The 72,089-nt window shown below is 33.4% G+C and overlaps 1 protein-coding gene and 1 long non-coding RNA gene across 2 annotated transcripts; both read right to left on the bottom strand.

The window, feature by feature from the left end:
- Window positions 1–35,997: 35,997 nt before the first annotated feature.
- LOC148760531 (uncharacterized) lies at window positions 35,998–47,013 on the bottom strand. The gene is made up of 5 exons (XM_088810517.1): window positions 46,930–47,013; window positions 45,951–46,114; window positions 38,190–38,251; window positions 36,498–36,952; window positions 35,998–36,255 (listed from the first exon to the last, which is right to left on the bottom strand). Exons 1-5 carry the CDS (start codon window positions 47,011–47,013, stop codon window positions 35,998–36,000), a joined length of 1,023 nt encoding a protein of 340 aa, XP_088666643.1.
- A 1,409-nt stretch (window positions 47,014–48,422) lies between these two features.
- Window positions 48,423–49,945, bottom strand: LOC148760532 (uncharacterized). Its single transcript, XR_016023149.1, has 3 exons — window positions 49,682–49,945; window positions 49,481–49,611; window positions 48,423–48,975 (listed from the first exon to the last, which is right to left on the bottom strand). It is a non-coding gene; the product is annotated as an uncharacterized LOC148760532 (long non-coding RNA).
- Between the last annotated feature and the right edge of the window lie 22,144 nt (window positions 49,946–72,089).

Below are 72,089 nucleotides of genomic sequence, written 5' to 3' on the forward strand. Positions count from 1 at the left end.
AACAAATGTGTCAAACTCGTACATCCAATTTTCATTAAGGTGTCTTCTTCGTGACTATCAATTCTTTTATATGTTTGGAAAGAGTTCTCCTCGTTTGGAGAAATCATATTTTGAAGTGCTCTTGAACCAAAGCAAAAATGCAAAATCATATTGATTAGAAATGAAAAATAATAATTAAGTATATCATCAATTATGACATGGAAAAAATATATTTATGTTTCCTATGGTACTTCGAATAAATTGTTTTCTTTTGTTGTAATTACGTACTTTTTTTACTATTTTGTTTTTAAAAGTAATAAAAGTGATAATTAAATGCAGTGTAAATTATTATAGAGGAAATTGTGAGAAATAGTTAATCTCATAAGGCCATTTAAAAAATAGCCCTTAATATAAAATTAGTTGTTTTTATCTAATTTTTTCTATGATTTAACAAAAATACTCTTAAAACCATTTCAGATAAATTAAACCATTTATTACAACTTCCCTTAGCGAATTCTCTCTCTGCCTTCCATCTGTTGGGCTCTTGATTTCTCTCTTTCGTCATCTAGCTCTCTTTAATTTTATCAATTTCTCTCTTCTGCATCCGTTTGCTGTGCTCCTAATTTCTCTCTCCCGCCATCCAACTCTCTCTAATTTTACCACCATCGCCATCTCTTTCTGTCTATTTCTCACCATATCGTTGTCGATTTACAAACCAAAGAGCAGAGATGACATTAATGTATGTTCTTATGTTTATTGATTTACATTCACATAACCTCAAAGGATAGGTTGAAGTTATATAAGTGAAATCTGTAAATTAAAACACTATCCAAAGTTGTTACATGCAGGCATGGCGTGTAACAAATCTATTGAATATGGTATAGTTTAAAAATGACATGTAACTAGATCTCTATCATCGTATTTCACTAAGACATAAATATTTGGATTTAAACATTTTAAGCATGACGTGTAATACTTTTTTTTTTCAACATGACGTTTAATAACTTTTTTTTCAATATGGTGCGTAACTTGGTCTCTATCGTTGTATTTCATTAGGATATAAATTGTTGAAGTTAAGCACCTTAAACATGGCATGTAATAACTTTTTTTTTTCAACATAGTGCATAATAATTTTTTTTCAACATAATGTGTAATAATATTTTTTTATCTACTCGCCGAAAACTCTTGCAATAGCTACATATCACCAATGCATCCTTAGGGTTATAGCTATCAAGGCTTGAGGATCCTTCTGTAGCAATCCCACCAACTCAAGAGAAAAAAAAAAAAACAAAAGATTCATTGAAAACCAAAACAACTTTTTCTCCACTTCTCTTTTTCTTTTTTTCCATTTGTTCACTTGTGTGTATGAGAGGATGATTATGATGATGACCCTTCTTTCTTCTTTTTTATCTTTCTTTTTTTTATGATTTAAATCTTTTGTTGTTTGTTTTCACATATCAATATCATGGTTCCTGAGTAGTGGTGCTGTTGATTTTTTCTTTTTAAAAAAAAAACATTTTTTTCAACATGTATGCTTGAGTACAAGGAGGCTTCATTAAGGGTCATTTTGTCAAAAAATCTTCTCTTGACAAAAAATAATTAAAATTAAAATGAAAGTTATTTTCTAAAAAGCCTTATCTTTGAAGGTTAAAAAAAAATTGTCCCATTATCATAGGTGTTAGTGATTGGTTTGCTTGAATGTAGCTAGTTTCCTACTTTCTGTCCATCATTGAGGTCCTTTCTTTTTATTAACAAAAGAAGTTTCTTTGAGAGATCTTCATATAAACTTTATTTACTAATCAATAAATGGTAGCTAACTCCCCTTTAAGTTAATCTCAATTCTTTACAGTTTGAGGCTTTTAAAGTTAAAAGTTTTAGCATTCAAATGGTTGAGTTGTTTCCTTGTAAACTTATCTGAATTATTTCAAGAGAATTCATTGTTGGTGACTGCTATGCTTGTAGCTTCTCACTCAGATTAATACCGTGCATAATACGGCGAAATTTGAGAGAAAACATGGAAAGAATTATGTAAGTAAATGGTTTATAGAGCAGACAAAATTAAGCAAAGTAGATATATTAGCTGCAAAATATTTGAGTTTTGTCAATAATTTTCAGCCAATAAGGGTTTGTTCCAGTAATAAAATGATAAGCTGAAGCCCTAGAAATTTTTATTTTCAAATTTTATGATCTGCGTGTACATAGATATGCCATTAATTTAGAGTTTATTTTACCACAAATGACCGATATCATAAAATATAATGTCTAGAAATTTTTATTTTCAAATTTTACAATCTGTGTGTGATAAACTTTCACATGAATCGAAAACAAAAACATTATGATGAAAATCATAACAGCAAGATTTGTGGAAGAGAAGAAAATGAATTTAATTTATTTGTTAAGTGCTACATATATCTCCTGCTTTGCTCTACTATATTTGATTAGTTTTTTTTAAATAAATGAGATATTCGAGGTTAAAACATTTTTATATATTACATTTATTCACACACATCAAGTGAAGAAAACTTGGAACTTCTACCTCTATAAATTTCAAGGTGTTAAGGTAAAATTAGGGTATTACCACTTGCTAACGAGAGAGACGATGGTCTAACTACTATGTGCAACAATGGGATATGATGGTGTGCTCAGTGAAAGGGAACTAGAGTTTCTAGGACTCCTGAACCCGAGAGGGTACTCTTGGGAGTACTCTTTGCCAACCGAAGAGGTATCCACCTCTATTAAATTGTTTCTGTGCATATATCTCTTTCTCCTTTGGCTCATATATATATATATATATATATATATATATATATATATATATATTTTGTGTCAAACCATGTTCTATAAATAATTACGACGTCATTTACATGCTCAATCGAATGTTTGCATATTTAGGAAGTTCGAGAAATCGTTAAAATATGATATTACCCCTAGTGGTACCATTGAGTCAATTAAGCCTCGAACTAGTTCAAATAGGAATTTTAAGGTGAAATTAAGAGTTTCACAGTTCAGGGATGACTCAGAATGGTAATTCGAAGTTCGAGGATCAATTCGGAGTCAAACTGAAATTTTCACTATCTAGGGGTAAAATGGTCATTTGCCACTTGGGGACAAAATGGAAATTTTTTAAAAAAATTTTTTTGGCCCCATTTAACTTATTGGAGTATGATTTGATTATTGAAATATAATTTGAGGGTTTGGCAGTGAAAAAGTTTAATTCCGGTAATTTCTAGAGTGTAGGGGCAAAATCGTAATTTTTCCACCCACGGACAAAATTTGAGATTTTGAGAGAATTTAGATCACATGTGACAAATTGGAAAATGGTATGAGTATAAGGGATGAAAAATATGTCTATGGGCAATTTTTCAATTTTTGGGGCAAAAAATGTAATTTTTTGACTTTTATAGGGGCAAAAGTGTAAATTTCAAAAATTACTCCACCAAGACTTTGGATAAGTCTGAGAATTTTATCTGAGCTATGGATTTGTGGGACAAGTGTATGGTGAAAATTTGGAAACAAATGGATGGCTAGAATTTAAGAAATTAATAAAACAAAAAAAATGAATAAAATAATATTATAATATTTTAGCCTTTAAAAAGGTCAAAATTTCCAGAATTCTCATCTTCTTCAAGCTGTCCAATCCAGGAGAAAAAAGGGGGAAAAGAAATAAGAACTCTAGCTGAAAATTTTGGAGAAAATAAAGAGAAATCAAGAAATCAAGCATTAAAAAGGTAAATTTCATTGATTTTCCTTGTGATTTTCACTACCCATGCATTTTTTTCTCATTTCCATGCAAAATTAGAAAGTGGGTATGGACACCCATGCTGGCCAAACCTCCATGGATGAGTTTTGAGCTTGAGTTTTGGTTGATTTTAATTGAATTAAGTGATTTTAGTTAGGTTATATTGAAATATAGCAAAAATAAGCTAGAGAAATAACTTTCTCCCATTGAAACCCATTATGCCGAATTTTTTAGGGGAATATTGGCTGCTGATCTTGATGTTTATTTGAGGAATTATGATTAATAATGATGAATTATGAGCCTAGAAAAATAATGGGAATTTTTGGAGCAAAAATACAAATTTTTACCCACTAGGGGTATTTTCGTAATTTACTATCGAGACTGATAAATTGCACCACATTGAGGGACATTAAGTCAATTTGGGTGCAATTGAGGTATAGAAATTGAAAAAATTAATTTGGAGTTTAAACGGACGTGTATATCGATTTATCGGGTAAAAGACCGAAATAGGCTAACAACACGTTTAGGTAAAAATTAGATATTTTGCACTTCATATCATACATATACACCGAGCCTGAATTGATTTTATAATGGTCAAGCATTAATGTGGTGAATTATGTATTGTACATTGTGGATAGGTGGTGAGCAAATTACATTGGTAAAAGTACAGGATTGTGCTTGAAGATTGGGGTTAGGAGTATATCAACTCCTAGAACAGTGAGTGAACTTATTATTGTCTTAATTATCTAGAGTAGTTTTATACAACTACGTGATTTTATGAAAAATGGGTTTAAATGGTAAATTGGTATGTTTTAGGCGAAATTATGATTTTATAAATTTTCTGGAAAATCGAATACTGGTTTTGAAAATAGAGTAATTGGAGACTGCCTACTTGTGTTGTAAAATTATGATTTGAATTAAATGGCTTGTGATAAATTGGCATGATTGGTTGAATTTATACTTGTGCTGAAAAATATGAACTGTCTGTTTTGCCTTGATAAATTGGTTAGTAATGTAATTGCCATGCTATGCCATTGAGATTTGATAAATTGGTGGATTAAAGATTAGCTACTGCAATGGTGGGGGGTTCCGTGGACCAGCCTATTAGAGGGGCATGGTAAACTCCTTTATATTCTCACCTCGGTCGTAGAGGCGCATAGGGTATCTCTTGAGGTGGGCTTTTTTAGCGCACTTCACTTTAACCACCACGTGAGAGTGAGACTCAGCCAATGCCAATGAACGGCTGTGATGTTCAATGAAAAATGTGTTTTATGCGAGATATGAATTTTTAACAGCCTGGGCAATCTCAGTGGGATATCTTGACGAAGGTACCCGCGAGAATAATTTTGGCAGGAGCCAAGTTTTGTGAGATATATAAGCCATGTTGATTAATTGAGTAAACTGAATATTCATGTTATGAAACATATATTAGAAAAGAATATTTTAATTCGTCTCCATTTACTCGCCTTTAGATAGTTTAGATGGTGTCTGTTTACTCACTGAGATTTTATAATCTCACCACCCTCAATTCTCCACATTTCAGGCTCGGGATAGCCGATTGCATCAAGGACTTCAGTTAGCCTTACATCGACAAAATTGTAGGTTCACAAACTCGCATCTTATCGGTTAGTTGGGGGCCCACGTGTCATTATAAAAGTAATTTTATACTTTAGTTATTTGATTTAAAGTATGTATGAACATATTTAGCTTTTACACCATGTTTTTGGTGGGTTTCGGTATTTTCGAAGAAAAATGATGAAAATGCCCCTGTGAGCCAGAAAATAATATTATATTTGGAAACGACTTATGATTTTCTTGAAATGCGAGATTTAATAATTGTCGCTCACTAGGGAGATGCAGAAGCTAATGCTAAGCCTTGCGAGGTTTCGCTTAGCATTCGGGGTGAAGAATGTTTGTCGAGGCTTCGTGACGGTTGTCACAGGCCCGATGGGGAGTTCCGGATCGTGACATTTTGCAATGCTTTTAACATAAAAACCAACGACAAACAAACGTCAAAGTTATGTTTGAAGAGTTAAATAGGAGCTCAAAATTCATATGGAATAGAAAATTTAAAAATATGTCAAAATTTTGTATTTTTTTTCAAAGAAAAAAAGGCTGGCTCTAGATATGAAGCACTAATTTGAGTATGATATTTCACTTGTTTGATATTCTGCTCAAAATCTGTCATGATATAACATTAAATTAATCCACAGCCTTTACATTTTGTCGATATATAACATGATTATTATGCAAATATTACTATTCCGATGGTATATCTCATTGTACCATAAGTCAGAACTATTCTTTCTTTTGCATAAAGCTTCAATCTCAACATTTCAAATTCTTCGTATTTCCTTTGAATTTGTTTAACTATTGGAAATTGCTGTTGATTTTCAATTGTTTTTACTGCTCCATTATCTTGGATATCCTGTTGATGCTGTTGGTATTTATTTGGAGTGGTGGTTGATGCTGATGAATCTTTATGCTCTATTTTGGGTGTGGTAATTTTAATAAAGTATAGAGTCTATATAATTTATTTTCACAAATAGCTTATTAAATAATTTTTGCTTAATTTTAAAAGTTATTATTTTTCAAACTTAATAACTTTTAAACTAAAAAAAGTTAAGCCAAACAGGTTCTGTCACGAATCGGAACTCCCATCGGGCCCGTGACAACCGTCGCGATATCTCGATGGCACTCATTACCCCGAATGTCGATCGAAACCCCGCAAGGCTTAGCATCAGGTTTCGTATCTCCCCGATGAGCGACAGTTATTAAATCTCACATTTCAAAAAATCATAAGTCGTTTCCAAATCAAAACAATAAAATATTATTTTTTGGCTCACAAGGGCATTTTCGTAATTTTTCTTCAAAAATACCGAAACCCGTCAAAAACATGGTGTAAAAGATAAATATGTTTATACATACTTTAAATCAGATAAATGAAGTATAAAATTACTTTTACAGTGACACGTGGGCCCCCAATTGACCAAGAAGGTGTAAGGCTACGAACCCTTACTTTCTAGGATGCAACTCCGATATTAATTCTCGTCTTAATCAACTATCAACAAACTGTCCTGAGCTTGAAAAATGGATAGGAAGAGGGGTGAGATTATGATTACATAATCCCAACGAGTAAACATACACCATCTAAACTATTTAAAGACGAGTAAAGGGAGACAATTAAAAATAGTTCATTTCAGCAAATTTTTCACAACACGAATATTCATTTCAACCAAATAATCAATATGGCTCGTGAATTTCTCAAAACATGGCTCCTGCCAAAATCATTCTCGCGGGTACCTTTGTCAAGGTATCCCACTAAGACCGCCAAGGTTGTTAAATGTCCCATATCCATAAACATGTTTTCGCATCTGACACACAGCCGTTCCTTGACGTTGGCTGAGTCTCACTCTCACGCGGTGGTTAACGTGAAATGCACTCAAAAAGCCCACCTCAGGAGATACCCTACGCGCCTCTACGACCGAGGTGAGAATATAAAGGAGTTTACCGTGCCCCTTTAATAGGCTAGTCCACGGAACCCCCCCACCACTACAGTAGCTAATCTTTAATCCACCAATTGATCAAATCTCAACGGCATAGCATGGTAATTACATTACTAACCAATTTATCAAGGCAGAACAGACAGTTAATATTTTTCAACATAGGTATAAATTCAGCCAATCATGCCAATTTATCACAAGCCATTTAATTCAAATAATAATTTACAATAAATCACATGGTCTCCAATTACTCAAATTTTCAAAGCCATCATTCAATTTCAAGACAATTTTATGAAATCATTTTATTAAATCACATTTTGTTTATAAAACATAAAGACTTACCATTTAAACTCATTTTCCATAAAATCACAAAATCGGATAAAAATCACTTTAGATAATTCAGACGATAATAGGTTTACTCACAATATTAGGAGTAGAAATACTCTTATTTTCAATCAGCGGGTACAGTCCTTTACCCGTATCTAATGGCTCACCACCTAGCCATAATCCATGACACATATTCCAATTAAATTGTGTCTAATAGTCATAAGCTATTTCAGGCTCGATATATATGTATGATATGAAATGAAAAATGCACGGGTAGCCATATAGACCCGGTATTGGCCTAAGTCGATTTTTCATTCGATAAATTGGCCAATGCTTCCAATTTCACTCCAACTTGCTCCATTTCTTTTCCAATCCCTCAATTCACCAAGCACAACTAATTAACACACAATTAGGCAAAATTTATTTTCACTTTTCTTCTTGGAACTTTCGGCCAACAATGGTACACTAACTCCGTGATTTTTCCTACTTAATTTTCTCTCCATAATTCATTAATTCCTACACCAAAAACTATTATTTCTTAATTAAATCACCTAGAATAACATCCCATTCTTCCTCATTATTCACTTAGAGAATTCGGCTATTGATGGGTTCCAAACCTTTGGTGGTTTTCTTCACTTGTTTTCATGCTACACGTCATTAATCACCTAAAAACACTAACATACCTAAAAATCAAACCAATCCAAGATCATTCTCTCTCCATACCTATTTTGACCAGCCATGAATTCATCATGAAAACATGTAATTTAACCATGGAAATTAAGGAAAAATGCATGGGTAAGGTAAATCACTAGCAAAATCAAAGAAATTTTACCTTTGCTTGATCAAATCCTTGAATTCCAACACTTTCTCTTTGATTTTTCCCACCTAGGGTTTGTTCTTCCTTGGTTTCTCTTCTCTTCTGGTTTGACTGATCACTATGGGAGAAATGGGCTGATTTTTTGCCTTTTTATAAAGAAATAATAAAATAATAAAAACATGACACATGGCATTTTCTTATTGGTTCAAATTTTAAATATTTGACTTTTAATTCTTTAATTCTTCACCACACATTTTTCATGTTTATCCATTTTCATGATGAATAAAATCCCTTGGTCTTGACAAGTGTCGGGGGTGAAAATTTACCGATTTGCCCCCGGGGTGATAAAATTACCATTTCGCCCTTATACTCCAAATTATACTGGAATTAAAATTTTTCACTTCTAAACTTCAAATCATACTCCAATACTCAAATCATACTCTAATAAGTCAAATGTGGCCAAAAAACTCTTTTCTAAAAATTTTCATTTTGTCCCCAAGTGGCAAATGATCATTTTGCCCCTAGATAGTGAAAATTTCGGTTTGACTCCAAATTGATCCTCGAACTCCGAATTACCATTTTGAGTCATCCTTGAATTGTGAAACTCTTAATTTCACCTTAAAATTCCTATTTGAACTAGTTCAAGGCTTAATCGACTTAATGGTACCATTAGGGGCAATATCGTCTTTTAATGATTCCTCGAACTTCCTAAATATGCAAACATTCTATTAAGCATGTAAATGACGTCGTAATTATTTTATAGAACAGGGTTTGACAGGTTCTTAATTTGATTTTGGTGCTGCTAGGTGTAACTTAAGCTTGATTCTAATGCTAAATATTTTTTTTCTTTTGCTTTGTTTGCTTTGTAAGGTGTTCAAACAGTTCTTTGTTGGGATGTTGGTAAACGTATTTTCACTTTGCTTAGATTTGTTTGGTAATCGAAAAATCACTCACTAGAAGAAATTTTTCCATGTAAAATATTTTACAAGAAAATTTAATATTTTCTATTGTTTAGATAAACTGTTAAAAATATTTTCTATTATTGGATCATCTCGTGCAAAAAATATTTTTGTCCATAAATGGTAGAGTTATTTGGGTATTAAAATGATAAATACAAGTTCATTGCAAAACAATGGTGCAATTTGGTTTTTATATTTCAAAAAGCGAATTTATTATCTTCACATAGCCTGAATGCCATATCAAGTCTTGAACCACAAATATAAAAGACTTGTAGTTTGACATTAAAATTAAGAATGGAAATGAAAATAGGAAAATTTGACACTAATATTTTCAAAACATTTAACAACATATTGTAATGAAGATAAGTTTTAAATTTCAAAAAGATTTTCGTCTGATCATTTTTTTTACCATAACACTACAAAAACATCAATATTCATCAATTTGAGTAAAACATCAAAAACATATATTTATAAATGTGTATTCATCAAATGACAACTATTGATTTTTTTTTATAATTATTAGTAAGATATATTCAAGTTATAAATAAAAATATTAAATTTCATTCGATGATTTTATTAAAAATGTATTTTTTGATTTTAATAGTATTGAATAATTTAAATATTAATATTTAAAATTAAATATTAATTTTTTTAATTTTTGAATATTTTAAAATAAATATTAATATTCATCAAACCTATACTGCTAGGTTTAATATAATAGCATTTTTTCTGTTCTCCAGAAAATGTCCCATGATTTTCAAAGGGATAAGACATTTTATGAGGTCAATGGGTGTTTTTCTTGTTGATCCATAAAATGTTTTAGATCTGGAAAAAATTTCCCATCTTCCAAACAAGTATTAATCTTGAAAAAATTTTCCAGAAAATATTTTAGTAGGGTTTGTTTGGTAACTGAAAAATAACTTGTTGGGGAAAAATATTTTCTATGTAAAATATTTTACAAGAAAATTTAATATTTTTTGTTGTTTAGATAAACTATCGCAAATGTAAAACCCGACCCTATAAATACATGTCATGACATACATGCATTGAGTAGCATGTTATTACGCTAGAAAAGCACCTAAGAATAGACGAAACCTGATATTGTACCTAACGGTACACTTAAATTGATTTAACCTCGAACTAGTTCAAATAGAAATTGTAGGATGAAATTTAATATTTTATAGTCCAAGAATGACTAAAAATGATTGTTCGGAGTTCGAGGGTTCATTTGGGGTAAAATTAGAAATTTTGATATTCAAGGGCAAAATCGTCATTTTGCCACCTAAGATAATAATTTGATCATGGAGTGAAATTTTTGACCAAGATTAACTATTTGGAGTATAATTTAATGATAGGAAGTGAAAAAGTTTAATTCTGGGGATTTTTGGAGTGTAGGGGCAAAATCGTAATTTTGTCACCCATGGACAAAATTTGAGATTTTGAGAGAATTTAGATCAAATTTGACAAATTGGAGAATGGTATGAGTATAAGGGATGAAAAATATGTCTATGGGCAATTTTTCAATTTTTGGGGCAAAAATGTAATTTTTGACTTTTACGGGGGCAAAAGTGTAAATTTCAAAAATTACTCCACCGAGACTTTGGATAAGTCTGAGAATTTTATCTAAGCTATGGATATGTGGGACAAGTGTATGGTGAAAATTTAGAAACAAATGGATGACATTTTAAAAATGGGCCAATGGGAAAGTGACACGTGGCATTTTTTTAATGAAATAATATTATTTTAATGAAAAGTCAGCCCATTTAAACCCAAATTTTGAGTGTTGGCCGGCCATAAGGAAGAACAAGAGAGGAAATAGAGAGGAAAGGAAGAAAAAAAGAAAAACCAAAGAGAAACAAGAAAATTCAAAGGGAAATTCACGGTTTTCGATCGTTTACGCGTCTAACGGTAAGATTTTTCGATTTTAGCTTGATTTCTACCTTTCCTATGCCTTTATTTCCATTTAGCATGCTTGAGAAGAGAGATCAAAAAGTGATATCAAGGCCTGGATGAAATTCTAGGGGAGAGAAATTGAAATTTTTAGGTTTTGATTTTTAGTTAAATTGATAGTTTTAGTTAGTTAAATGTGTTTAGAAATTAAATTGGGCAAGAAATCATTAAATTTTCACAATACCCGCTCTTGGCTGGATGCTCAATGCTGTACAATGATGATGAATTGATTTTACTCTAAGGGAAATGAAGAGAAAATGATGAAAAACGATTAAACGTGATAGAAAAACAAAGTAGAAAATTAACCGAGTTAATGTCCCATTTTTGGCCGAATTTTCCAAGGAAGGGAGTGAGCTGATTTTGTTGTTTTTAGAAGGTTATTGGCTGATATTTAATGGTTAGAAATGTTGGAGAGAGAATGGGATCATTTAGAGCTAAAATGGAGCGCGTTAGCAATTTATCGGGCAAAGTGCCAAAAATAGGTTAATACCGCGTTTAAGCCGGTTTAGGCTATTGCATTTCATACCATGCATTAGTATAGGATTTAAGTTAATTATATAGTGATTTAGCATCAATGTGATGAATTGTGTAAATTTTTGTAATGTGTCTAGGAGGAGAGCCTTCCGGAAAAGGCAAAGAAGTCATACCCGACGAGTAGTGATCGGGGCACTTAGAAAGCTTTTAGTTTGTACAAACGGTGAGTAAACTTATTATTATTGTAAATTATCTAGAGTTTATATTTAAATGCCCTTTATGTATTTTATGAAATGAAAACGAGATTTTTGATGTTTTAGGAATAAATGTGATAAATAAAAATATATTGTATTGATTATGAAATTGAGTAATGTGAGGCTGCAAACTGACTTGAAAAATATATAGTTTCCTAGGAATGGCTTATGAGAAATGAGTATATGTGGCTATATTTTGTGAGAGCATTTGGGAAAGTTATGTAAGTTGATTTTACTATGCAGGCTGGATAAATAAATAAAAGTCACGTTATACTGTCGAAATTTTATTAAAATTGGTGGGTTAGTCACTGCAGTGACGGGTTTCCGTGGACTGCCTATTAGAGGGGCACGGTAAACCCAGTTATATAGTTACTCCGGTTGTAGAGGCGAGGAGGGTAACTCCTGGGGTAGTATTAGAGCTCACTTCACGTCGAACCCCCACGTGAATGTGTAACTCGGCCAACGCCAAGGAACGACTGGTTTTTAAAAATAAAAATGTGTTTCACGTGTGAATATTTTAACACCCTTGGTGGACTCGGTTAGATGCCTCGGCCAAGGTATCCCCGAGGATTAGTTTTAGCTTGAGCCTTGTTTTAATAAAAGACATAAGCCTTAACAACTGTTTTGGTAAATTACAAATATTTTATGGTTTAAGAAACAAATTGAAAACATTATGAAATGGGTTGAAATTTGTTGTTTAAACTTGCCTCCATTTTACTCGCTTTTAGATATTTATGATAATGTCTGTTTACTCATTGAGATTTTATAATCTCACCACCCTCCTTTCCACCCATTTCAGGTTCAGTATAGACTGTAGATAGCTGATCTCATCGAGGACTACCATTGGATCTGCATTTTCCAAATCGTAGGTTCACAGTCCTCTTTACTTTTGTTTATTCGGGGGCCCTCTTGTTATTGTAAATCAAATTAAATATTTTGGCTTACTGTATTTCAGTATGTATAAATTTATTTAGCTTTTACGCTATAAAAATTATTCACGTATAACTCTATAAATATTGTTTTATAAGAAAATAGAATATTTTCCTTAATATTTCTTTTATTTTCTTATTATATTCAAATAACCGTAATTTCGTTTTAAATGAAGATTTTAGACTTTTAAACTCATTTTGAATATGAATTATGTGTTTTGTACTTGTATATTACGTTTTAGCCAGTTTCGAAATTTTTGAGAAAAAAATGACCAAAATACCCCTGTGTGGCGAAAATTTTATTTTGATTGTTTTTGATCTAAAATAGTGTATATTCTCTAAAAACTAGATATTTAACAACGATTGCTCACAGGAAAGGAAAGAAACTGATATGTAAGCCTTGCGGGGTTCCGGTTGGCATTCCGGATAATGAGTGTCAATCAGGGACGTTGCGGCGATTGTCATGGGCCTGAGGGAGGTTCTGGGTCGTGACAGCAAACATTTTCTTTTATTTGGATCATCTTGTGAAAAATATTTTCCATCATCAGTGGTGGAGTTATTTGGGTATGAAAATGATAAATAGGAGTTTCTTACAAAACAATGATGTCGTTTGATTTTCACATTAACATTAAGAATGGAAAAGAAGTGGGAAAAATCAATAATGATATTTTCGAAACATTTAACCACATATTGTAATGAAAATAAGTTCTAATTTTCAAAAAAATTTCCATCTGATCATTTTTTTTACCATAACACTATAGAAATATCAATATTCATCAATTAGAATAAAACATTCAAAAATTATATTTGTAAATGTGTATCCATCAAATGACAATCATTGAAATATTTTTTGTTATAATTATTAGTAAGATTTATTTAATTTATAAATAAAAATATTAAATTTGTCACGACCCGGTACTCCCCTCGAGCTCGTGACAACCGCCGCAGTGTCCCGGTAGACACTTATTGCTCGAAATGTCAACCCAAAACCTCGCAAAGCTTTACTATCAGTTTCTCTGTTCCCTTGTGAGCAACCATTGTCAAATATCGTGTTCTAAAAGATTTTAAGCTGTTTCCAACTTTAAACAAATAAAATATTAATTTTTCATCTCACAGGGGTATTTTGGTCACTTTTCTCAATAATTTCAAAACTGGCTAAAACGTAATATACAAGTACAAAACACATAATTCATATTCAAAATGAGTTTAAAAGTCTAAAATCTTCATTTAAAACGAAATTATGGTTATTTGAATATAATAAGAAAATAAAAGAAATATTAAGTAAAATATTCTATTTTCTTATAAAACAATATTTATAAAGTTATACATGAATAATTTTTTATAGCGTAAAAGCTAAATAAATTTATACATACTTAAATACAGTAAGCCAAAATATTTAATTTAATTTACAATAACAAGAGGGCCCCCGAATAAACAAAAGTAAAGAGGACTGTGAACCTACGGTTTGGAAAATGCAAATCCCACTGTAGTCCTTGATGAGATCAGCTATCTACAGTCTATACTGAACCTGAAATGGGTGGAAAGGAGGGTGTTGAGATTATAAAATCTCAATGAGTAAATAAATATCATCATAAACATCTAGAGTTGAGTACATGGAGACAATAAAATAAATCATCATAAACTGGGTTATACAATTAGAACACATCTCATTCAAAATACGTAAAAAGGCTTATGAATCTCATAAAAATCTAGGCTTGTGCCATAAATCCATTCTCGGGGACACCTTGGCTGAGGCATCCTACCGAGACTGCCAAGGCTATTAAAATTCACATTTCACATAAATCATGTTTTTATTTTGAAAACATAGTCGTTCCTTGGCGTTGGCTGAGTTCCCCCTCACGTGGTGGTTTAGCGTGAAGTGAACCCTAAACTTTACCCCAAGAGATACCCTATGCGCCTCTCCGTTCGAAGTAAAAATATAATGGGGTTTACCGTGCCCCTCTAAAAGGCTGGTCCACAGAAACCCCATACTGCAGTGATTAATTAATATATATAATCCACCATATAATAAAACTCAATAATATGATATGGGAATTTTGTAATTCGCAGTTTTTTCAAGGTAACCAAACAATTCGCATTTTAATACAATTGCCAACTAACCAATCATGCTCGATTTATCATAAGCCAGTTAATTTAAACAATCAAATTGCCACTATTAACAGTCTTCGTGTACTCTATTTTTCAAAATCACTATTAATTCCAAAATAATTTATAATTTAATTTCATTGAAACACATTTATTCATAAAACATGAAAATTTACCTTTTTAAATTTCTTTTTTCATAGAATTCATGAAATCATCTAAAAACCACCCTATATGATTAAAATGATAGTAAGTTTACTCACAATGTCCAGAATGCAGACTTTCGAAGCACTCTGTCTACTAGTCCTTGGATGCAATTTCCTTGCCTTTATCGGAGGACTCACCACCTTGACACAGTAAAAAAAAAATCGAGAATTTCACCAAGTTGGTACTAAATCAAAATTAAACTAATTTCGACTACTAATGCATGATATGGAATGCAAAAATGCACTGGTAACTATCTAAACTCAATATTGGCCTAATTCGTCTTATCACTCGATTAAATTCCTAACGCGTTCGTTTAAACTCCAATTTAATTCTTTTCAGTTTCTATACCTCAATTGCACCCAAATTAACTTAATGTCCCTCAGTGTGGTGCAAATTATCAGTCTCGATAGTAAATTACGAAAATACCCCTAGTGGGTAAAAATTCATATTTTTGCTCCAAAAATTCTCATTATTTTTCTAGGCTCATAATTCATTATTCCTTAACCAATTCTCCTAGAATAAAATCAAACTCATCCTCACTCACTACATGGTAAATTCAGCCATTAATGGTTGGGGGAGAAAATAAATTCTTTTCTTGTTGTTTTGTTTCTAAATATGCTAAACTAACTAAAAACACTAACATAAATAAAAATCAAATAAATCCAACAACTTTCTCTCTCCTAACCCATTTTTTCAGAATTGAATTCATCATGAAAACATGTAATTTAATCATGGAAAATAAAGAGAAATACTTGGGAATAAGAAAACTCAAGCTTAATAGAAAAAATCTCACCTTTTTCACTTAATTTCCTTGAAAATTCACACTTTTTCTTTGATTTTCTCTCTCTAGGGTTTTGTTTTTATTTTCTCTCTCTTCTTGCTGGTTTGGTCGGCCATGGGGTGGAAGAAGAGCTGATTTTTGTGCCTTTTAAAAAGGAAAATAATAAATTAATAAAGGCATGACACGTGGCATCATGTCATTGGTCCGTTTTTAAAATTTTAAAAATTTAAACATTTTATCTCCACCACATGATTAGTCAAAGGTCAAAAATCAGAATAAAGGAAGACCATGTGCTGGAAAAAATATCTTGGTGGCGAAAAATTACGATTTTGCCCCTGGGGTGGTAAAATTACCATTTTACCATTTTACTCCAAATTATACCGAAATATAAAATTTTCACTTCTAAACCTCAAATCATGCTCCAATAAGTCAAATTATACTCCAATAAGTCAAATGGGGCAAAAAAAAATCTTTTCTAAAATTTCCATTTTGTTTCGAGGTGGCAAATGATCATTTTGCCCCTGGTTAGTGAAAATTCCGATTTGACTCCAAATTGATCCTCAAACTCCAAATTACCATTTTAAGTCATCCATGAACTGTGAAACTCTTAATCTCACCTTAAAATTCCTATTTGATCTAGTTCGAGGATTAAATAAACTTTGTTGTACCTCTAGGTACAATACTGACTTTTTTGTAAATTTTTCGGGACTCTCCTAGCATGAAATCTTGCTATCATCACATGTATGTCATGAATAGTATTTTATAAGGTCGGGCTTTACAAAATTGCATTGGATGATTTTATGAAAAATATTTTTTTAATTTTAATAGTATTGAATAATTTAAATATTAATATTTTAAGTTAAAATTTTTTTGAATCTAACCATTAATTTTTAATTTTTTAATAATTTAAGTTAAATATTAATATTCATTAATTTAAAAAAATATTAATATTCATCAGACTTACACTACTAGGTTTAATATAGGAGCATTTTTTTGTTCTCTGAAAATGTCTTACACTTTTCAAAGGCGTAAGATATTTTATGTGGTCAATGGATGTTTTCTTTAATGACCCATATATTGTTTTACATTTAGAAAAAAATTTTCATCTTCCAAATAAGCATAACTCCTGAAAATGTTTTTCGGAAATTATTTTACTTAGATTCAAATTTTAAATCACTTGGTTCCATTTTAAGGCTAATTAATTAAAAGATTTACATGTTTGGTTGGAACCAAAATTTTTTTTTATCATTTTTAGTTATGTAGAACTTCTTGTCACATATGGTTTTCTATTCTATTTAGGCTTCTTGTTACAAAAGTGATTTTAAGTTTTGGAAGACTATGGTACTTTTGGAATCTCTATGGAGTTAAACACCTCTCAACTCTGTATTTTACTCTATAAAATATTAAGGTTTGCTGAAGGGAGTGGGTGTGTGAGTAAGTATTATTTGGAGGATATTGAGAAAGAATGGAAAATCAAAAATAGATTTTATTTTACTTTAATTTTACAACAGTAAACTTGTTTCATTTCATGTACAGTGACAAATAACCGAACTACTTCAATTTTTTGTTTGTTTCTTATTTTTATTTTCTAATTTTTTCTTGTTTTTCAAATGATTTTCCATCACATTATTGATGGAAAATCTGCTTCAAAATTGTGGTATAGTGGGCAAAGAATTATTTGGAGATAAGGCGGCTCAAATTGAAGTTATACAGTTTGAAGATGACGGAGGGTGAACACCTTACCAAGCACGAGAAAGACTTCGACCAGATCATAGAAAAGTTGACAAAGTTGGGTGTCAAGATGGGGGAAGAACAAATAACATTGATGTTCCTTGTATCACTTCCCAACTCTTTTGCTGATGGGGTGGAATCTGTGATTCACGTGAAAAAGATGTTAACCCTAGCTGAAGCACGAGTAGAGTTGAAGAGGATCAAGGCAGACAATGTTAAGATTTGGGAGGGCAAGAAAGTCGGCAAAAAATTCATGAAATGATTCTAGGGATCGAGACTTCGGTACCTCGTCGATTTGGAAGTATTGTGTCTCCAGCTGGCTGAATTAATTTTCAAGTGTTGTGCTCTTAACTTTCAAGTGTTATGCTTTTAAATTTCAAGTGTTGTGCTCTTTAACTTTCAAGTGTTATGCTTTTGAATTTCAAGTGTCATGTTTTTAGTTTTCAAGTGTTATGCTCTTAACTTTCAAGTGCTTTGTTTTTAATTTTCAAGTGTTACGTTTTTAAATTCAAGTGTTATGCTTTTAATTTTCAAATGTTATTTTTTATTTTTCAAGTGCTATGCTTTTATTTTTCAATAGGGTAGTATTATAAATGAAATTTCAACAAAAGAGACAAAAATGAAAATAGCGTGTAAATAATATAAATTTTACCCATAAAAGTTGTATCTTAGTCAAACTATTTGGTTCGTCTTATTATCAAACTCTTTTTCATTTATTTTTAATGATATTTTAGGATTCAATATATATATATATATATAGACTGTGCAATTTCGATTAAATTGGTTTGGTTAATTCAATTAAGGAGGTCAATTAATTTGATTAACTTAATTGGTTTCCATTTTGAATTTTTTTTTCGATCAATAGAATTAACCAATTTATAGATGACCAATGAAAAAGTGTACTCCGTGGGAACCAAATTGACAACCACCTTGTTAAAAGCCAAGCGCTCTACCAACCGAGTCTTTGTTTAAATTATTGTAGTTTAGACTTTATAATTAATTTTGTGTCCAAATAAAGTTTGCAATTAGGAAATAAACGTTTTATTATGTTTAATCAATGAGAAAGTGTAACGACCCCACCTCGGTTGCTATCGACGTTCGAGACCTCTAAAAGATCTTGTCAAATCCCGAATAAGTCTTAATGAATATTCTCGATAGCTCACTATATACGAACATTAATTCATGTTAATGCATAATCATATATGTTCCCATATCTTGATTTGAAAACATAGACATAATGAAACAATGCAATTTTTGAATCATGTAGTCGTGAACATATATATACAATAGAGTCTAACTTTTTCAATTTGTCATTTATACCAAAAACCAATATCTATTACACCTTAAATAGTATGGTGTTACAACATGACCTCTAACAGCAGAACAACTCGGGATAATATACTATGAGATGCCTTTACCTATCCACGGCGGATCGTATGCGCCGATGATTTCATGCTAAGCTGATCCCTGTCTGCAAAAAGGAAAAAAAGAGAGGTGTGAATCTCACAAACTTAGTGATCATCGGCTTTGTGAGTAAGGTATAGATGAGAAATAAGCAATAAGGTAGAAATTTTGAACTTGAAAAATATAAGAATATGAAAACCATCAACTTTAAAAAGGAATGTGTGCCTTATAGATAAATCAAGAAATTAATGCAAAAATTTCTAAATAATTCAAACCATCGATATGTGCATATCAAGACCAGTGCGAAATAAGGTTACTACATGAAAATCATTTAGTAACTTGTTCAAAGCAAATTATTCTAAGTATACCTTTAAAACTAAGGTACGTAGAAGATTTCTACCGTTGAAATCTTTTTAACATTTTCTCAAATCAGTTTTGTAAAATCAGGCAAGGTCCCGTAAAATCAAACCTTTGGAAACTTATAATCAATTTTGTAAACCACCTCTTGTGTCAAGTGTTAAAACCACATCATTGTGTGAACAAGAAAGCTACCAAAAACTTAATACTTTTCACCATGCGTAAAATCACAAGTCAAAAATCCAAAGAGACTTTACTCTTGAGTAGGAATTACAATAGCACCTGTGGTCCCGCTACCACATAATAATATCTGGGAGCATCGCTTCCACTGGATCCCATATAATGCCATGGCAATCTCAACGATGTTGGCCGACATCAGAGAATCAAGAGGTCGCAACCACATATATCATCCGTGACCTTGCCACGTATATCATAGACCATGACCCCATCCATGTCTAATAGCTTATCGACGATCCGAAAATTCTCTAGCTAGAACTCACTCGTGAACAAGGGTCACACTTAACCGATGTGACATCCGACCTACTCTCGAATCTCTCTGTTAAATAAAACTATTTTAAAAATTGTGTTATGTCCTTGAAATCTCGTTTCAAAATTCTTCCAAGGCATTCAATATAGTGTATGATGAAATTTATTATCATTCCCTTAAAAAAAAATTTGTGCATGAATTTCAAAATGACAGTTCGCATGGTGAGTAAACATTATAATTATGAATGCACACCGTACAAATATAAGGCACGCTTTTTTTTTTTTATGTAAATCGTCTTAAAAAGCTTGTTTCCTGATTTAAAACACTTTACATATAATCTATATATATATTCAAAACATATTTAAAAAATCATAACAATCACAAATTTCCTAAATTTCTACCAGCTCATGCTTTGTCATAATTTTCGCATGTAAAATAAATTATACATAAATAAATATATAGATATAATTACAAAAATTTTTAAAATGGGTACTCCTTACTCACCTTGAAATAACGAGATACTACATCGCTATTTCTACTTACCAATCGTTCATCATTTCCTCTGACACGTCACTATAATGTACTATCTTTACTTTAGCACTTCTAAATTGAGCTCAGTTGGGCCCAATCTCCACCTTTCTTTTTTTTTTTTGAACCTTTTCTTCCCTGTTGGTATTGAACCCTTCACATGGGCTCTTTTTACTTTTCCTTATTGGGCTATGCCCATTTTTTTTATTCATTCATCCTTTTATTTTATTTTTTTTCTCTTTTTCCTTTCTTTTCCTTCCTTTTCTCTCCTCTTCCCGCTAGTTGGCCTTTCTCTCTTCCTCACTTGCACCTCTCGGTAGGCCTTTTCTGTCTCAGAATCAGCTTCACAACCTCTCCTACCTCCCTCAAAAACCAACAGCACAAAGCCCCCTTTGTCCTTCACAATCCGACAGCAAACAACCTCCATTTTTCCTGCACAGACCAGTAGCACAAAGCCCCTTTTATCTTTCACAATCTAGAAGCAAACAGCTTCCATTTTTTCTACCGAAGCCGGTAGCAACATAGCCTCGCTTTCTCACCTTCCTGCTGCCATTTTTCTGCTCTCTCACCAGCACTCTTTCTCCTTTTTCTTCCTTGGCCGGTGGCTTTTCCTTTTCTTTCTTTCTTCATTTCTTTTTCAGCTTTTCCTCTTTCTCTCTTTCCCCCTTTTTCTTTGTCCTTCTCCAACCGACCTTATCCCCATTTTGACAAGTCAATCTACTTGTCAAATATTTTTGAAATACCCCATACTTTGATATAGTGATAAATAAAGTTGATCGAATGCAAATTAAGGTCAATTAAAATGTTTAAAAGTGATAAAAGACGAAAAGAGTAGTTTAGGATAAAAATATTTCACAAGTGAGAAAATAACAATAAAATAATAATAATTTTATCATAGGAGAATTTGTGAGATAAAAGGCGATTCAGAAGTCAAGTGAGGCATAATAAGGTATTTCAGGTACCAAGGAGATAAGATAAAATTTTTAAAATATTAATATTTAGCCGGATGTCGAAAATCAGTCAAGAAGAAAGATCATATGGTTGATTCAAGTGGGGGAGAAGATGACAAGCCCGACTCTATAAAAATAATTGTCATGACATACATGTGATGGATAGCATGTTTGCATGCTAAGAGAGTCCCGAAAAAAATTTACAAAAGTCGGTATTATACCTAGACGTACCACAAAGTTGATTTAAACCTCGAACTAGATCAAATAGAGAATTTATGATGAAATTAAGAATTTTAAAGTCTCAGAATGGTTTAATATGGTGATTCGGAGTTTAAGGACCAATTTGGAGTCAAACCGAAATTTTCGCTATCCAGGGGCAAAATGGTCATTTGCCACCTGGGGACAAAATGGAAATTTTTAGAAAAGATTTTTGGCCCCATTTGACTTATTGGAGTAAGATTTGAAGTTTAGAAGTGAAAAATTTTAATTTCAGTATAATTTGGAGTAAAAGGGTAAAATGGTAATTTTACCATCTGGAATCGAAAATTTAATTTTTGAAAGGATTTTGATCGAATTTAATTATTTGGAGTGTGAAATGAGTATGAGGGGTGCAAATTATGCATTATGGCAAATTTTCAATTTTTGGGGCAAAAATGTAATTTTTGAAAAGTTCGGGGGCAAAAGTGTAATTTTGAAACATTTGCTCCACCAAAACTTTGGAAAAATCTGAAAATTTCACTTAAGACTTGGATAAGTCAAAGGGAATGCATGGTGGAAAAAGTAGGACAAGTGGATGGCTAGAAAAAAAAATTAATAAAATATTTAAAATATGAATAAAATAATATTATTTCATTAAACAATAAAAAGGCATAAAAAAATCAGCCCATAACCCATTCTTCTTCTTCAACATTTGGCCAAGCAAGAAACAAGAGAGAGAAAGGAGAAAATAAAACCCTAGCCAAGAAATTTAAAGGGAAAATAGGTGGAAATTCAAAAATCAAGAAAAAAAGGTAACATTTCTTAAATTTGTCGTGTGCTTTACCTTTCCCATGCATTTCCTATCATTTTTCATGGTTGAATCATGTGATTTGAGGATGATTTCAATTCTGGTCATATGGGTTTAGAGAGAGAAAGTTGTTAGATAAATTTGATTTTGAGCTATGTTAGTGTTTAGTGTTAGTTTAGCATGTTTATGAGTAAAACAACAAGAAAAATATTTATCTTCTCCATGAATTTCTCTAGGCCGAATCTAGCCAATGGTATGTGAGGATGAGGTTGACTTTATTTTAAGAGAATTGGGTGGAAAAATGATGAATTATGAGGTTGGAAATTAAATGGAAATTTTCGGTGCAATAAATTGAAATTTTTACCCACTAGGGGTAAAAGCGTACTTTATAGTTCGGACTGATAAATTGGACCAAATTCACAATCATTGAGGAATTGTGGATATAATTGGATAATTGAAATTGAAATGGATGGAATTTGAGTCGAATTGGGGATTTTAAGACTTTACACCGTGTATAGGCGAGTTAGGTCGGACACCGCAATTAAGCGATTGTCTAAACATTTCAAATCCTATCTAGTGCATACGCATGGATAAGAGCCTGAAATAATTTATGATAAATTGACACAATTTATTGAATTTTGTGTCATAGATTATGGATAGGTGGTGAGTCAATTGTTTCGGGTAAGAGACTGCACCCGAGGGCGGAAGATAGGAGTATTTCTACTCCTAATACTGTGAGTAAACTTATTATCATCTTAATTATCTAGAGTAGTTTTATACAATTGTGTGATTTTATGGAAAATGGGTTTAAATGGTAAATTGCTATGTTTTAAGAGAAATTGTGATTTTATAAATTTTCTAAAAAATTGAATACTGGTTTTGAAATAAAGTAATTGGAGACTGCCTGCTTGTGTTGCAAATTTATGGTTTTGAATTGAATGGCTTATGATAATAAAAGAGCATGAATGGCTAAACTGATTTTGGTGTTAGAATTATTTATACTGTGTATTCAGCCTTGAGAGGCTAGGTTGCGATAAATTGCCATGTCATGCTAGAATGAATTTTATTGATTGGTGGATTATATATTAATTATTTACTGCAGAGGGGGTTCCGTGGACCAGCCTATTAGAGGGGCACGGTAAACTCCATTATATTGTTACCTCGAACGGAGAGGCGCGTAGGGTATCTCCTGGGGTAAAGCTTAGGGTTCACTTCACGTCAAATCACCACGTGAAGGGGAACTCAGCCAACGCCAAGGAACGGCTGTATTTTCTCAAACTAAAAATATATTTTAAGTGTATACAAAAATTTTAACAACCTTGGCGGACTCGGTTGGATGCCCTGCACAAGGTATAACCGAGTATGAGTTTTGCCACGAGCCAAACTTTTAAGAAATTCATAAGCCAAGTTGATTACTCAATTTATATGGATTGATTTTATTTGGTTGAAATGAACTGAAAGGTAATGAAATTACAGTATGATGACTTATTTTAATTGTCTCTATTTACTCGGCTTTAGATACTTTGGATGGTATCTGTTTACTCACTGGGATTATAAAATCTCACTCCTTCTTCCTATACATTTTTCAGGCTCAGGACAGTTTGTAGATAGTCGAGTAAGATGAGAACTAAGCTCGGAACTGCATTATAGAAAGTAAGAGTTCACAGTCTTACATCCTCTTGGTCAATTGGAGCCCACGTGTCATTGCAGATCAAAACTTATATTTTGGTTATCTATATTTCTATTCATACAATTTTTACTTTACTTTCATGTGCGAAAAATTATTTACGAATATTTCTATAAAAATTTATTTTATGAGAAAATAGAATATTTTATTTATTATTTTTGAATAGTACTAGTTGTCAACAATTTGCTTTCAAATGCACGTTTTAGATACTTAATTGTTTTTAAATCATTAAATATATATTTTCTGCTTACCTACTACATTTTTAGCAAGTTTCGAGATTTTTGACGAAAAATTACGAAAATACCCCTGTGAGCCAGAAAATAATATTTTATTGTTCTTATCTAAAAATGACTTATGATTTTTTTCAAATGCGAGATTTAATAACTGTTGCTCACCGGGGAGATGCGAAAGTTGATGCTAAGCCTTGCGAGGTTTCAATCGACATTTGGGGTGAAGAATGTCTGTCGAGGCCTCGCGGCTGTTGTCACGGGCCCGATGGGTAGTTCCGGGTCGTGACAATTTTAGTTTCTTTTCTTCCTTTATTGATTGTATTCAGCCAGACCCTACCATTATTTCTTTTTCTTCTCTTTGTCCACTTTGGCTGGCTTAATCCTTTATCCATCAATTTTTTCTTCTTATTTTACTTCTTAGTTTTCCATTCTTTCTTGCTCTCTCCTTACTTGGCCGTACCCCCACCTCTTCAAAACAAGTATCGAATTGCCTTTTTTCCTCATTTTGCTGTTCATTTCTTCTTCTTTATCTTCCTCATTTATTTGTTCTTTTATTCTTCTATCCTTTACACCATTTCTACTTTATGTTTTATTTATTTTTTCATGGTCCCATCCATATCACATCCATCCACTTTATTATTTTCACATTTGATCACCATTGCACCAATCAAAGTTCATACAACTAGTTTCAATTTTTATTCTTTATTTACCATAACTTTCATCTTTATAATTTTAGACCTTTCAACATTTATTAAATTTTAATTTATTTCTATCTTTCTTGCTTCACGCGTGTACCATCAAAATATAGAAGTTATACTTTGACGTAGTATCACCATAATATTTAAAAATTTACTTACCCAAGCTAGCTCGATTTAATAAAAATGTGCGAGTCTTACTTACGTTATGTATCTCTGAAATTCATTCGTACTTATTCTCCCCCATTTGGATTGACCATATAATCCTTCTTTCGGACTAATTCCAACATCCAATTAAATATCAATATTTTAATATTATTTTATTTTAAAATTTTTCACTTGTTTCCTTTGGTCTCAGAACATCTTATTATGTCCCAATTCACTTCCAAGTCATCTTTTAACTTACTAATTTATCCTTGACAAGGACATGATTATTTAATTATTATTCCCATGCGTACGAAATATTTTACTCTAGAGCATTCCTTTGCTCCTTTTATCGTTGTTTAGCACATAATTTCGTACCAATTAGCCCTTCGTTTTACCGGGACAGTTACATTGGCTACTATACGAGGGTACCAGGTGTTACAAAAAGTCTCTGTCGTTGTTAACAAGGTTCCTATTGAGCCTTTCATTATGCGTAAAGGCTTTCACCAAGGTTGTCTGTTATCTTTTTTTTGTTCAACATGGTGGTTAAAGCTCTTAGCAGATTGATGCACAAAGTAGAGGAAGAGCAACTCTTTGAGGGAATTAGAATTGGTGATAACGAGATGAGTGTTTCGCATATTCAGTTCGCCGATGATACTACGGTCTTTTGTCAACCAAGGTATTGTGATTTGGCAAACATTAAGAGACTTTTAAAATGTTTTTGGCTGTCCTCAGGCTTTAAGATTAATTTCATGAAGAGTAGCTAAATTGGATAAGGTTGGAGGATTATGTAGTTAGTAGATGGGTTAAAGGTATCGATTGCAAAGTGGGTTCATTACCTAATATGTATTTGGGGTTCCCTTTAAAGGCAAACAATAGATCGCTTCAAACTTGGAGACCAATCATAAAAAAATACGAGGATAAATTAGTCGGGTGGAAATAGAGAATGCTATCAATGTGAAGCAGAGTTACTATCCTGAAATTGACAATGGCAAGCCTTCCAGTATTTTACATGTCCTTATTCTAGATCTCGTAATGAGTGAAGATGGAGCTTGAAAAAAATCCAAAGAAGGTTTCTTTGGAGTGGAACAAAATCCAAAAGAAAAATGCATCTTGTTGATTAGGGGAAATTCAACAATTATAAGGACCTTGAGTTGAGGAATAGAACAATGCTAGCAAAGTTGTTTTGGATTTGGATTTGGAGATTTATAAAGTAATTATCATTGAAAAGGGAAGAGATGACCCAAATCGCCTTGTGCCGTGTGTGAGAGGAAATAGAAATATTTCTAGGACATGAAAAGATATAACAACATCTTTATCCCCTACTAACCAGTATTTTTTGCAGCTAACAAGAAATTAGGTTGATTTGTTGTCACGACCTAGAACCATCTTTGAGTCCATGACAACCACCGCGATGTCTCGATAGGCACTCATCCCTCGAATACCATATCGAGACCTCGCAAGGCTTTCGTATCAGTTTCTTATCTCCCCTGTGGTTAATCATTGCCAAATGTTGTATTTTTAAAGGCTTTTAAGCCTTTTTCTGATTTAAAACAGTGAAAAAATAAATTTAACTTCACAGGGGCATTTTGATCATTTTTCGTCAAAAATTTCAAATTCAACCAAAATGTAGTACTTAAGCGAGAAATGCATATTTCGAAATCGAATTTAATTTGAATGTCTAAAACGTGATTTAATCATTCATTGCATGCCCATTAACATTTTAGCTCACTGACCTCACTGGACATTATTTCAAAATCTCCCAATTACTAAGAACAATTCTTCACCTTAGTTAGTAAAATTATCAATTTCATATATACATATGTACATGCATTTTCAAATGTCAACATCTCTCATTATGTATAAAGATCCATGTGTTCACATGTCTTGGACTACATTCCCCTTTATTCATCCACATCCCAATCCTAGTTTCAATATAATAATTCTTATAGTACATGTCAACCTTCTTATTATACTTGTGTACAACTTCATATCATTCATATCTTTTCCAACCATATGCTTAAGTTACCTTGTACTATATGTCATTGCATCACAATGTCATCTCCATTGAATTATAATCTATTATGCGTGTTGCTTTATCATCCTATTGATGCCTCAAAGATTTATCTCAACTTGATTATTGCATCTCATACAATACCACAATTCCTAAGAGTCATCCTTTTTCCTTGATTATCCTTCATATAATGTAGAGGCATGATTGATGCACATCCTTAGCATTTTCGAACTCCGTTTTCCACAATATGTATATTAAGAAAGTTTCATTACAATATTCTCTATAAACTCATTTACTATATTATTCTTGAAACCTTTATTTACATTCTCATCACTTAATATTTACATCTCTTATTACTATCTTATACCTATGTCTAACTTTTCACTCATTCTCTCTAGATTGGACTCGTGCTTCGTCTTCCACTACAGTAAAAACCCTTGTCGAAGTACGAGTTTGTGGTCTAAAAGGTGGATATACCGGGGTGTTACTCTCCATATTAAACCGTATAGTCACTCCCTGTCTCAGTTGTACTTCAGTGGAATCTTTTCTCTGTATATTCGTACGGGTTGATGGAGATGGAACAGCTACAGTGGCTCGTCCTAACTATGGGAAATCACTCCTATAGTGACCTAGCTGATCACAATGAAAGCATCTTACAAGCTTCCTACATAGTCTGACGTGATATTTCCCACAATGTCTGCATTTGTAAGAACCTCTGAAACTCTTTTCAGAAGTAGTCATCTCAAACCTATTAAATCTTGGAGGCCTCTACCGTGTCTGTGAAACTAAAGGTCGGGAAGATGTTATTAGGACAGAAGTAGTACTTCTTGAAGCCATTGAGTCTTTGCCCCTTTTTGGCTGCTGACTAGAATATCCACTCGGATTCCTTCTCATTGTAATTTCAGCTTGCATTCTCCTATTTTCATTTGCGAGCTTCTCGGCCATTAAAGCCATCTGTACCACTTCCTTATGTGGCTCCCTACCTATCACTGTCATTCGTTCTCTTATCTCATTATGGAGCCCTTCCTCAAAATAACTAGCCTGGTCTTGTTTCGATTACACCAAATCAGGCAGGTATAACATCAGCTCGTTAAAACGAGCTTCGTACTCCTCTACTGTTAGATTCCCCTACTTCAAATCTAAAAATTCTCTCCTCTTTTCTTTTTGATGGAAGTGGGTATAATATTGACCGTCAAATTCCCTTAAAAAGTCTAACTAGGTTAGTGGAGTAGTAGTTCGAGATTTTACCGAGTTCCACCAGGTACGGGCCCTCTTCTCCAATAATTGCGTAGCCACCATTAACTTCATGTCATCCTCTAATCTCATGTTAGAGAGAGTTTTCGAAACTTGATTAATCCAGTCTTTGGCTATGGTAGGATCCAACTCGCCCATAAAAGAAATGCAACCTAGCTGTCTAGCCTCCTTCAATTTCTTAGAAATAGAAATATTCGGCATTGGTGGTACTGTAGGAGTAGCTGGAGGCACTATATGTGGAACTTGACTAATTTGAGCCTGACTAGCCGTAGCGATAAAGAAAGCTGCCAATGCCTGTGTTACCTCAAGAGGCATGGTAGGAATGCCGGTAGGTAGTGGAGGATGTGGAGGACTTTCGAGCTGCTCAGCAGTAGGTGTTGCTCTAATAGTGGAAGCAGCCGATTCCTCTTCCATAAGATCTGGCCGATTTTGTCGAGGACGACCTCTACCCCGCTTAGCGGATCTAGTAAGGGGTGGACATCCACGTCGAGGAAGCATAATGTTCTATAAAAGAAAACAAAACAAGTCTAAGCAACCTCAAACTCTATATGCAAACCTACGCATTCTAATCGACCTAATTTAACTCGGGGCCACGCTGACACTGTAAATCTTTAAAACAATTTTAAAATCGAAAGCTTTAAAACCATGCTCTGATACCACATGAATTGTCACGACCCGAAACCATCCTTGAGTCCGTGACAACCGTCGCGATGTCCCGATAGGCACTCATCCTCCGAATACCATATCGAGACGTCGCAAGGCTTTCGTATCAGTTTCTTATCTCCCCTGTGGTTAATCATTGCCAAATGTTGTATTTTTAGAGGCTTTTAAGCCTTTTTTCGATTTAAAAAAGTGGAAAAATAAATTTCACTTCACAGGGGCATTTTGGTCATTTTTCGTCAAAAATTTCAAATTCGACCAAAATGTAGTACTTAAGCGAGAAATGGATATTTCGAAATTGAAATTTATTTTGAATGTCTAAAACGTGATTTAAAATGAAATTATAACCATTTAAATAAAATAAAAATATTCGACAAAATATTCTATTTTCTTACAAATTAATATTTATAGAGTATTTTGAAAATGATTTTTAGTAGCGTAAAAGTTAAATATATTTATAAAAACTATAATACGAAAAACCAAAGTATGAAATTTAATTTACAGTGCTACATGGGCCCACTAATGAACAAAAGTAGTAAAGACAGTAAACCTACAGTTTTTAAAGTAGTATGGCCAACTATAATTCTCGACGATGTCTACTATCTACATGCTAACCCGACTTGAAATGACAGGATAAAAAAAGGGTGAGATTATAAAATCTCAGTGAGTAAACAAACACCATCTAAATAATCTAAAGACGAGTAAAGGGAGACAATTAAAAATAATTCATTTCAGCAAATTTTTCACAGCAGGAATATTCATTTCAACCAAATAATCAATATGGCTCGTGAATTTCTCAAAACTTGGCTCATGCCAAATCCTGTACTCAGGGACACCTGGACCAGAGGTATCCAACCGAGTCCGCCAAGGCTGTGAAAAATTTTATATAATCATAAAACTTGTTTTTATTTTAAAAAAAAAACAGCCGTTCCTTGGCGTTGACTGAGTCTCACTTCACGTGGTGGTTAACGTGAAGTCCACTCAAAAAGCCTACCTCAGGAGATACCCTACGCGCCTCTATGACTGAGGTGAGAATATAAAGGAATTTACCGTGCCCCTCTAATAGGCTGGTCCACGGAACCCCGCCACTGCAGTAGCTAATCTTTAATCCACCAATTGATGAAATTTCAATGGCATAGCATGGCAATTACATTACTAACCAATTTATCAAGGCAAAACAGACAGTTCATATTTTTCAACACAAGTATAAATTCAGCCAATCATGCCAATTTATCACAAGCCATTTAATTCAAATCATAATTTACAATAAATCACATGGTCTCCAATTATTCAAATTTTCAAATCCAACATTTTATTTTCAAATCAATTTATAAAAATTCAATTTATTTTATAATTCTATTTATTTTATAAATTTATATTTTTCTCATAAAACAAGAAATTCATAATTTAAAATAATTTTCACAAATCACAAAATTGAATAAAAACTACTCTAGATAATTCAGACGATAATAGGTTTACTCACAAGTTTCAAAAGTTCAGATTTCGGGTGTACTCAGCTTAGTGATCCCCAGGCGTAATTTCCTTGCCTTTGTTGAAGGGCACACCACCTTGACACAGTATAAAATCAAGGAATTTACTATGTTGCCCTTAAATTGAAATAACTAATTTAGATCACTAATGCATGGTATGAAATGCAAAAGATCTAAATTTTGCCTAAACACTGTATTGACCTATTTCGGTTATTTATCCGATAAATTGAAATACGCATCCAATTTAGCTCCAATTGATCCCATTTCTTTTTCTAATGCTTCAAATCACCAATGTCCAGCCAAATAACCCAAAAATCAGTAAAGCCACATTCATATTCCTTCTTGGAAAAATTCGGCCAAAATGGTGCACCATTGTCACAATTTTTCCTACTTGATTTTCTTTCCATAATTCATTAATTTTCATATCAAAAACCATGATTTCATAATCAAATAACCTAAAATAACATCACATTCTTCCTCACCATTGACTTGAAAATTCAGCTAAGGCTAGGTAATGGGAAAAATGAATGTTTTTCTACATATTTTGTTTACTAACGTGCTAAACTAACACTAAACACTAACATATATTAAAATCAAATCAATCCAACAATTTTCTCTCTCTAGATCCATATGACCAGCCATTAAATCACCATGAAAACATGCAATTTAATCATGGAAAATAAGGAGAAATGCTTGGGAATAAGAAAACTCAAGCTTAATAGAAAAAATCTCACCTTTTTCACTTAATTTCCTTGAAAATTCACACTTTTTCTTTGATTTTCTCTCTCTAGGGTTTTGTTTTTGTTTTCTCTCTCTTCTTGCTGGTTTGGCCAGCCATGGGGTGGAAGATGGGCTGATTTTTATGCCTTTTAAAAAGGAAAATAATAAATTAATAAAGACATGACACGTGGCATCATGTCATTGGTCTTTTTTTTAAACTTTAAAAATTTTAATCCTTTTTATCTCCATCACACAATTAGTCAATGGTCAAAATGAGAATAAGGGAAGACCATGTGCTGGACAAATGTCCTGGTGGTGGAAAATTACTGGTTTGCCCCTAGGGTAGAAAAATTATCATTTTGCCCCTATGCTCTGAAAAATACCAAGAATAATTTTTTTTTTCACTTCTTAATCCTCAAATCATACTCTAATAAGTCAAATGGGGCCAAAAATCTTTACCAAAAATTCTCATTTTATCCTCAGGTGGCAAATGACCATTTTGCCTCTGGATAGTGAAAATTCTGGTTTGACTCCAAATTGATCCTTGAACTCCAAATCACCATATTAAACCATTCTGGACTTTAATATTCTTAATTTCATCTTAAATTCTCTATTTGATCTAGTTCGAGGCTTAAATCAACTTTGTTGTACCTCTAGGTATAATACCGACTTTTGTAAATTTTTTTCGGGACTCTCCTAGCATGCAAACATGCTATCCATCATATGTATGTCATGACAAGTATTTTATAAAGTCAGGCTTGACATCTTTTCCCCTACTTGGATCAACCATATGATCCTTCTTCATGTCTGATTTCGACATCCGGCTAAATATTAATATTTTAATATTATTTCATTAATAAAATATTATTTTATTCTAAAAATTTTATCTTGTCTCTTTGGTTCTCAAAGTTCCTTATTATGCCTCAATTCGCATTCGACCAACTTTATTTATCACCATATCAAAATATGGGGCATTTCATTTGTAGGCAATGGAAACAACATCAATTTTTGGTCTGAGGAGTGGGCCGATGGAGTTACCCTTAAAAATATGTTCCCTAGAATCTACGTGTTGGCCACTAACAAAGAAAGGGAAGTCATTGAATTTTGTAGCTAGTTGGACAACGAATGGAAATGGGAGATTCAACTGAAAGGAGGCTTTTTGGTTGGGAAGAGGAACAATGGCGTGAATTTATTCCATTTTTGAAGGGGTATCATTTGTGTGTTGAAATTGATGATTGTCTAGTGTGGAAAGGGACTCTAGGGGGAGAATTTTCTGTTAAAAGCTTCTGCAAGCAGACTTTAAACAGCTACAATAGCAACGGGAGCCCATGGAAACATATTTGGACTAACCTAGCACCTTTCAAGATTGAAGTGCTTACGTGGCAGCTTATCCACAGAAGAGTGGCGATAAAAGATGAGCTAGTTAGAAGAGCCATGATCAATAGCAGTGCTGCCATGTGTCCACTATGCGACAAGGTCCGCAAAAAAATTAGTCACCTCTTTCTTGATTGCTATGAATCTTGCAGATTATGGGTTAGCTGGTGTAGAGAATGGAATATAGTGTGGGTCTTCCCGCATGATATGGTTGCTTTCTTCTTGTCATGGAATAATGTCATCAATAAATATGATGAAATTAGAATTTGGAAAATGTTTTATTATGTTTTAGTTTGGTCTATTTGGATGTTTAGGAATGAGATTGTTTTTCAAGGCCAAATATGAAACTTGAAGCAAATTTATATTGTTAGTAAGCTGCGAGTGAACACCTGGGCCAATGCTAAATGGCTTTTGGAGTATTGCAGGATCTTGAACACCTATGAGGCACCAACTGCTGGGACAATAATTAAAAGAAGGAAGAAGAATAGACTGGGTGTGGAATGGATATGTCCTACTGAAGAGACATGAAGTTCAACGTTGATGGAACAGCAAATGGTTATTCGGGGGAAGTCGGAATAAGGGAGTGAAGAGGAATTCAAAGGAAGAGATCATGGTGATGTTTTCAAAATCTTTAAGGGTGATTGACTCAAACACAGCCCGAGACCAAAGGGAGAGATGATGGTGATGTTTTCAAAATCTATAAGGGTGGGAGAGATGATGGTGATGTTTTCAAAATCTATAAGGGTGAATGATGGTGATGTTTTCAAAATCTATAAGGGTGAGTGACACAAACACAGCCCGAGATCAAAGGGAGAGATGATGGTGATGTTTGTGTATTTTAAATTAAAACAAGGAAGGGTTGACCGAGTACTAAGTGGTAGTAATGACGAAGCTGAGATGGTTAACATTGAGTCCAAAATCTTTGTGTATTTTAGTACTGATGCAGTATGAGCTCTTCATCATTGTATAGCTGTAACTTAAAGCTAGCTTTTCTGTTATAATAACTGTCTCTAGCCTTTTACTTCTTGCACTTTTGGATGCTGGGTCATGTGAAGCAATGCCTATCCCTAATGTAGAGGCATATGACCCCATCTGTATATGATGGGGAAGAATTCCATTTCTCCCCTCTTTTGAATATAATATCATCTTTCAAAAAAAAAAAAAATTGGACTTATATAATTGACCATCTAGTAGATAAATGTTGATGAAAATTATGAATGAAGTTTTAAAAATTCAATTATTAACATTTATATCTTGTGTATTAATTTTGTAGAAAATTATGCAGAAACTATTAATAAATTAAATTACCAAAATAGTTTAACTTCTCACTTTCTTCTTTTCTTATTGATAAGTTGATTGCCACTTACTCTTCTCTTCAGGATCAACTACTACTAGTGTTTCTTTTTAAAATTGAGATTTGTTAAGTGAGGAATGAAAAGAAAAGTTATAATTTGATTAAAACGTTTCTTTATACAGCTATTTGCAATTATAAAGACATAGACATACATATATATATATATATATATATATATATAATATGAATGCATGTATTGTAATGTTTATGATAGAAGTACCACAATAGGTTGAATCAATGTTTATTATAATGTTTTAATTTTCCACTAACATCAATGCAAGTAAAGGCTTTGAGTTGAACTCCAAACCTGTTAGGCAGCACCATTAGTAGTAATTGGCAGCAACCAATATACCATTTATCAATGTAGCTAAAGCAATCAAGCCGAACTTCTTTTAATCCTGCTGATTAAATCAAATAAACAAAATCCTAAAGGAATAAATATAGTGTTACAGCTAGCTCAAAACACATTATGAAATTCCTCTGCAGCACCTTATGAAATATAGTTGTCACCTATTTCAGGTTCTTGATAATTTGACGTATCCTCTTCCTACAGAAATATTAAGATAACATGTAACTAAATCCCCATTTGGAATCGTAAACCTAACAGGGGAAAGGCAAACTCCAAATGAAATTGACACAAGTCTACTTATGCCCAAACAAGTAACTGGTAACAAGCTCCCCATCAGAAACGCCATACACACTGGCCTGAAAAATGAAGCTTGCATAAAACAAAGTGAACATAACCCCATCTTCTCCAGATGTTCGGCTGACTTGGTTCTTCTGCTGATCGGTTTGCAGTTCACCTTGTTGTTTCTTGTTATTTCTGTTCTTCTGTTTTGCTGCCCTCGGGTCTGATTGTGGTTGGTTTTCTCATTGTTTTCCTTTTCTGCTTGTTGTTTTTTGTGACGCTGCTATTCTGTTTGGCTTCGCTATGTCTGTGTGCTGCAGTTGTTTCTGTCTTGTTTGTGGTTGTTGTCTAGGAGCCATACTCTTTGTAGCCTTTTGATGCTTCTCCGTGGAGTTCATACCATTTTCTGCGTGACTTTATGTATTAATATGCTTCTTTGCTATTAAAAAAAAAAAAGCCTCTAATCTTTTAAAAGTTGTGTAACTTTTATATTTTGTTAATTTTTTCATCTATATGTACAATCGAATTAGTATAATATTTTTGTGCATAAAGCACTAAATTTCTTTAATTTTATTTTTTCATTAATATAAAAGCAATTACACTTGGCATCCTATGAACAAAAAATGGTGAATAATTAGTGTCAGCATACATTTGTTATTATATAAAACTAAATCCAAAATGTCAAAAATAAAAAAAAATTAAGTGTAAGACTAAATTGCACGTAATTGCAAATTTTTTAATAGAAATTAAATCATTCACGTGTGATTGATATGATAAGAAATTATTAACACGTCACCCTCAAGATTTTCCAGGAAAGCTTGATAGTAATACAGTTGTAAGCTCAATTCCTTGCAATAAACCGATCACAACTAATATACAAGAAACTGCAAACAATAGAAAAGCTGGAACCCTTATTAGCTTGACACATTTCCACAGAAAAACATTAACTTCTCTCAAGATCTCTTGGACGTTCTAATCATTATAGTCTAAAATGTGGGTTTATCTGGCTGAAGGATGTGTGAACCAAAAGTTGATCGGATTATGTCATGAAGAAGATGATACTGAAGCAAAACAAATAAAGCAGCCGGTAGGAATGACAATGCAGAAGCCAGAACAGGAACCCACTTCAATTTACCTAATTGGCAATAATCTAGAAAGTAGATTGCGCTAAAAGATACCATCAAGGCCATCATGGAGACTAGGAGTGCTGTGAGTCCAGCTGCTAATTTCAAGGGTAATCAAACCAGAAAATCCTACTCGGCTTAACGTGAAGTGAGGATGGACAAGAACATCAGTGTCGAGATAATGGAAGAGCACATTGCAACGCTATCTGACGCAGCAAACACGTGAAAAATGGTTTTGGTTATGTCTCTAGGAGTTCCATTCTCCCCATTAGTACCGCCTGGTACGCTGGAAGCTGTCGTGAATACAACTGCGGTAATAAGTGTTGCCACAATCATGCCTGATTGAGCAGTGCTCTTCATCCATTCTTCTCCGGCTTTCCGCAATTCTTCATGCTCCTTGGTGAATAGCTCTCGAGGTGTTAATTTATATTTTGAATTTCTCTTTTCTCTTTCGGATGGTTATGTCAAATTTTCCACCTCCTATATGACCATTCAATTTGAAACGGTGAAAGCACTTTCCAGTTTATAACCATACAAAATCAGGATCGGCAATCCTTTCACACTGAAAGCTTTCAAGGTATATGAAAAAACGAGGTTATTTGAGATTGTAAATATTTAGAGAAATTGGAAATGCTCACCTTAAACCATAATAGCTCCCGTTGCATTTGAAGAGCTGCACCTGATACAATACTGAGCCGATCCAAGGATGGTAGTTTTGCTGCTAAATGTAGCATTATATAGAAAATACTAGTATTCTCTTGGTCTGAGTAATCAACCCTGTACAGCATTATCAGGTCCTTTTGTAAGCCCAAATTATGAATGTGATTGAAGATACTAGCATGGCGGTGCAAAACAGCAATGTGAAATATGCTTTTGTTCTTTTCATCCTTTCTGAAGATTAAATCAGGAAAAGAGCCGATAAGCACAGCCAAGAGTTTATGATTCCCCAATCTTGCTGCCTCAAACAATAATTCAGAAGCGTGATCGATTGTTTCTTTAAAGGATTTGCGTTCGTCTGATGACATTGTGTCGCAAAGGAGTTTCGGTAGTTCGATGGCTTTGTTCTGCGTAGAGATTGTATTGGTCCCAAAACCTGGGATTAGACAAAAGAAAACATAAAATTCTTTGGAAGGACAACTGAAAACAGTATTAATATACTAATAGCTGCATTCAAAATTTTAATCTAATTACATGTATATGTATCTCTTAATTAAAGAATTGGATTTCAATCTTCTTTCCTCAAAATAATAATAATAATAATAATAAAAGTTAAACTAATAGTTGCATAAGATTACTAGGCAAAAATTAAAAGAAAAATTCTTATAAAATTAATGTCTCATAGTTTTCAATGTAAAAAAGTAAAACAAATTGTCATGAAAAATAATTTTTTAATATTATAAAAGTGAGAAAATTAAGTATTTAAAAGATGACATAATTTTGAAACATTCAATGAAAAGGACAAAAAAAGATAATAATATTTATCTATATTTAATTGATAATGGTGGAAAGATATATGTCTTAATGAGGTAAAAAGTGGATATTCAAATTAACAATGTCATTTTGAAGCTTTTAGGTCACACTGTCTTATTATTTTGAAAGAAATAAAAGGTTGATATTAAACCTGATACCATTTTGGAACCTTATTATTTTGAAAGAAATAAAAAGTAAGTATTATTTTTACCTCATTAATGAGGTGTGAGGATTTGGTGGCCTAGCAATACACTGTCAGTATATTAAATATTAATCCAAATTAAATTAACCAAACAGGGATATTTCAACATTGTTAGTTTTTGGAACTCTCCTAGGGTCACACATCAGGCCCGCAAGCTTACTTGACTCTCGTCAAGGTTTGGATAAAATTTTTGAAGTTTAATTGGATTGTGAACGTCTTATATTGATGGAAAATGATAATTAATTAAATTTTAATTTTAATTTTAATATTAATATAAAAATATTTTTTAATATTTTGATAATATAATTATCTTAATGAGTGATCTGAAACAAGCTTGGATCTAAGTTTTTAAAATCTTAATCAGGTCCAACTTGATTCATGAACACTTTTACTCCTTATTCCTTTAAAAATAACAATTTCATTATTAAAAACAACCGAATTTATAGCATAATATATGTACTTTACATATAAAAATAACGAGTTCATGGTATGAATATCTCTAAACTTACTTTACAAGCCAATCGTGCAAGGGAGGCAACAACCGAGGTTAAGTTAACTCCCACAACATATCGAACTTTAAGATAAGCATATGATCCAAAACTAATTGATAATATATACTGAAAGAACTCTCTTAATTAAATGTAACATTTCTAGTTACTTGTAATGATAGCTCCTCGGTCGCTACCGGCGTCCGGGACTAGGGAGAGAACCCGCCTAATCCTGAATAAGCCTTCACAGATAAGAATTATCAAACTATCACACCACAAATATCATTTATCAACTACCACACATCCATTGGAAAGTCTCATGATCATCACCATTTTATTAACAATAAATATTCTCTTTACATTATATCCCATCATCATATAAATATGCCTACATTATACACAAGGTTTTGTTTCCAAAACTGAATATACTATAACTGACCCGACCTCTAACAGCGGAGTGACTTGAAATAGGTTGCTAGGAGATGCCTTACCTACATCACAATGGACCATAATGTCGATGAATAGCTCGCTAGCTTATCACTATTTGTAAAAGAGAAATGAGGGGATGAGTCTCACAAACTCAGTGATCATTGGCTCCGTGAGTAGGGAATAGATGGAAAACAAGCATAAAGTAGATAAATTTGAATGATAAAACCAAGTAAGAATAATAACCTTGGAATAAAAATCAAATCACAAATAGGGGGTTTGTGCCTTGCAAACATGATATCGTAAAATCATCATGCAATATTTCACTTGGCAAAACGATGTCGAAATCACATGTAGCAAAACAAAGTTCAATCATAGAAATCATCACTTTTTATCAAAGTACGAGAAATGTTATAAAAGTATGCACGCTCCCAGAATGTGTGGCATGAAAACAAATCAAATTATAAAGCCAAATAAACCAATTCATGATCGTTACATAAGCGCTAAAAGCTTTTATTCAAATAAAGGGAGCTGTAGAGAAAATATTAACTCTCCACCATGCAAAAGAGTACGCATCGAAAAAATGAAAAACTACAAGGCTCTCAAGTAGGAAAACATAGTATTAACACGTGGACCCACTTCCACGTAATAATATCCGAGAGCATCGCTTCCACCAGATTCCCACATGCCATGGCAGTCTCAACTATGTTGGCCAACATCGGAGAAATCAAGCGGTCGCAACCACGCAATAGTTGGTGGCCTAGCCATACACACATATATCATAGGCCCCGGCCCTTGCCACGCCTAACCGCCCGTTAGTGACCCAAAAGTTCTCTAGCTAGAGCTCACTCGTGCACGAGGATGACACTTAACCAAAGTGACATCCGGCCTACTCTTGGCACTATCGGTTTGTCAAAACCATTTTCAAAACCAAATCAAGCTTTTCGAGGCTTTTTCTTGTAAAACGTTTGAAATCCAAGTTCAATAATCCTTCAAATTTCTTTTCACATTTAAATGGCATGGTGTAAACTCGTGTACAAAAATCAAAATAAAATCGATGCTCAAATATGGCATTTTAAATCATTTTAACGAAGGCATTTAACTATGCATATCACACAAAAATACAAGGCATGAATTTTGATGCAAACATTGTGAAAAGGCTTGTTTCCTGGTTCTAAAACACTTTACATATATAGTCTATCTAGATATATATAAACCAACTTTCAAATCAACTTGCATTACAAAATACCTAGGATTGTACCAGCTCATGCTTTCCAAAATTTCACGTTTAAAATAAATCATGCGTGTATGTATGTGTATATATATATATATATATATATAAGTACGAAAATTTCAAAATAGGCAACCCCTATTCACCTTACAATAGCAGGATGCTTCATCGCTATTGATTTGAGTGCGTATCTAGCTAACTATACTTGCCGTTCACTCGTTACCTTAGTTGTCACACCACCACGACAAACTTTCCTCATCTATGCACGTTCTAGCAACAATTCAAACTCAGTATATTTAATTACATATGTGTACGGGCAGCACTTTAATCAATTAATCCTTAATATAATTTCACATTTTTCATCCTCATCCTTCATAATAATTTAACATGCAATCCACATACATGCATCTATTTCTTTCAAATCTTAGGAGACCTTTGTTGCCTTAAATAATTTAATAAAAAGGTTCAACCGATTGAGTCAAATAAAATGACCATATTCATAATTTCTTGCCTCTCAAATAAAACTCCCAGCTCCTTAACTCTATTGTGGAGCCTTAACTCTCCAGAGATCACTATCTACAAGCTTGGGTTGAAAAAGAAACGAACACGCAAGACGCTTCTCCAAATTGAGTTTACTATTTACTACACAATCAAAACAAAGAGATTCAACCGTTTATTCTCAACTATAATAACTTAAAACTAAAGCTCTTACCTTCACCATGAATTCCCTAACTCCAATATCAATGTTAAGGAGCTCAAATTTCTTGGAAGGAAGCTTTAAATATATGGGGGTTTTAAGAAAAATGATGATAGATCTCTTTTTCCTAAAAAATGATGGTATACCCAACGCTGGCCAGCTACTTGTTTGCATTCCTTCCTTTTTGAATCGAGTTCTTTGTGGAGGATTTTGAGAAGCTAGGGTTTTCACTTAGAAGGGAAAAAGAATTAGAAAAAGTCTTGCAAAAAAAATTTCCCTTTCTTGTCGTAACTACCAATAAAGTCAAGATAAGCATGGACTTTTTGCATGCTAGGTGGCAGCCAATATGGGCAGCTTGTAATCCCTATGAGCCAAGTGGCAGCCAATATGGGCTGCTGGTAATCCCCAAGAAGCATGAAAAAAAGATGCAACCTTTTTCATGAAAAAAAAATGCCGTTGGTTCCTAGGTGGTACAATTTCTCTTTTTTTGACTTTTCCTTCATCTTTATCTTTCTTTTCTCTCCACATTTTCTTCATTTTTCACACGTGGCTAAGTACAAAAGTAAGAAAAATCTTCCTTCATTGGCCGGTCATGTGACAGGAAGATGAAAGAGTCAAACAAAGAAAGTAAAAGCTTTTTCTTCCTTGACTTTTCTTTTTTCTGTATTTGCTTTTCTTTTCTCCTCATTTTCTTTGTCATGGATGGCTTGTCCATGACTTCATAACTTTTGACTTGTCTTCTCCACTCCTTTTATGTGTTAAAATCACTTGATAAAATGCTTTATCACCTTCCACCCACCACTCAGATTTTTATTCTTTATATTAGTTTTACTTTATGATTTATTTATTCATTCCTTGTCCCATTCAACCTACATGTACATCTCATATTACTCATAACCTAGCCTTCCTTAATTAGGAAATTTCTCTTTTTAACTTCAAATTTCAAAATTGCAAATGAGTCCGTAAACTTTTCCTTATTTACCATATGACTCCTCCAACTTCCAACTTTTACAATTGGTTCCTTCCAACATTACTTAAACTCTAATTTCCTTCCTTTACACGTGCACAAACAAAATATAAAGTTTACACTTCAACGCGGTATCACCATAATATTTAAATATTTACTTACCTGCGCTAGCTCGATTTAATAAAAAGATGCAGGCACAACTATTGTCGTTTTTCTTCGAAATTCCTTCTTATTTCTGCTCCCCCACTTACATTAGTCATATAATCCTCTTTCATGACTAATTTCAACAACAGATAAAATATTAATATTTTAATATTACTTTATTCTAAAATTCTCCACTTATCTTCTAGAAACCCAAAATGTCTCATTTTGTCCCATCATCTTATCGAGATGGTTATGTTGACTACTATACGAGGTTACGGGGTGTTATAGTCTCCCTCACTTAAATAGAATTCGTCCCCAAATTCATGTCAGCTTTAGGTTGCTATTGTCACTTTACAATCATACTTCACTTCCTTCTTCATAGGGATTTTAATATATCCACCTCATTTACTTTTGTTTCAACTAAAACATGTTACGTAGGTCTCTTGTTATCTTGGAAACCAAAACCACAATACTCTTCACAATTGTCTTTTATTATCACGATCCCAAGTATGCCTTGAACTCCATTATTAATTTTCAAACATATTTCCATCTTAATCATACCGATTTCGATCGCAATCATGCTTACTTATATATGCCCAATCATCATATGTTTCCTTCATTTCGTGCCAAACTTCTCAACATTCATTCATTTTGGTCCCATATACTACTACATAACTCAAAACATTAGAAAAACGCCATTTTCATTCCTGTGCATATTTTCAACATTGGGGGTGGTTTAAGCCTTCAATTATTCCCACATGCTTCATATTTACTTTGCTTATAGGCAATTTAATTCTTTTTAGTTTTTTTGTTATGTGCACGTCTCAAGATTCACACTTCAACATCATTCTCAAGCCAATGAGATTTACATCATGCAGAAAGGTAACTCACTTGCCAACCGTTAACTTTGATTATAGTTCTTTCGTTCACCATCAATTTCTTTTCGTTAGTTCAATTCCTTCATGTCTTAACTCATAACATCATCATTAATAAAGTTAAATTTCATATTCTAAATCAACCCCTCCAAATTCTCGCATTAGGGTACTATCACCGTTTATTCTTCATTCGTGGCACTAGTGCCTCATGGAAGTTTAACTTAACTATGATATAACATTGCTTTAATCCTTACATCTTGATCATATTAATCCATTTGTATGACTCAACCACAATATAGATTCCAATTCTTTAATATTTTTTCCTTCTCTATTGCTCATGAATTCTCTTTTATTCACATAGCTCAATTTCTAATGGTAACTCTCATTGTCGTATCATATATACAACTCATTAAACACGTTGAATTCAAAACTCAAATCACTATGAATAGTTCTTCACTTTAGTTAATTACGTAATCATTTCCATATATATATATGTATGTACATACACATTTAAGTGTCATCATCCAGCACTATATGTAGGGACCCTTATCAATTGCCATTTTCATCGAATTACAATCTGGTATCCGTGTCTGCTTTACTATTTTATTGATCCTTCAAAATTCATCTTCACTTGATCATTGCATTTTATGTAATACCACAACTCCTAAAAGTTGTCTTTACCTTTTTAATTATCTTTCGTACTTTCAACATATATGTTACATCTTATTTCATCGCGATATCCCTTAGTCAAAATTCATATCCTAGTATCCTGACCCTAAATCATGGCTTATTACCAAAATCATTACTCGTATATGGGTACTTGAAATCTCAATCATCATCTCTTTCCCAAGTAGATCTCTATGAATTCCGTTGTGGACTTCTATTCCCTCATCAAGGTTAATATCGATTAACTAAAGCATATCACCATTATTCACTAAGCATTTAAAGCACAGTTCAATCTTTCATTACCCTTATCAGGTACTCTACCTTGATAATTACTCAAAAAGAAATGAAACATGTGAGGGAAACACTCTTTTTACCATTGTATGCTCTGCCTCTACAAGCATATCGAGACCGTAACATTATCGAGTCTACATAATGGCAAGATAATCATTGCCTTAAACCAACATTTCCAAGCATCCTTATATGTGCAATACGTCTTCATACTTATGTGACATATCAGTCACAAGCCCTAACTTGGCCATATAGCCATTTGCTCCTTGAGCTTTAATGTTTTCACATTGTTAGAAATCTCTCGATTTATCTCACCAAAGTGTTCACAAAGTAGATACACACTCATAACTTATGGTTCAATGCCTAAAGCAATGAACACGATCCCATCATTAAAGTTCTACCGTTATCTACCAATCATAGCTCCCTTGCACATTTACATATACATTGCTTGGTTGCTCACGAGCCTCTCATGGCCATCCCATTTCTACCTCTTACAGCAAATTAACTAGTATATTCTCTTATGCTTTTCAATGCACTTTCAAAACACTTAAACACATCTTTTGATGGAATTTAGTTGAAGACTTAAACAATCAAAAGCTTTCCTTCAAAGCCACTCATAACTTTAACAATTCAATGTATGCTCGATAACATTTTAACTCATTGACCCCATTTGACATTATTTTAAGATCCCCCAAGGTGTCCGTGTTCTTAATTCGGACCATATCATTTAACTTAGTATATTTGCATTGATTATCCTTAAGCTTCTTATGCTTATTATAAAAATATCCATATTTCTCCCATCATTTATCTTACTTTTCATTCACTCTTTCCTTAGCCTTTAATAGGACTTGACTTTAGTCTACCTAATATTTATCTTAATACTTCACACATTATATCTCATCACAATGCAACCATCTCTAGAATTTTTTTGACTTCTCTTTTAATTACATGTCCGTATACAGAGCAATAAAGAAACTTTACAATTCATCCATATAAATATTTTTCAAAACCTTAAAACTCCAATTAACAAAGCTTGACATCAAGTCCGACAATCATAATTCAGCTTGTAAATCCATTTTTTTGTTTTTACTATCCACATCTTGTTCTCACTTCTTAACCATAAAATGACCCTAGCGTTGCGGTGTTGGAAGGTTAGCACTGCGACGCTATAGTTACTAGAATTTACTTATCAAAATAATTCTTTTACCCTTAAGGCTACTAAATTATTCATTCTCAATCATATGGCTTTCCTTTGAGTCTTTACCATAATTAGCAAAACTAACTTTTTATCACAAGTACGCAATCAGAACATTAATTTCAACATATCTATTTCACCCTTTTGTGGTATGCCAAAATCATCCTTTGGGCATATTTCACTACTAGCATTTATATATCTTTGTCATAACATTTAGTATAAATTTGATTAAGTAATGATCTACCAATTTACTCTTAGCTACGTGTATATCAAATTGTACACCACTTATCATCGAGATCTTGACTTTACTCATAAGTTCTTAACCAGTTACATTTATAAAGTGGATAGTTTACTTAATTATTGCATCTTGCCCTTATAGTTATAAGATCAAAATTTCTTAAACTTAGGATGCAGAAGCTCCCTCTTAGAGCTTATCCAAAAGTCAACATTTTCTAAATCTCATACATTTGGAAAAATCAACTTTAAGACTAATCATTTTCATCATAGTTTGCGCACTAATCCAAATAGATTCCTAACTTGATCTTTAAAGCAATTTGTATATCAAGCTCAAATATAGAACTCTATATGGCATTTAAACTAGAATCAACATTTCTAAATCATTTAACTTCAAACATCCAAATTCACAACTAATTCTTTAATCCTTTGGCTTCACACTAAGCATAGCAAAATTCAAGCTCATCCTTCAAGCAGATTTGTTTACTAACCTTTTACTTGATGACCACACATCAATTATAATAATCACTGATTTTTACCCTCGAGCTAATTCATGCACTTATAACTATATAATAATTCAAATCAAACCTTGGGATCTCACAGTCACTTAATTGAAATCAAAACCAACTCCCTCTAAGCTGTTGTACATATACCCAACACATATTCGTATATAAAATATTTCAGAAGGCCATCACCATTTATATATGGGCATGACAAGGTCAATTAACACAATGCACTTACCTCCGCGCACATAAACATTGGTTTACACGTTCCTTAATACTTAGATTTATAAACCTCAAGTAAGTCATAACAATCACTATTCATTTCAGTCAAAATACGGCTCTTATTACCATTATCGTATGTTATCCTTATATTGACCTCAATACAACCCATAGTCATCTAATTTTCTTCCCATTGATAATCATGGGCTCAAATTATAACTCCACCGATTGAACAAGTTATTACGAACCTATCAGTCCAAGTCCATCTTCCTCCGTCCTTAGTCGGAAGGATATGTCATTACATTGACCTTTCATTAGGAGCATTTGCTTAAAATCTTTCCAACTACATTTCGTGTCTCGAGTGGCATCTCAAACTCAGACAACGGTACCACTTATGACCTTTACATGATGATAGCAAAAGGGTAGGTTACTAAGAATAGGAGTTCATATAGCCTCCTATCTATGACTTGTGTTGCAATCACAAACCATAAACAAGACTCTACATTAACTCCAACAACTCCACTGGCTGACACAAGAATCCCTAGAACTCGACTAAACCTAGGACTCTGATACCAATTTTGTAACGATCGCTCTTCGGCCGCTACCGTCGTCCGAGACTGACGAGAGAACTCGCCCAATCCTGAACAAACCTTCACAGATAACAATTATCAAACTATCACATCACAAATATCATTTATCAACTACTACACATCCATTAGAAAATCTCATGATCATCACCATTTTATTAACAACAAATATTCTCTTTACATTGTATACCATCATCATATAAATATGTCTACATTATACACAAGGGTTTGTTTCCAAAACTAAATATACTATAACTGACCCGACCTCTCATAGTGGAGCGACTTGGAATAGGTTGCTAGGAGATAGCTTACCTACATTGCAATGGACCATAACACCGATGAATAGCTCACTAGCTGATCACTATCTATAAAAGAGAAATGAGGGGGTGAGTCTCATGACTCAGTGATCATCGGCTCTGTGAGTAGGGAATAGATGGGAAACAAGCATAAAGCAGATAAATTTGAATGATAAAACCGAATAAGAATAATAACCTTGGAATAAAAATCAAATCACAAATAAGGAGTTTGTGCCTTGTAAACATGATACTATAAAATCATCATGCAATATTTCACTTGGCAAAACAATGCCGAAATCACGTGTAGCAAAACAAAGTTCAATCACAGAAATCATCACTTTTTATCAAAGAATGAGAAATGTTATAAAAGTATGCATGCTCCCAGAATGTGTGGCATGAAAACAAATCAAATTATAAAGCCACATAAACCAATTCATGATTTTTAAATAAGCACTAAATGCTTTTATTCAAATAAAGGGAGTGGTAGAGAAAATATTAACTCTCCACCATGCAAAAGAGTACGTGTCGAAAAAAAAATCCACAAGGCTGTCGAGTAGGAAAACATAGAATCAACATGTGGACCCACTTCCATGTAATAATATCCGAAAGCATTGCTTCCACCGGATTCCTACATGCCATGACAGTCTCAACGATGTTGGCCGACATCGGAGAAATCAAGCGGTCGCAACCGCGCAATCACTGATGGCCTAGCCACACATACATATATCACAGGCAGTGGCCCTTGCCATGCCTAATCTCCCTTCAGAGACCCAAAGGTTCTCTAGCTTGAGCTTACTCGTGCACAAGGGTCACACTTAACCAAAGTGACATCCAGCCTACTCTCGACGCTCTCGGTTTGTCAAAACCATTTTTAAAACCAAATCAAGCTTTTCAAGGCTTTTTCTTGTAAAACGTTTGAAATCCAAGTTCAATAATCCTTCAAATTCCTTTTCACATTTAAATGGCATGGTGTAAACCCGTGTATAGAAATTGAAATAAAATCGATGCTCAAATCTGGCATTTTAAATCATTTTAACGAAGGCATTTAACTATGCATATCACACAAAAATACAAGGCACGAATTTTGATGCAAACATTGTAACAAGGCTTGTTTTCTGGTTCTAAAACACTTTACATATATAGTCTATCTGTAGATATATACAAACGAACTTTCAAATCAACTTGCATTACAAAATACCTAGGATTCTACCAGCTCATGCTTTCCAAAATTTCACGTTTAAAATAAATCATGCGTGTATGTATGTATGTATATATATATATATATATATAAGTACGAAAATTTTAAAATAGGCACCCCTTAGTCACCTTACAATAGCGGGATGCTTCATCGCTATTGATTTGGGTGTGTATCTAGCTAACACTTGTCAGTTAAAATCCTACTACGCGAGTATACGTATTGAGTAGACAGTATAATAGCAAGTAGAGTATCGATCCCACAGAGAATTGCTCTAAAATTTTACTAAGTACTAAAATTAGAACAATTTAATCTTATCCAAATAATCAAAATTAATTAATTGACTTAAACTAATTAACTAAAATTAAAATCAACAAGAAAAATCAAAATAATAGTAACTTTAGAAAATATCAAATCAAACAAGCCTAGGATTACAATATCCCTCACACTTCATCTAAATCTTACCTCTTTTTCTTAACTTATTTCAACGGGTTGAATTGCTAACCTAGAGTCCTCAATTATTCATAAAGGTCTCCCGACTCGTCCTATAAAAATATCTATTTTAATCAAAACACTATATCCCTATATGAATTGAAATTAAAACAGACTCATTAAGCTCAGGTTCTAATCTGGCTACATATGACCAATAGGTATATCCCTATCCTATACGCAAATCAATTAGTATGATCATATGCTATCCCAATTTTAATCTACACTAAACTCCCTTTCCCAAATTTGCTTAGGTTCCTAGATTAATTTAATTGGTGGCCAAGCAATTAAAGGCATTAAGAACAAATTGGAATAAGTAATTCAAATCCCATTAAAAATAAGTAAGAAAGAGATTAAAATTTAGACTACATGTGGTTCAATTGTAATCCTAGAAAAAGAAATTTAGCTACTCATAATTACGAAATAAAATAACATTGTATAAAATTCAACCATTGAAAGTATCAAGAAAGATAAAAGCTAAGGTATAAAACAAAACAATATTTGCCGTCTTGATCTCCAAGTTTCAGCCTCAACTTGTAACTTCTTGAATCTCTTCAAAAGTTCTCTCCCCTAATGTTGTTAAACATATCTTATTTATACTAATAGACTTAACCTAAAGTTCTTTCAGCTGACCTAGGGTTTAATTGGGCTTAAAAGTGTAATGAAAGGCCGAAAAATCAATTATCAGTCTTTAGAAATTTTCATTCCCGGCACAGTAAGTCCAGCCATTTTCTAACGCCATTTTCTCTATCTTCAATGCAGAACTGGGCAAAGTAATCTTCATGAAAGTTTTATTTCTGTCTCTTATCTTTCCACTGGTCCAAGAATCGCATCATTTGGAGTTCTGTCGCTCGAGATATGGCCAAAATACCGAAGTATATGAAAGCAGATTTTGGGTCTGTCTATACCTTACTTTCCAAAATTAAGTCCAATCACCTTTAGTCCTACAAAAGAAATAAAAACCAATAAATAATAACCAAATTAACAAGAAAAATATAAAATTAAAATAACTAACTTAAAGTACCCTAATTATAAAAACTACTAAAAATAAATAAAATAACAATTGAAAATTGAGGACTTAGCTAATATTTAATAACAAAATTGGAGTAAAATAATTCTATAAAATAGAATTATCAACACTACTTGCCGATCACTCGTTACCTCAGTCGTCACACCACCATGGCAAACTTTCCTCATCTACACACGTTCTAGCAACAATTCAAACTCAATATATTTAATTACATATGTGTACGGGCAGCACTTCAATCAATTAATCCTTAATCTAATTTCACATTTTTCATCCTCATCCTTCATAATAATTTAACATGCAATCCACATACATGTATCTATTTCTTTCAAATCTTTGGAGACCTTTGCTGCCTTAAATAATTTAATAAAAAGGTTCAACCGATTGAGTTAAATAAAATGACCATATTCATAATTTCTTACCTCTCAAATAAAACTCCCAGCTCCTTAACTCTATTGTGGAGCCCTAACTCTTCAAAGATCACTCTCCACAAGCTTGGGTTGAATAAGAAATGAACACGCAACAAGCTTCTCCAAATTGAGTTTAGTATTTGCTACACAATCAAAACAACGATATTCAACCATTTATTCTTAACTATAATAACTTAAAACTAAATCTCTTACCTTCACCATGAATTCCCTAACTCCAATATCAATGTTAAGGAGCTCAAATTTCTTGGGAGGAAGCTTTAAATATATGGGGTTTTTAAGGAAAAGGATGATAGATCTCTTTTTCTTCAAAAATGGTGGAATACCCAATGTTAGCGAGCTGCTTGTTTGTATTCCTTTCTTCTTGAATCTAGTTCTTTGTGGAGGATTTTAAGAAGCTCAGGTTTGCACTTGGAAGGGAAAAAAGAATTAGAAAAAGTCTTGCAAAAGAAATATTTCCCTTCCTTGCCATGAATACCAATGAAGTTAAGATAAGCATGGACTTTTTGCAAGCCAAGTGGCAGCCAATATGGGCTGTTGGTAATCCCCAAGAAGCATGAAAAAAAAATGCAACTTTTTCATGAAAAAAAAAATACTGTTGGTTCCTAGGTGGTATAATTTCTCTTCTTTTGACTTTTCCTTCATCTTTATCTCCTTTTCTCTCCACATTTTCTTCATTTTTCACATGTGGCTAAGTACAAAAGTAAGAAAAATCTTCCTTCATTGGCCCGTCATGTGAAAGAAAGATGGAAGAGTCAAACAAAGAAAGCAAAAGCTTTTCCTTCCTTGTCTTTTCTTCCTTCCTTATTTGCTTTTCTTTTCTCCTCATTTTCTTTGTCATGGACGGCTTGTCCATGACTTCATGACTTTTAACTTGTCTTCTCTACTCATTTTATGTGTTAAAATCACACGATAAAAGGCTTTATCACTTTCCACCCACCACTCACATTTTTATTCTTTATATTTTTTTTACTTTATGATTTATTTATTCATTCCTTGTCCCATTCAACCTACATGTACATCTCATATTACTCATAACCTAGCCTTCCTTAATTAGGAAATTTCCCTTTTTAACTTCGAATATCAATATTGCAAATGAGTCCGTAAACTTTTCCTTATTTACCATGTGACTCCTCCAACTTCCATCTTTTACAATTGGTTCCTTCCAACATTTCTTAAACTCCAATTTCCTTCCTTTACACGTGCACAAATAAAATATAAAGTTTATACTTCAACGTGGTATCACCATAATATTTAAATATTTACTTACCCGCGTTAGCTCGATTTAATAAAAGCACGCAGGTACAACTATTGTTGTTTTTTTTCGAAATTCCTTCTTATTTCTTCTCCCCCACTTACATTAGTCATATAATCCTTTTTCGTAACTAATTTCAACAACAGATAAAATATTAATATTTTAATATTATTTTATTCTAAAATTCTCCACTTATCTTCTAGAGACCCAAAATGTCTCATTTTGTCCCTTCATCTTATCGATATGGTTATGTCGACTGCTATACAGGGTTACGGGGTGTTACATTACTCAACACTAAATCAATGTGAGAAATTTTATCACCCTAGTATAAGTAACGAAAGGAACCATAATGAAATTATTAAAATAAAGGAACCGATCTCTATGTTGTTAGACTATAGGAAGTGAGTATAGAGGAAACTAACACTTGTCTATGAGTGTTTTTGGTGTTGTTGAGCTCTCGCCAGCAAATGCTGAAGGCTTTGGAGCAAGTATTCCCAAGGCTGTTTCATCATCAGAATTACGTGCCCAAGCTAGGTCTCTAAGGACTTCCAACATTTTGATGGCTAAATCTGCAAAATTTAATCCCAAGTTCCAGTAAAGATCTTTTGATGACTTTAGCTGCTATGGACTATTGCAAAACTTCTGTTGGTAATGATTGCGTCTTTCTCAAATCTCCTTCAAATTATGCGATTAAAACTAAATTTTGAAAATTGTTATTTGTCATAGCATAAATCATGTATAAAAAAATTTGAATTATTTTAACAAGTTTTCAGAAATTGAATAAATATTAAAATTATTCTTTATGTAGTGAATTCGATTAAAATCTCCCTTCTCGCAAATAGTATACACATACACGTACGCATACACATACATATTTTGAAGTCACAAGTGAAGCATATACACTTACCATACCCAGGTCTATTAATGTGTTGGGTTTAGTTCAATTTTATATTGTCCTATCCAAGTCAAGTATATGTAGTCAAGTATATACCATACACACATACAGAAAAAGAATCATGCTTACCAAACAAACCAGCATGAATACAAGCCAAAAACATGTCTCGTTGCTCCTCCTCGTCGTTGAGATGAGGTATACGTTGTTTAAAAATTTCGTATAGAAACCTAACCTTTCAGGACATCCACTCACCGCAGCAATGTAGAGTGGTGTCTTGTTATCGGCACCTCGGATGAATGCAAGTTCTGCATTCTTTTCCATCAAAATCTTTGCAATCTTAACGCTACCGGTCGCGACCGCGACGCACAAGGCAATGTTCCCTCTGCCATCTCGCAGTTCCAAGTCTTCCGATTCCATTCTCCCCACCAATTCCTTTACGACGGCAGCCTGTCTTGCTCCTACCGCAACGTGAAGAGCTGTTTCATGTCCCTCCGTGAGGCGGGAACGCAAAAGTGTTCCTTCATTTTGGTTTTGAATTTGTTTCGTCATTTCCCTGTCACCATTTAGTGTGGCCTTATACAGTGGCAAGCCTTGCATAAAATCCTTTCTCTCCCTCTGAAATGAAGCAACCAAAGAAGAATATAAAATTAGTTAATTTATAAAATTTGTAAGAGAAATCCATGTACATAACTGTGTGAGATATAGAGCTGAAGCACCAGGCAGATGAGGAGAAGGCTGCCTAGAATTATTGGAATCCCATCGTCTTTAACAAATGCACAGATCCGGGGACCAGGGACTTTCTTGATCTCCTGTTTCAGATTCATTTCCTGTTTCAGTTTCAGTTTCAGTTTCAGTTCCAGTTCCAGTTCCAGTTCAACTCTCATATGATATATTGGGTTCATCTTCTGGTCTCACACCCCGACCCAGAAAATGATCTACTTTCTCTGAGAGCACCAAGAATTCAATTAAGTTCACCAAACTATTCACTAGGACCTTGGGTTAGTACAAAGCTGCTTTTAATTTCTGAAAAAATTCAAGCAAAAAAAAAAAGTAAAAGGTTGTCTTAACCATGCCCGAAAACACATTAATCTCTTGATATCAGAACTTAAGCTGCAATAAGATATTTTAAGGGAACAATTAAAATTCTCAATAATCAAGTAGCGATGCTGCCTGATGTAGAGAGAACAGGGATCCCCCTCCTCCACAATGACTGTGAAAACGACCATGGACTGGAGCAATCTTGATCTGAATGTAAATGTAATCTCCAACACAATTAGCTGGTCTTTAGGCAGCATCTTTATTGGCATGTGCTATTAAAAATAATTTTGGTAGCACTTGCTCAACACTTTAAGTGTTAACCCCACTTTCACAGATTCAGCTACAATATACAAAGATTGCATAACGTAGCTAATATGGCACTTTTATGATTATTATTAATTATAAAAATAAATAAATAAATAAAAGCACCGAAAGCTCCCAAAAGAAGCACAAGAGAAAGAACCCCATAACAAAGAGAACTTCAATTTCCAAGTGATACAATCTAAATACATATACATACATACATTTATACACACAAATATACATATATATGTAAATGAATTTCTGAACACCAGTAAGCTTGAGAAGCGTTTGAATTCTTCCTTTATTGCTCTGGTTCTGAAGGTTGACAATACTGTATCTGTTAAAGAATTCAGACCCGTTAGCTTGGTGAACTCTCTTTACAAGATTCTTGTCAAATTTTTAGCTAACAGATTGAAGAAAGTCCTCCCTGGTGTTATTAGTGACAATTAATCTGCTTTTATAAGCGGTCGGCAGATTAAGGACAGCATCTTGCTTGCCAACAAAATCATCCATAGCATGAAGAAAGGTATTTACTGTTGTGGAGGTATTGTTCTTAAATTAGACTTTGAAAAGGCTTTTGATTGTGTGGATAGTGATTTTCTTCTTCAATTTATGGAAGCTATGGGCTTTGGTTCTGGATGGATCTCTTCGGTCAAGGAATGTATTTCTATTGTTCGGGTTGCTGTTCTTGTTAATGGTTCGGCCACCAATGAGTTTGCTATGAGTCATGGAATTAGACAGAGTAACCCTCTTCCGCCTTTTTTATTCCTTTTAGAAGTAGAAGTCTTACACCTTCTCCTTTCCAAAGTAGAATCTCTTCAACTTTTTCGAGGAATTTCTTTTTCTTCTTCAGGGTTGTGCATCTCCCATCTGCAATTTGCAGATGATACCATTATTTTTTGGGAGCTTGTTTTTTAGTATACCATAATTGTTAAACAAATTCTCAGTTGATGTGAGCTCACATTTGGTCTTAGAATAAATTACAACAAATCTTGCGTTTATCCTATTGGCATATCAAATTCATCAGCTTTGGAGTTTCCATTCATCCTTCAATGTTTTGTGGCTTCGTTGCCTTTCAACTATCTTGGCCTTCCCTTTGGAGCTAACCCTCCATCTGCTCGAACTTGGGATCCTGTAATTAATAAATTTATGCAAAGACTTGCTTTATGGCAATGTAAGTACCTATTCTTTGGTGGTCGTCTTGCTCTCATTAACTTTGTTCTGAACTCTTTGCCTTTGTACTATCTCTCTATTTTTCAAGCACCCAAGGGAGTTATTCACAAGCTTGAGAAACTAAGGAGAGCATTCTTGTGGGGCAACAGTGATAATTCTTGCAAATTGCATAAGTTAATCGGAATACCATATGTAAGCCCAAGATATTTGGGGGTTTAGGTATTTCAAGCCTCTGCCATAAAAATTTGGCTCTTTCAGGCAAGTGGTGGTGGTGTTATGATACTGAAAATAATGTTCTATGGTGTCAATTAATTCTTGAAAAATATGGAGTTGATAAAGTTCAACGGATTCCGAGTACATCTTGGAGAGAAAAAATGTCAATGGTTTGAAGATATATTTCTCAACTCCCATCAATAATAAGGTTCTAATTTGATTGGATTTCAAGCATGTTGTTGGATCGTAAGGAACGGGGAATCCTTTTTTTTTTTCTAGTGCAATAAATGGCTCTTTGATGATGCTTTATGCTCTAGATTTCTTCATCTTTTCTCTATTGTAGTGGACTAGGAGTCTAGAGTTGTTGATTTGTGGAATAATAGCATGTCGTAATTCCCTTTTAGAAGACCATTATCTTCTTAGGAAAGGGATTCTTACAACGAAGTTCTTTGTAAACTTGCCAATGTTTTTCTTTCTATTGTGAAAAGTGATGAGCTGATTTGGGTGCGTGATTCACATGATCAATTTTTTGTTAAAAATTTCTGGTCAATGTTGGATTCGGACCTTCTTGATCAGAAAGTTTGGTTTCATTCTTTGTGAAAGATCTTAATCCCTTCGAAAGTCAAATGTTTTCTCTAACTTGCCATCCTTAATTCAATACCTACGAAATCCTTCCTTGCTACCCATGGTGTTTTGCTCGATGAGAGCCAAAATCATTGTGTTTGGTGTGGACAGGAAGATGAAACTTGCTCTCGTATTTTGATCAATTGTTTCTTCAGTTGGAAGTTTGGTGTCTTATCTTGAAATGGTAAGGTGTTTCTTGGTCTACCCCTAATACTGTTTCTCTTTTTATGCAGTCTTGGGTAGATGCTTATTTTTCAAGAATCTCTTGAAAAAGATGGCTTGTTGTTTGTGGGGCGGCATTTTGGCCTTTGTGGTCAATGCATAATGAAACGGTTTTTCCAACAAAGTTTGGGATGCTTTTGAAATTTTATTTCTTATACGAATGCGATCACTTTTATGGATTCGCGCTTGTGAGGGTATTGATTATATTGACAAATTTGGATGGTGGATAGAGCCTTTTATCTCTTTTACTAGTCTGACTCTTTTTCATCATCGAATTGGCATCTCTTGGCAACCATCAACTGATGGTGAGTTGACGTCGGGGCATTGTGAAGACACCTAAGTGTTGTGAAAGACAACGATCATGGGGAGGTTAGAAACCCTACTAAGGTGAATCACCAATCTTTGCAAGGTTGAAAACCCCACTAAATTGAAAAATAACCAAAATCCTACTTTAGTTGGCTAGGCCAAAGATACTAAAACCTCTTACTCTTTAAAAAAATCCTAGAGAAATAAGCACTCATACTTAAGAAAATATTATTTATTAACTCTCCACTTGAATGTGAATAATAACTAAGCCAAAGGGTCCTATTTATAGTATTATAGTTCCACATCTTAATAAAACTCTACTTCTAGTTGTCTAATACAATTAAAAAAATTAATAAGAGATTTAAATAAAATAGATGTTCTATTCCTAAAAAAAACATAACTATCCTAATCAAATACTAATTCTTAAAGGTATTAAAGTCCTAATAAAAATAAGAAAAGAATCCAAATCTAAATAAAATAAAATAAAATCCTAAATCAACTAAAATTAGAAAAACTAAATAGAATCATAGATGCTCCAATGTCATTCTCCTTGGGTTAGAACAAGACTCGACTCCGATGAGTAGACCTTGACATACACCTTGTAGATGTATGGAACCACATACTGTCATGGTCCACACCAACCATTTGAACAATTCATTCATTGTTTTGAAGGTTGTCTTCTATTCATTACTAGGTCGTATTCTGTTGTAACGTGCTAAGTTTGGAAACCCGACTGCTAGACGTGGGCAAAAATAAAATAACTAGGAGTCGCCACCAATCTTTTTTTATTTAGGTGTGATTGGCCACCTATTAACCCGATTCTAATCAACGAAGTCCTAAATTAATTTTAAATTTGTTGGCAGGACGAGAACTAGTCCACGTTTTTTCAGAGATAGGTTTAGGAATGTGGTTACACACGAAAAAGGGCTAGCACCCCTATGACGCCCGTTCCACGAACGGTACCATTTAATCTTAAGTTATCCTATTGTAGCCTACCTTGATTTTATTCCTATGCTTCTTTAATCCTTCTTATTAGTTAACTCTTTATTATGTTATTTAATTGAATCTTTTAGTCGGTTTCACGGATGCACGTGATGCAATCGTAAAATGATGTTATGATTTGTCCAATTTTAAATGATGAGGTCGGCAATTTTTTATTGAAAAATCATTCGTAAACCATCCCAATACTTTGGTGAAGTCTCAAAATTTTCCTCACTTAGGGATATCCTGGGAAGGACTTGTCTCTACGAGCTCTTCAAGGAAATGCCATCATCGGAATTCCCGCCCCATTAACAAGGTAAATGTGGCATGCTATGACAAAATTAAATTATCGATGATATGTACATGAACGCGCTTAAACATGGTTTAATTAATTTCTAATTTGTTGTTTTCTTATAGTTTTCCATTTAAATCTATATTCTTTAATTAACATTATTGATTAGTATTTTACTTAATTATATATTTTATCAAATAAATAATTAATTTATTTTTTATTGGTTAAATTAATTTATTTAGTGATATTTATTTAAGCTAATTAACTAACTATATTGATTTAAGTTTAAATTATGTAACTTTATTTTTCTTCTAATGTATATTTTAAACAACGATTATTTGAGTTAATGAATATTGGAGTATGAAGTTTTGATTTATCCCGACGCTTCGGTGAAAATCCATCTCGAACGCCGTATCTAAGAAATCCACCTAAAAGAGGCAACTCTTTACCCTTGTTAAGTGGAATTCTATCATCGGATCACTCAAAATAATCATTGCATTTTCTATAATAATTATATTTACATCATGTATTTTTTATTTATTATATTTTCGAATATCTAAATATATTTATAATGTAAATATTTCTTCCTTTCTTTTCCATTCACCCATTATTATTATTATTATTATTTGATTGATTTTGTTTATTTTGATTTTCTAACACTAAAATGGATTTACATATTTAAATATATAATCTTTCCCTAAAATGGTCTAAAAATACATTTTATTTGAGCAAAATGGGCTAGACCCAAAATCAACCTAAATAAACCCAAATAAAGGAGAGAAATTATACCTTACTGAACTATGTTGGCCCAATCTCACAAACCCACAGAAGACCCCAAACCCGCTGCACCAAGCCCACTCCTTTAAGTCAACTAGGTTGCACTCCAAATGCACCGTTTGGTGCTTGGATGGTTGGTTGTTCTTTCCCTTTTTTCTCTTTTTTCTTTTTTCTTTCTCCTTCTTCCTCTCTTTTCCTTTTCTCCAACCGATCTCTTTTCTCTACCTTATTCCCTCTTTTGACTGACAGCTCCTTCTCTCTCTCTATTTTTTTTCTTAACTAGCGTCTCTTTTTCTCTCTGTCGCTGCTCTTCTTTCTCTCTTTCTTCTCTTTTCCTCCATCATTCTCTCTCTTTCTTCTTTTATCTTTCTTGGCCCACTGCTCTCCTTTCTCTCTTTCTTGGCTCACTGTTCTTCTTTCTCTCTTTTTTCTCCTCTTTTCCTTCTTCCTTCTCTCTTGCTTGGCCCGCCGCTCTAATTTTTCTCTTTCTTCTTTTCTTTTCCTCTTTCCTTCTCTGTCTTTCTTTTTCTCTCTTTCTTGGCCCGTAGCTCTCTTTTCTCTCTTTCTTCTTCTCTCTTCCTCCTCCCCTCTCACTCCCTGCTTCTTTCTCTTTCGTTTCTTCTTTCTCTCTCTCTCAATGTCTGCTCTCCTTTTTGCCACTGATCCTTTATATATATATATATATTTGCTGTTTTCTTTTTGATTGTGGCTCTCTGTTGTTGGTAGAGAATAGGTTTTTTTTCTTGATTTGTTGAGTATTTTACTGGTCACTAGAGTAGGATTTTTTGGGCGTTTGTTCTAAAGTTTTTTTTTTGTTGCTGCCCCCCCTTTTTCCATGGCTTTCAGATCTTTCTTTAAAGGTTAGGTTGTCTAAAATTTTGGACAATCCAGAGGTGGAGGCTCTGGCACCAAAGAGTTGGTAGTTGGAGCCCCATTCTTCCTTTTTCAAGAGCATTAAATGCTTTGCCATGTCTATTGGGGAGGGATGGCTAAGCGTACACTCAGTCATTTCCCTATTTCATCTTTTTTTTTGTTTTTTACTATTATTTTATATTTATTTATTATTTTTTATGTTTTAGTTTTTTATTTCATTATTATTTTTTTTATTTTTTTGAAATAGATGTCTACAGTTGCCCTTCTTTGTACATTCTTAAGAATCAAGAATAATGCAAAGATGTAGACATCTTCATTGAACCAGATTGAGTCTCTTCTTTTGTTTCCTTTTTTAATAATCAAAAAAGCTCCTCATCTCAAAACGAGGCTATGTAACTTAAAAAGAATCTTGAAGCTAATTATCCGGAGGTTTTGGAGAATATACCCAAAGGTGTTGAAGATGTACCTGGAGGTTTTAGAAGAAACAATTGTTTCTCATCTCAGAATGAGGCTATGTAACTTTAAAGAAATCTTGAAATTACTCGGAGGTTTTAGGAGTGTACCCGAAGGTTTTAGAAGAAAAGGTTGTTCCTCATCTCAGAATGAGGCTATATAATTTTGAAGAAATCTTGAAACTAATTACCCAGAGGTTTTAAGAATGTACTTGGAGGTTTTGAAGACGTACCCAAAGGTTTTAGAAGAAAATGTTGGTCCTCATCTCAGAATGAGGCTACGTAACTTTGAAGAAATCTTGAAACTAATTGCTCGAAGGTTTTAAGTATGTACTTGGAGGTTTAGAAAATGTACCCGCAAGTTTTTAAGATGTACCCGGAGGTTTTAGAAGAAAAGGTTGGTCCTCATCTCAAAATGAGGCTATGTAACTTTGAAGAAATCTTGAAACTAATTACCCAAAGGTTTTAGGAATATACCCGGAGGTTTTGAAAATGTACCTAGAGGTTTTAAAAGAAAGTGTTGTTCCTCATCTCAGAATGAAGCTACATAACTAATTACCCGGAGGTTTAGGAGAATATACCTGAGGGTTTTGAAGATATACCTGGAGGGTTTAGAGGAAAAGGTGCTTCTTATCTCATCATTTCATTTCAACGTATTCATCTATTGAAAGCCATTCTTCCTATCTCTACACACTTTTCTATGATTTTTGTGCAGTTGCCAACCACTTTGTCATAAAAAAATTTCCTTGCTAGTTTTGTCATATCATTCCTTATTCTTGAAGTTGTTTCCTAAAAGATGGATATCACCAAGAGATCGTGTATCAATTCAAATTTGATTTCAATGGTTTCATGCCTGTTGATCCTTAAGCAAGGATTCACAAAAATGCTTGTCTCATTATTTAAAACTTTTGATCTTAAAATAGCAAAAGTTACTTTTACAAAAATGAAGAACTCTCTATTACTTTCAAAGCATCTTGAATTTTGCTAAAATTGCCCCACAAAACCAATTTTTCATGACTGAAGGCAGTTAAAGTTTGGAACAGAACTGAGTCGATTTGTTATTTTTCCAATACTTGAATCTCTTGAAAATTGATGATTACTGTTTGAAATGATTTTGGATGAGCCAAATGACAAACTGGTCTTTCAAATAGATGGGATAGTTTAACACATCGAGATCTTAGTCAACAATAAAGGTTTCTCACCATTTCATGGGGAAATGAAGAAAAGTTGAAGTTTCTTTGTCTAAGCTCACAAATGTACGATGATTTAGAATCAAATTTTGCAAAAAGATTCCTTTCAAATCACAATCAAATTTGACATTCTCTAAGCCTCATGATGTGTGGTAAGATTATAAATATTAAGACCAGCTATTATAGGTTTAACATTGTAGAAGGCTATTTTGAAAGAAGTAGGCTCAAAATTCAATATGGATTTTTCTAATAGATCTTGAATCTTTAAGGTTCTTTAGAGTTTTATTGTAAAGCCTGACCTTATAAAATACTTGTCATGACATACATATGATGGATAGCATGTTTGCATGCTAAGAGAGTCTCAAAAAATTTACAAAAGTAGGTATTGTACCTAGAGGTACAACAAAGTTGATTTAAGCCTCGAACTAGATCAAATAGGAATTTTAAGGTGAAATTAAGAGCTTCATAGTCCAAGGATGACTCAAAATGGTAATTCGGAGTTTGAGGATCAATTTGGAGTCAAACTGGAATTTTCGCTATCCAGGGGTAAAATGGTCATTTGCCACTTGGGGACAAAATAAAAATTTTAAAAAAAACATTTTTTGGCCCCATTTGACTTATTGGAGTATGATTTGAGTATTGGAGTATTATTTGAGGTTGAGAACTGAAAAAAAAATTGTAATCCTAGTATTTTTCAGAGCATAGGGGTAAAATGGTAATTTTACCATCCCAAGGGTAAAATTGTAATTTTACACACCCGACACTTGTCCAGCACATGGATTTTATCCAATATGATCATGGATATTGAAGGAATTTAAGTGGTGGAGAGAGAAAGCTTAATAGTTAAGAAATTAAAAATGGACCAATGAGATAGTGACATGTGTCAAGTTAATATCCATTTATTTTTTTAGCTATAAAATCAGCAAAAATCAGCTTATTTTCTTCATTATGGCCGGCCAAAGCATGAAGTGAAGAAGAACAAAGAAATACCAAAACCTAGGTAGGAAAATTGAAGAAAAAGTGAGACATTTCAAGGAATTAAGCTAATAAAGGTAAAATTTTGTGATTTCATCTTGTGATTTACACTACCCATGCTTTCTTTTTCATTTTCCATGCTTAGAACTCAAGCTTTCATGATGAACCCATGCTGGCCGAATTTGAGAGGAGAGGTTTTGAGCATTGATTTTGCTAGATTTCAAGTTAATTAAGTGTTTTTGGTTGTTTAGTAATGGAAAGTATAAAAATCTAGCAAGAAATCATTTTGTTCTTCACAAACCCACAAGAGGCCAAATTTTCTAGGGAAGATATTGAGGCTGAAATTGATGATATTTCATGACATTTTGGTGGTATTTAATGATTGGTGATGCTAGAAATTTAATGGGAAATTTTGGCATGAAAATCTAAATTTTTACCTAATGTATAGGCATGTGCGATTTATGATTCGGACTGATAAATTGAATCACATTCACAGTCATTAAGGTATTTTAAGTATAATTGGAGTGTAGAAAGTGAAAGAAATCGATTTGGAGTTAAATTGGAGGTTTTAGCCAATTACACCGAGAATAGTGTGAATTAGGTCGAATATCGTATTTAAACGGCTATTCGGACATTTTTGCATTCTATATCATGCATTAGTACTCTAAATTAGTGTAATTTCGATTTAGTACCAATGTAGTAAGTTTTTCGATTTTATACTATGTCCAGGTGGTGAATCCTCCAATAAAAACAAGAGAATTGCACCTGAGGACCAGTAATCTAAGTACTTCGAAAATCCCCATTCTAGACATTGTGAGTAACCTTATCATCATTTTAATTATCTAAAGTATGTTTTAACTCAGTTTTGGTGAAATTTTATGAAAATGAGTTAAATGGCTAATTTTAGGTTTTGCAAACGAAAATGTGTTTAAATGAAAAGATTTTATAAATTGTCTTGAAACGAAATAACGATTTTGAAAATAGAGTAATTGGAGACCACTGATATGTTGTAGATTTATGATTTGAATTGATGGTTTATGTTATATTGTTATTGTATTGGCATGACTGGCTGGGCTGTGTTTTATGAATTATATGAATTGTTTTATTTTACCTTTGCAGGCTGGGTAGTAAAATATTAGCCCTGTCATGCTGTCAAAATTTTATTGTATGGTGGGTTTAGCTTGCTGCAATAGGCGAATTCTGTGGACCAGCCTATTAGAGGGGCACGGAATCCGGATATATATATATGTACCTCGGTCGGAGAGGCGCGTAGGGTATCTTCTGAGGTATGGACAGAGTTTACGTCACGCCAAACCACCTCGTGATAATGAACTCCGCTAACGCCAAGGAATGGCTGTGTTTTTCAAACTAAAAATATGTTTATGTGTATACGAACTTTTTAACAGCCTTGGCGGACTCGGTTAGATGCCTCGGCCAAGGTATCCCCGAGAGTGATTTTGGCAGAAGCCAAGCTTTTAAGATACTCATAAGTCATGTTGAATGTTTAAATGAAATGAATATTTATGTTATGAAATACATATTGAGATGAAATATTTTAATTGTCTCCTTTTACTCGATTTTAGATATTTCAGATGATGTTTGTTTACTCACTAGGATTATAAAATCTCACCACTCTCCTTTCCACCCATTTCAGGTTCAGATTAGGCTGTAGATAACTGAGTTCATCGAGGACTACCCTTGGATTTGCATTCCTTCAAACTGTAGGTTCACAGTCCTCTTCACTTTTGATTATTTAGGGGCCCACTTATTATTGTAAATTAAATTAAATATTTTGACTTATTGTATTACAATATGTATGAATTTATTTAGCTTTTACGTTACAAAAATTATTTACGTATAACTCTATAAATATTGTTTTATAAGAAAATAGAATATTTTACTTAATATTTCTTTTATTTTCTTATTATATCCAAATAATCAAAATTTCGTTTTAAATGAAGATTTTAGACTTTAAAACTCATTTTTTATTATGAATTATGTGTTTTGTACTCGCTTACTACATTTTTGCAGATTTTGAGATTTTTAAGGAAAAATTACCAAAATGCCCCTGTGAGGAAAATTTTATTTTTTCTACTGTTTTGAATTAGAAATAGTTTATAATCTCTCAAAAAATGATTTTAGCAACTAATACTCATGGAGGAAGCGAGAAAAACTGATGTTAAGCCTTGCAAGGTTTCGATTAACATTTCAAGTAATGAATGTCTATCGAGACGTCGTGGTGGTTGTCACGGGCTCGATGGGACTTCCAGGTCGTGACATCTATACACTTAAAAAGTGTCCAACGAATTCTAACTGCCTTGAAATGGTCTCTTTCTTTGGTGCTTCTTGTTATCACCTTAGTTAAATCATGAGTGACTTCATAAGTTCCCATCTTCGCTCTAAACTGTCCTTTCGAGTTTTCACTTTAGAGCTTCATCTTTTACACTCACTTTTTGTCATGACCCGGAACTCCCATCGGGCCCATGACAACAGCCGCGATGTCTCGATAGGCACTCACTACCCTGAATGCCGATCGAACCCCGCAAGGCTTAGCATCAGCTTCCGCATCTCCCCGGTGAACGACAGTTATTAAATCTTGCATTTCAAAAAAATCATAAGTCATTTCCAAATCAAAACAATAAAATATTATTTTCTGGCTCATAGGGGCATTTTCATCATTTTTCTTCGATAATATTGAAACTCACCAAAAACATGGTGTAAAAGCTTAATATGTTCATACATATTTTAAATCAGATAACTAAAGTATAAAATTACTTTTACAATGACACGTGAGCCCCTAACTAACCAATAAGATTCGAGTCTGTGAACCTATAATTTTGACAATGCAAGGCTAACTGAAGTTCTTGATGCAATCGGCTATCTACCGGCTATCCCGAACCTGAAATGTGGGGAATTGAGGGTGGTGAGATTATAAAATCCCAGTGAGTAAACAGACACCATCTAAACTATCTAAAGGCGAGTAAATGGAGACAATTAAAAAATAATTAACTTCAGAAAATTTTTCACATCACGAATATTCATTTCAACCAAATAATCAATATGGCTCGTGAATTACTCAAAACTTGACTCATGCCAAATCCTGTACTCGGTGACACCTGGACCAGGGGTATCTAACCGAGCCCGCCAAGGCTGTTAAAAATTCATATTTCGCATAAATCATATTTTTATTTTGAAACATAGCCGTTCCTTGGCGTTGACTGAGTCTCACTCTCACGCGGTGGTCCACGTGAAGTGCACTCAAAAAGCCCACCTCAGGAGATACCCTACGCGCCTCTACAACTGAGGTGAGAATATAAAGGAGTTTACCGTGCCCCTCTAATAGGCTAGCCCACGGAACCCCCCACCACTGCAGTAGCTAATCTTTTATCTACCACCTGATTTATAAAATCTTTTTCTGCATGACGTGACAATTTATCGCAATCTAGCCTCTCAAGGCTAAATACACAGTACAAATAATTCTAACACCAAAATTAGTTTAGCCATTCATGCTCATTTATTGTCATAAGCCATTTAATTTAAAACCATAAATTTACAACACAAGCAGGCAGTCTCCAATTACTCTATTTTCAAAACCAGTATTCGATTTTTCAAAAAATTTATAAAATCACAATTTCTCTTAAAACATAGCAATTTACCATTTAAATCTATTTTCCATAAAATCACACAATTGTATAAAACTACTCTAGATAATTAAGATGATAATAAGTTTACTCACACTTTCTGAAAACTAAATTCGGGTACTCCAACTATTACTCCTCGAGTGCGATTTCTTTGCCCTTGCTAGAGGATTCGCCACCTTGACAAATTGTACAATTAAGAGGTTTACTACTTTGGTACTAAACCAAAATAAACTAATTTATACTACTAATGCATGATATGAAGTGCAAAATGTCTAAATTTTGCCTAAACGAGATGTTAGCCTATTTCGGTCTTTTACTCGATAAATCGATATACGCGTCCGTTTAAACTCCAAATTAATTTTTTTTTCAATTTCTATACCTCAATTGCACCCAAATTGACTTAATATTCCTCAATGTGGTGCAAATTATCAGTCCCAATAGCAAATTACGAAAATACCCCTAGTGGTTAAAAATTAATATTTTTACTCCAAAAATTTCCATTATATTTCTAGGCTCATAATTCATCATTATTCATCATAATTCCTCAAATAAACATCAAGATCAGCAGCCAATATTCCCCTAGAAAATTCGGCATAATGGGTTTCAATGGAAGAAAATTATTTCTCTAGCTTATTTTTGCTATATTTCAATATAACCTAACTAAAATCACTTAATTTAATTAAAATCAACCAAAACTCAAGTTCAAAACTCATCCATGGAGGTTTGGCCAGCATGGGTGTCCATACCCACTTTCTAATTTTGCATGGAAATGAGAAAAAAATGCATGGGTAGTGAAAATCACAAGGAAAATCAATGAAATTTACCTTTTTAATACTTGATTTCTTGATTTCTCTTTATTTTCCCCAAATTTTTTTCAGCTAGGGTTCTTATTTATTTTCCTCCTTTTTCTCTCCTGGTTTGGACAGCTGAAGAAGATGAGAATTCTGGAATTTTGACATTTTTAAAGGCTAAAATAATATAATATTATTTTATTCATTTTTTTTTGTTTTATTAATTCCTTAAATTCTAGCCATCCATTTATTTCCAAATTTTCACCGTACACTTGTCCCACATATCCATAGCTTAGCTAAAATTCTCAGACTTATCCAAAGTCTTGGTGGAGTAATTTTTAAAATTTACACTTTTACCCCCGTAAAAGTCAAAAATTACATTTTTGCCCCAAAAACTGAAAAATTGCCCATAGACATATTTTTCATCCCTTATACTCATACCATTCTCCAATTTGTCAAATATTATCTAAATTCTCTCAAAATTTCAAATTTTGTCCGTGGGTGGAAAAATTACAATTTTGCCCTACACTCCATAAATCACCAGAATTAAACTTTTTTTCTGCCAAACCCTCAAATTATACTCCAATAAGTTAAATGGGGCCAAAAAAAATATTTTCTCAAAATTCACATTTTGTCCCCAAGTGGCAAATGACCATTTTGCCCCTATATAGTGAAAATTTTGATTTGACTCCAAATTGATCCTCAAACTCCGAATTATCATTTTGAGTCATCCCTAAACAGTGAAACTCTTAATTTCACCTCAAAATTCCTATTTAAACTAGTTCGAGGCTTAATCGACTTAATGGTACCATTAGGGGCAATATCGTCTTTTAACGATTCCTCAAACTTTCTAAACATGCAAACATTCTATTGAGCATGTAAATGACGTCATAATTATTTTATAGAACAGGGTTTGACACTTTTTCTTTCTTTTCTTCTTTTTTTTATTGTTTTTATTATTATTGTTTGTTCCATCATGCACTTGAAAAATTTAAACTTGGTCCACAATGACTTGAGTGATTTAAAAAGGTAATTTTGGCAAAGAAAAGAAGTCAAGGTCTCATTTTCTACATGATGATCTCTTTTTATAAGATAGCTCTTCAATTTAAGTATCCACATTTGATCAAAATGGACTTCTTCAAGTACATAATGTAGGCTATGGTTAGGGGCTCTGAAAAAATGGATACAAAGGCCCAAAACATGTATTTAAAGGTGATTAAACCAAGGATAATTTATTACCACGCAAAGGACTCTTTAAAGACAATTGTCCTTCTCAAAGCATGCTTTTTCCACCATTTCCCTTCTATGCTTTTTCTTTCTCCTTTTTTTTAGTATTTTTTCAATTTTCATATTAATGGATTGAGTTCAAAATCTTCAAGAACTCAAATATGCATCTACCCTCATGGTATATAAGATGATCATTTGTCTTTTGGAATGAATCTTCCATTATCCATGCTTTTAATGAAAATTTTCCTTCATAATTGCCCCCTTAATGTGGGAGGTGATCCTTGGTTGAGGTGCATTTTAGAGACAATTTAATAGGGCCAAAGGGATAGCAAGTGGATAATTTCTCATTTGTGAAGGGAAAACAAAACATGGCCATTTATCCTCTCAACTATGGTTACTTATATTGAAAAGCAATTCCCTAGAAAGGAATAATTTAAGATCAAAGGTTGATTTTTCTTCGTTTTTCAATTTTGACACCATTTGTGTATTTCAAGTGCATAATATCACTATCAACTTTCCTTAATCAACAAACACATAATATATACAAGCATTATATGGTTAACACCTGTTTACAAAGTGGACAAGTGTTATTAATTAGAACATGCACTAAGACACCTCATAAACACTAGTATAATATTCTTAATAACCAGTACAATGAAGCAAAATACATAATAAAAAAACAAAATGATAAAGTGAATGCATGCTCGGTCAATGCAGGCTATAACTCTAACACTCTTCTTTAAAGTCTGCATTAACAACACAAAGTTTAACTCTCAAAGTTTCAAACTTGGACAGAGGCAAAGTCTTGGTCTTAATGTCTGCTAACTGATTCAATGAAGAGCAATATTCAAGAATAATTTCCCCACTTCTTTTAGCTTCTTTGATAGCATGGAACCTAACCTTTATGTGTTTAGTCTTACCATGAAACACAAGGTTTTTGGTGATGGCAATTGTAGACTTGTGATGAACAAAGATACTTGTTGGAGTCTTCCACATAAATGTTAAACCATTTAGAATTTTCCTCAACCAAGTAGCTTGGTTTGTTGTAGCATTGGCTACTATATACTCTACCTCAACGGATGATTGAGCAATGACAACTTGCTTATGTGAATTCCAAGAGAAAACACCATTGCCTAAGGGAAAAATATAACCAAATGTACTCTTGGAGTCATTAACACTCCCTGCTGAATCACTGTTTGAAAATCCAACTAAGTTAATTTTCCCATTCTTCCAAAAAACAAACCATGATGAATGCTACCCTTCAAATATCTAAGGATACGTTTAGCTCAAATATCTTAGGATACGTTTAGATGTAGCAAAGTGAATGTCAGAGGGCTCTCTCATAAACTTGGATAATAAAACTCACATAATACATTAACTCAGGTCGAGTTGAGCAATGTATAATAGACTTCTAGTGAAACTTCTATAGCTAGTAGTATCCTTGAGCATGCAACCATCATTTGCAGTCAGATTTTGATTCACTACAAGTGGAGTGGAAACAAAGTTGCAGCTGCTCATGTGAAACTTGATCAAGATATCTCTTACATAATTTCCTTGTGACATAAAAATACCTTTGTTTGTTTGGCATGTTTACATCCCAAGAAAATAGTTCATTAAGCCTAGGTCAGACATACTGAACTTCTTCTCCATATCAGACTTGAAATTATTAAGTGTTTCTATGTTGCAACCAATAATCAACAAGTCATAGACATATAATGAAATAATTACTTGAGCTTGACCTCTGGATTGTAGTACATACAGAATAGCTTCATTAGAACTCTTCTCAAATCCTAAATCTAGTAAATAAGTATCAATCTTGTTGTTCCAGGTGCGAGGAGCTTGTTTCAGGCCATTCAAAGCCTTATGCAACCTGTAGACTTTATCAGATTCTGAATCAACCTTGAATCCTTCTAGTTGCTCAACATAAACCTTCTCCTGTAGTGTACCATTCAGGAAAGCTGATTTCACATCGAAACGGTATACTTTCCAACCAAATATAGTTGAAATGGTTTGTAACAATCGAATGGTTTCATATCGAGCTACTGGAGCAAAGGTATGTAAATCAACACCTAGTAGTTGAGAGTATCCCTTAGCAACAAGTCTTGCCTTGCACTTGTTCATGGTTCCATCAAAGTTAAACTTCTTCCTAAAGATTCATTTAACTCCAATTACATGTTATTTTTCAAGTCTATCGACAAGTGTTTAGGTATTATTTTGATTAATTACATTGATTTCTTCTTGCATTGCAGCTCTCCACTCTTTTGATTCAATTACAACTTAATAAAAGTCTGGTTCAGTTATAACCATCAAGCTCCTATGATAAACATCATCAAGGCTTCGAGTACCTCTCACTATAATATGCTTATCATCATCTATATCTATAATCTAATCTGCAACTTTTGTTTTAGCTCAACAGGTACGAACAGCTCAATTCTGAATAGAGCTCCCATCTTTTTTGGTTCATTTGCCTTCCAGTTCCATTTTGCATTTTCATAAAAGACAACATTTCTAGATACAATGACTTTGTTTGAGCTTACAAGATAAAGTCTACACCCTTTGGACTGCTCACTATAGCCAATGAGAACTACTGTTTCTAATCTGGAATCAAGCTTAGTTCTGTAAGTTTCAAGAATTTGATGATAGTAAAGGCTACCAAAAACCCTAAGATGATCAACTAAAGGCTTGTTATTGTACCAAGCTTCATAAAGAGTCATTCTCGACAAAGCCTTTGTTGGTAACCTATTGAGCAGATAAACAGCTATATTGCAAGCTTCTACCCAAAATTTCTTAAGAAGATCTTTCTCAAACAATTTACATCTCCCTATATCTAATATCGACCTGTTTTTTCTTTCACTTACCCTATTCTATTAAGGTGAGTAAGGTACTATAAGTTGATATGAATCCCTTCAGCTTCAAGGTAATTCCTAAACTATGATGAAATGTATTCCCCACCATTGTCTGATCTCAAACACTTCAGCTTCAAACCAGTCTCCTTTTCAACCTTAGCCTTGAATTTAATAAACATTTCAAAGGTTTCAAACTTAAGTTTAAGAAAATATATCCAGGTCATTCTATTAAAATCATCAACAAAGACTACAAAATACTTATTTCCACTTAGAGATTCTTGGCTTATAGGTCCTACAATATCTGAGTGGACTAGATTTAACATACTCTTTGATTTTGTCAAACTAGCAGAAAGATATGGTTTACTGGTCTGTTTACCAAACTTACAGACACTATAAACTGATGTCAATATGCTTAGCGTAAGTAGCTTCTCTACTAACCCCTGAGAGTATAATTGATTCAAATAGTTATAGCTACAATGACCAAGTCTCTTATGCCAAAGTGAAGATACATCAGTGTTACTATTACTAACTTGCATGCATGCATAAGTCAAATTAACGTGAAAACACCTATTCCTCATTGGCAAATTCATTAACAGATCACATGATGGATCATAAATAATGCAGGAAACATCTTTAAACATAAATGTGTAATGTTTTTCCATCATCTGTCCTATATTTAGTAAATTCTGTGCTACATCTAGAATTAAAAGAACATCATCAACATACCTTTGACCAAATGGAGTTGGATGCCAATAATACCTTTTCCAACAGCATTCAAATACAGACTATTTCCAATTCTTACTCTAGATTGATAATGAATATCAAGCTAAGTAAAAAACAAGGAATTTAATGTCACATAGTTTAAGCTACCACTGTATAGTAGCCATTATGCATCATCAGTCATTTTGCTGTAGGTTGCCATGAAGAGTTGCTCTTATGAAGATTCAACATTCTCAACTGCATTCGAGATCTTCTCATTTGCAACAAATTTGTTTTTACAAACCTTCTCTACATGACCTAACTACTTACATGCATTACACTTTACATCAAGCCTGAACTAGCAATATGCCTCAGTGTGACTCCTCTTCTTGTAGTGAAGACAAACAAGGAATCTAGTTCTTTTGTTTTGAACTTTTCTACCCTGAGTGCTTCCTCTCTCATTGTCCTTAACTTCACTCACATTTTTCTTGGTTGAAGCTTCTGCATGTGCTTTAACCTTCATTCAAACAGTAAAGGCAAGATTAGTTTTTTTCATTTTTCCTTGCAGCACTCTTCTGTTCATCAACTTTTAAATATTCACTAAATTTGATATAGAAAGTTGTGAGATATCTTTCACCTGTTCCAAAGATGATACTTGTCACAACCCAATTTCCTGGCCATGACTGGCGCAAGGGCCCAATGGACGTAGTCCACTAAGCCCAACCAAGCCTATCTATTATCCTGCTCATTATCCCATCAAATATTGCTAAGTCACATTTCATAACCTGGAATCAAAATAGTAATAGACATTGCCATCTCGTAGTGGCATACTCATTGAAATATACATATATTGTCTAAACATATGGCTTAATAATTTACATTGGGTTTATCTATACACAACAAAAAAGAGTAATCGACTTTCAGCGGAGAGACTCGAACGAATATACAGCTACTGAATGCTGAGACACCTACCAAGGGTCGAATGTATGAAGACACCTCGACCTAGCTACCAACTGTCTCGTGATCTGAAAACATGAAGTTTAAAACGGTGAGTATAAACCCAGTGACTGAACAAGAAAAGGAACAAGCAATAATAAGGGAGAATTTAAAATCATGATGCACTTGTTTCAAAACAACGCAATTTAGTTTCTTTCATATTAAAAACCCCTCATCAAACCCTTAAATGATTAATCACTTAGTAATAATGAATCCATACATAATAAATAACTTGAAAAAAAAAAGAAAGCTTTTATGATACACAAGCGAGTCAAATGCGACAACGAATCTTCGCTACAGCGGAAAGGCATTCTCGCTGCAGCTAATGAATATTTGTTGCAGCGACGTTGGGATTAAGTTATTAGCTGAACGAGGGTTCCTCAACTGGCCGAGGGTTTCTCACCAAACCTACTCATTTTAAACTTAATTCACTTATTCCTTAATGTTGGAAGTCCAAGCTCAACTATGGTACCAAAGAAGTGGAAAATGGGGCAGCAACCGAACCAAAGAGGAAACAAAACAAAAAGCTTTTCACTGCAGCGAGAATGAATCTCGCTACAGTGAAATTTTGGTCCCAAAACAAAAAGTTCCTCACTGCAGCGAGAATCTACAATACCTTCCTCGCTGCAGCGAGAATGCATTTTCGCTGCAGTGAGAACCAAACTAGTGAGGCTCTCAAAAACCCAAGAGTTTCTTGCAACAATGAGAATAAATCTGGTTGCAGGGAGAACAGAGTAACATGAACAAGATTTCCATTCCCTCAACAAAGGCGATCCTACTAAAATGACACAAACAACATGAAACAAATGAAATCCCCAAAGTGCAATGTATTAA

Source organism: Theobroma cacao, chromosome 10 (assembly GCF_053813885.1).
Source record: "Theobroma cacao isolate CCN51 chromosome 10, ASM5381388v1, whole genome shotgun sequence".
Lineage (NCBI taxonomy): Eukaryota > Viridiplantae > Streptophyta > Magnoliopsida > Malvales > Malvaceae > Theobroma > Theobroma cacao.

Excerpts from the sequence above, each read along its gene's own strand:
- LOC148760531 (XM_088810517.1), bottom strand. The coding sequence starts at position 47,013 with ATGTCGGCCAACATCGTTGAGACTGTCATGGCATGTAGGAATCCGGTG. Across the intron at positions 36,953-38,189 it reads CCGAGGAGCTATCATTACAA|GTTTTGGGACCAATACAATC; the intron begins GTAACTAGAAAT and ends GTCTAATCCCAG. Across the intron at positions 36,256-36,497 it reads GGGAGCTATTATGGTTTAAG|GAGCATGAAGAATTGCGGAA; the intron begins GTGAGCATTTCC and ends CTATTCACCAAG.